General features: G+C 37.6%; 2 protein-coding genes across 2 annotated transcripts; one reads left to right on the forward strand and one right to left on the reverse strand.

The window, feature by feature from the left end:
* The first annotated feature begins 15,699 nt into the window (after positions 1-15,699).
* Positions 15,700-17,253, forward strand: LOC149814745 (uncharacterized). Its single transcript, XM_089989018.1, has 2 exons — positions 15,700-16,378; positions 16,978-17,253. Exons 1-2 carry the CDS (start codon positions 15,740-15,742, stop codon positions 17,110-17,112), a joined length of 774 nt encoding a protein of 257 aa, XP_089845144.1. The 5' UTR covers positions 15,700-15,739; the 3' UTR covers positions 17,113-17,253.
* Positions 17,254-21,165: 3,912 nt separating this feature from the next.
* LOC149814746 (fiber) lies at positions 21,166-50,437 on the reverse strand. Its single transcript, XM_089988571.1, has 3 exons — positions 50,269-50,437; positions 23,674-23,756; positions 21,166-21,614 (listed from the first exon to the last, which is right to left on the reverse strand). Exons 1-3 carry the CDS (start codon positions 50,345-50,347, stop codon positions 21,582-21,584), a joined length of 195 nt encoding a protein of 64 aa, XP_089844697.1. The 5' UTR covers positions 50,348-50,437; the 3' UTR covers positions 21,166-21,581.
* Between the last annotated feature and the right edge of the window lie 560 nt (positions 50,438-50,997).

The following is a 50,997-nucleotide window of genomic DNA, read 5'->3' on the forward strand; positions in this document are numbered from 1 at the left end:
TTCTGTATTATAAAATAGGAGATACATCAACTCGGTGTAAAAAAGAAGCTTTTTTAAGTGGTGATTTATATGAGACTATTTATATGAAACAACATCCTAGTTTCAAAAATTTTAAAATTTTGAAGCATTTGTAAGTTGAAGAAGCTTTTTATGGTCTTAAACATACTTCTCGAGTTTGGTTTGATAGACTAAATATTTTTTACTGAATTTTAGCTTCTACTGCAGTAATGTTGACCCATCGACGTTTGCTTTCAAAAATGGAGAAAGAATTATCATTCTTCTTATATACGTTAACAAAGATTTTATAAAATAATTTATTGATAAATTAAGAAGAGAATTGGCTATACCTTGTGAAGCTTCACTATTTTTACTATTTTTTTGGCATTGAAGTCAAGCATTCAGATAAGGGTTTGTTCTTATGTCAAACCAAAAAATGTCTGATCTTAAAGATGGTATAAACCGGCTGCCACTCCTATGGCTTCCAAAATTAAAAAAGATGATAGACCTTTCGATGATGTCATCATTATAGAAGCTTAAGCTTGGTAGGGGCATTACAATATTTAACTATTACTCAGAAATATTATAGTGTTAATTATGTTAGTTTATGCATGGCTTTTGTTGGTCATTTTCAAGTGCTCAAAGTTAAAGGAACTGCAAATTTTGGTATAAGAATTTTTTCGCAGAGAACTCTTGATCTATATGCCTTTTACCATTTGGGTGTCCCAAAAAATCCACTTCAAGTTTTTGTACTTGGGTGCTAATTGCATTTCTTGGAGTGTTAAAAAAACAAAGCATTGTTGCAAAATCTAGTGCAGAAGCAGAATATAGGTCTATGGCTTCCAATTGCAATACCCACTTGGATATCCCATATTCTATTGGAGTTCAAATTCTAAACACTCCAATATTGCATTGTAATAATTTCAGTACCCTTCACATGACAGTAAATCCTGTTTTTAGTAACATGACCAAACACAAAAACGTATCACAGCTAAATCTTATTCCCAAGGTTGTGACTTGGAGTCAGCAAATAGCAGATATCTTCACCAAATCCCTTCAAAAAATCCTTTTCAAAATTTAAGAAGCAAACTGCTCCTGTGTACCCGACTCAGTTTGAGGGAAGATGTTAATAATTCTATTCAGAATAGTCAGGTCAGCATGAAAAAAATGCTTTGAAGATGGACAAGCTGCACGATCGAAAATCAAAGTAAAAAGATACGACAGAATAAAAATGAGAAGGAAAGAAAGAATCAAGGAGATAAGTATGAAGAAGAAGATGAGGATAAGAATGCTGGAAACAGATCTCAAGATCCTCCATCTTAGTCTACTTAAAGCCTTTCCTCTTTTCAAGGATTCGTAACTGATCTCGCTCATTTTTGGCGCCCTCTTGGCTTGTATCCTGTTTTTCAGTGTTGACGAGAAATAGAGTGAAATCGTGAGCTTTGCCCACCATGGATGTAAGTTTATCTATCTGAACCACTTAAAATATCTATGCCTCTTTCTCCTTTCTTCATTTTTGGTTACCAAGTACTAAAAGCTTGCCTCAAGAGGGGTTGGCGTAGTGGGGTGCAGCCTTGGCTGCTAGACGGACAGTGAAGGTTCGGTTCTCATGGGTGTCGCCTCTCTGCGCAAGCCAATGCATGCATAGCATAGGCCTTGGGGACAGGGGTCCTAACCTCAGAGTTTTACGCTATCAGCACAACAACCGGCAGGTTGAGCTAGCGCAACCAGGTCTTTGTGCCGGGTGCAGTTTCTTTGGGTTATAATTTTTTTACTAAAAGCTTTGTATTTTGGACGAATTTAGCAGTCCATTTTTCAGTGGTTGATACCGTTCATCTAAGACGTGAATGGCCTAAAAAATTCTTGTAGGTCCCATCAAGGCAGAGATCATCCAATAGGTTGAATTTTGTGTGCCGTTCATTTTGTTGGACAGCATCCAAGGCGCCTTAGATAGAAAGCTGTGCAAGGACTCTCCTATGGAGCCAGAGACTTAATTAGAGGTTATGTAATTTCTGCTGCAAGGGGTATCCATGTATCATAGAGCTTTTTCCCAAGTAATAGCAGTGTGAAACCACGTTCTTATTGTTCTTTATTTGTGGCCAGTGTGTTGAAAACCACGTTTTTAGCAGTAAATGACAGAAATTGGCCGTGATTGTGATTCGAATCATGACAATGTACCTAGCCTTTTGTTGGCTCTTTGACTTTATTTTTATTAGAATATAAGGGCATTGACAATTATGATTTTTCGTATGAACGAGTTTTATAATTTTATTTTTTTAATGGTCAACAGGTATCTTTATCACAATAAATATTTTATAGCAGTTGCTTTGACATAATTTTTAATGCCCAACAGGTTAGTTTTTCCTTGTGCATCATCATTAATTTGGGGGGTCACATCACACCTAATATCTCCATTGTCAATTCACACCTTAATTTTGTAAGGTTCACCTAATAACATTTAGAAAACTAAAAAAGTGTGTCGAGGATGTGTGGATCCCCCAGTATTTTTTAAAACAAAAAGGACATGATAAAATATAGAAAATAGATCCAAAACCCAGATCCAAGCTTGAGATGTGGGGGCTGTTTTTTAAGATCTCGTGTTTTTTTCTTAGTTGAGCAGGGATTGACCGAATTTTATTTATTAGATGACGATATTGCAAAAGTACGTACCTTGGGTGCAAACCTATGAAAAGGATGAGTTCAATAGTGAAAGCTACCAAAACTCGAGAAAAATATAAAAACACAAACAATATGATAATGTTAAGACTATCAAAACTTACAAAAATGTATAAAATAAACAAAATAGTATGAACTAAAATACACAAAATTTCACATCGGGCCTAAGTAGCCCTTTCTACGATTGACACGAATGTAAAAGTACATGAGCAACACTTTGGTTAAGCACAAGCTCAAAATAGGCATGAGATTGATATCTCAGTCCTAGACTAAGCTTGATGTGGGATCAAACTAGGCTAGGTCAGCTAGGTTAGATGGGCTACGCTAGGTCGGCTATTCTAAGTTTGATTTTGTAAATTTTTTGATAGAGTGTGTTAGGAGAGACAAAGACTAAATCTTTAATAAGAGGAGGCCTATTTATAGTTTTTCTAATGGATCTCAATACATTTCTTGCATGTTCGAAATCCAAACGGATGGACGGCTCCTATTAGATAGGTTTGAAATAAAAAACTAAGATTAGATCTAAGGATTGTTGACTAGGATAGATCCTTAATGAGATTTAAGAGAGAGGAGATCATGGTTTAATTTTAAAAGATTGGCGTGCATTGATAACCATGGACACGCTTTTCGAAAAAAATGGTCAAAATCTATTAACGATGCTTTTTGTGTTAACAACAAATTAATTCATTGATAACCCATCTAGTGACGACAAATCATGAGAGAGTGACCGTTGTTAATGACAATTTATGGAGAGTGACAACTCTTAAAAAATGTTAATGTCATGAACAGATGATTGAATGTGTCATGTTTTTCCTGAGTTTTGGTGGCTCCTGCCACCGAATTGGAACAAAGGATTTATTAGGGCATTCCTCTCATCTTTTTTTAGATATGCAATTGAGTTACGTACTTTCTCAAAGCCACCATCCCAAAAATGAAGATTGGAAGTCAGAAAAGGCACGAGATCTTGAATTTGGGTTTTAGATCCATTTAAATTTTTTTTTTTGTATTTTTTGGTGGGAACCCTTGTAATTTTTTGTTTTAAAAAATACAAAGGGATCCACATATTCTCGACAGCATGAACTGGGTCAGCGACAACCTTATCATTCTGAAGTCGAGATTTGAAAGGACTGACGCAAACAGAGTCGTACCACTCTGCATAAGATGCAAGGTCTGCCTTAACAGCTCCTTCAATAGCCAACTCGCTCAAGCTGCTCTAAGTTTATGTGATCTTTTTTCTTGGCCTTCGGATCGAAGAGGAACTCCTTGTGATAGAGGATAGTAAAGACACTTTGTCTCCACAAAAGAGTCTGCATCGGGCTCAGTACAGCTCAAAATCGGCTCCAAAGTCTTGGCCCTCCCTCTTTTAGCGTAAGGACACCAAGTCACCTGACAAAAGAAGTGACAGATCAATGACTTAGAACATATGAGCAAACAAGAAAGTCATTCCAAGGGTAAAATTTGCAAATTATCGTCTAAGATCAGGATAATCTAGCTTCTCTCAAATGCCTGCCGCAGTCAGCTCACGGTAAATAGCCCACTGGCCCCATCACTTCAAAAGGGAATGATCAGTAGACGAAACTTCAATGTGCAAGTGAATGTATACCCAAATCTGCATAAAAAAAAAATTCAATTAGATTGGTAGGAAAAGATTCATAGAGTGTCAAAAGAATAATGAGGATAAGAAAAAGTGCTTACCTTAATAAGATCTATGCAACCAATGAGGGAATCTGTCCTTCTCAGTATATAATGGGAAAGGATTTCTTAGACGTGAAGGGTCACTGTTGAGCACCAATTGTACGCAGAGATGTTCGGAAGAAAGTGGCAAAGTCGAATATAGACCACATTTCCCTTACTATCCAGAAGAAGCACTGTCTTGAGAAGGTATAGAAAGAATGCATAAATGTGCCTATGAGGATCCCTGTCATCTCTCATATCATCCATTAGAGCTGCAAACTAATATCACTACCAATTCCTCATCGAACAAGTCACAAAAAATCTGAGATGCATCCTCGTCAGAATACACCAATGGTAATGAGGCCCGAGGCAAGCCAAGAATGTGGTAGACATCCCGTGGTGAATGGTTCTCTCTCCCAAAGAAAATAAGATGTTGGTCTCTAACTGTCATCTCTTGGCCACAATTCATGCCAACCGAGAGTTGGACAAAGAAAATCATGCAATATGCTACGGTTCCAAAGCCCCTTCCACTTTTAGGTTTTTTAACAGAGGACCGGGTCGGTCTGGGTTGTGCCCAGACTAAGCCAGCTTTAAAAAAAAATGAGAGACCGGTTTAGTCTGGGTATGACCCTCGGTCTGAGTCGCACCCAAACAAAAAACTAAATTGTCGATCGAACCGATTCAGGTTGGGTCGGTTCAAACTGAACTGAACCAGTTTGGATTAAACCGATCTTGGTTGAACCAATTCAAGTAGAGTCGATTCAGACTAAACCAGTCTGAACCAAACTGGTTCAGACCAAACCAATCCTAGCTAAACCGGTTCAAGTAGAGTCAGTTCAGACCAACTAGTCTGAACCGAACTGGTTTGAATCAAACCGAGTCAGACTGAACAGGTTTGGTCTGACTGAGTCTGAAATCCATATTGGCTTGATCTGGACCAGACCGAATCTGGATCCAGTCTGATCCAGTTAATCTGAATAGATCCAAATAGAACTAGATCTAGAGAGATATGGGTTTAGATCCAGACTGACTGTTTTGGATCCAGTTTGATCCAATCAATCTAGACAGATCCAAATAGAACTAGATCTAGAGAGTGAGCGGTCCAGATCTGAACTGACTGTTCTGGATCCAAATCAAAATTGGATTTGATTGGATCAGTTCTGGATCTAGATCAGAACTGGGTCTGGGTTCAGTCAGACAATTATGGATCTAGATCAAAACTCGGTATAGATTCAATCAGACAGTTTTGGATCCAGATCAGTAATGAGTCTGGATTCAGTTAAACAGATTTGAATCCAGATCAGAAATGAATTTGGATCGGGTTGTGAGTTATTTTTGAATTATAAAAATAATTTTAAAATAACCAAAATGCCCTTGTGAGTATCCAAAATCCATTTTTGTAAAATAGGCATAACTTTACACTCCGAATTCAGAATTGAGTGAAGTTTGGTGCATTAGACTCATATCGTAGAGGAAAATCTGTTTGTCTACTAGTTTTAGTCAAATAAGGGACACAAGAATCGAGGTCTTATGAGTCAATTTGAAAAAAGTATTTTGATAATTTTGTTAGAATATAAGAGGTTTTGTGTATTAATACAAATATGATTGTGTAATGACCAAATCCTACTATTAGAGCATCTTGAGAGTCGATTGCGACTAGAGCATAGTATTCACACTCGAGGTAAGGGATATTATAAGTAATTTTAAATGTGAATAAACCTTTTTGTGTTGCATGTTGTTGTTAATATGCATAAATTGATCATGCATAATATTATGAGATGATTGCATACACATGTTAATTGTAGAATATATGTTAGTTGTTGTATGTCATGCATGTTATAAAAATTATTTTGTGATAGCATATCTATGTGATAAACTGCTAATGACATGCATTGCGATGAGATTGTGTTTAGACTTAAGTTTCAATGTTATTCTATTCATGTTGTATGAACAAATATATTGAGATTAACATGCATAACCCCTTAAATCCCAGAAATGGTGACCTGTGGTAAGGGTTACCTGGTTCGCGGCTAGAGTGCAGCCTTCATAGAGAGTGAGCCACCCGTGATTTAATGATGTGGAGACCATGTATTGTTGTGTGCTTATTATGAGATAAGTGTGAGACCTAATGTCATCCTAAGATTAAAGAATGAGATATGTTGTGATCATTTCATGATATCACTCATGGAAGAACGAGTGAAATACAAGTTTGATTATGTGGGTTTATGTGTTGAACTTAGCCTATGACTTAAGGTTACACTCACACAGTGCTTGGGGACTCTAGTGTCGTGATCATTTCACGATATCACTCATAGAAGAATGAGTAAAATACGAGTTTGAGAATGTAGGTTTATATGTTGAACTTAGCCTATGACTTAGGGTTACACTCACACAGTGTTTGGGGACTCTAGATGACCTTGGATAGTTGAGAACCCTCATGGTTAGGATGTAGTATGACATATACCAAGATTGAGATTGAGATTGAGATTGAGCCTGACCTCCCGTCTAGCTACTGATGGGGTCTCCCTTTTTGTTTTACTGCAGTCCCTGATGGTCCGAAGACCATTGAGAGTGTATGGTTCATTGTATGACCAACATGTGGAATTAGGGTGTTCTACACAGGTTGCTACGTCTATAGATGGCTATGACCGGTATAGCTAACCTAGGAGTAGTATGGTGTGATAGAGTCTTTAAGAGTGTATTGGGTGATAATTAAAATATACAAACTTGTGTGGTGTGTCGAAAACTAAACTCAGACTAGGGGCTTAGAGCCCACTACAGTTGTAAGTTTAAGTATTTATTTGATTATAATTATTTCTTACTGGGTTGTAGACTCACCTTCCTGTTCAATTATAACTGTAGATTTTAGGCACATTAGCACAGACAGGACTTGATCGACTACTTCTTCGGCAGAGCACTTGATAGTTTTTACTTTCTTGTCATTGAACATTTATGTAATTATTAAATTTTTTTTTTTTGTTATGAATGATGAATAATGTAAAGAAAGTGAGTTAATGAAAAAAGAATGAAAAAAAAATTTAGCCATGTTTTTCTCTTTCTGAATTCTGTATGATTTTCTTCTAAAAAGTAATACCAACCGAACTTGAACTCCCTAAGTCCCAGATTGGGGTGTTACAAAAAGTTAAAAAGGTAAAAATGTCAGAAGTATTCTTGTCCTGTGAAGATAAGGCCATAAATATGGTAGTTCTAAAGAAGGAGATCTTAAGCCACATGATTAAGAAACTATATGCACAAAGGTAACTTTCTTCGTCCTCCCGGCTTGATGGGAACAATGTACTCAATGTCTGCTCCAATAAAGAACTATCCAAAGTATACATGCATCAAACCATACATTGTTCTATATAACCAAATTAAATAAACTTGAACGCCATTATACTAATTTGAAACTACAATAAATTCATATATAATAATACCAAACATGCATATCCATAAGCACATGTAATGCAATCATACGAATTTTATTTAGACTATAACTAAGTTTATGTCCAATAGGTTCATTTAATCCAATGATATTTTTTGGATCCAAAATATTCAATTGGATCTATTTAGATTAATTCAGATTTAATCTGGTCCAATATAATTTTATCATATCCAACCAGGTCTATTAAAATATCACTTGATCCAACATGCTCCCATGTCATCTTTATTGATCCAAGCATCATATCCAATCCCACTTTATTCATCTAGATCTAATCTGTCTCAATTTGGATCAATGTTGCACTATACTAGATCCATATATTAATATAATCCAAACATAAACAAAATATAAAGCATATCAAACCAGTATGTTACTATCTGGATCTATCATAAAACTGAAACAAAACTAGATCCATACTAAAATATATTATTAAGTCCAAATATCCAGCTTGATACTATTTATTTAATCAATTGTTAATTTATTCTTAATTTATTTGTAGAGGTTAAGATTATGTAATATAATTATTTTACAATTTTTAACGACATATCATTTGTCTATTATTTATTATTGATTGATTTTATATTGTATACATATTTTTTATTATATATTTAATATTTTTTTATTTTGGGTATCACCTAGGTCACTTAAGCCTTGCCTAAACTTTTTTAGGGGCTCACTGCCTAGGCTCCTCTTAGCACCTATGACAACTAAGTGTCATTTGCCCTGTTCACTAGAATTAAACATCACAATCAAGTGCTTTGGGTGGCAAATCTTCAGTCTTGATTATCATCGATTCAGATCCAACAATGTTGGCAACAATAAAAGAAGTACTCTTAGATACATTGCATACACAGGTTGTGCATGTGACATATCATCCAGAAGGAAGGTTTCAGGACATGTGAGAAATTTTATAAAAAGTTATTCAACTTTTAAAAAGGCATTGGGATGCATGGTTTTACAATTAAAAAACAAGCAAATTTTTTTATGCTAGATAGTATGAGATGATATCTTTGTATCTTGAGATGAAAAATAATAAAATAGAGTATAGATCTTTCAGAAAACCGTGCTTTGTGTGCTTCAGTATATTGCAATGATATACATTCATGATAGGAATGACTACACAATGCCCCGAGAGTATGAATAACTTTAAGTTAAGACGAAAAACAAACAATATGTGACTACTAGAATACCTTTAAGTTAAGATGAAAAACAAACAATATGTGACTACTAGACATCATTCGCTTATGGAAAGATAATTACAATAATTGTTAGCTTGTAGAAAATGCTTTGCTTAGCACATCATGGTCGTCAACTTTACAGTACTACTTAACATGTGAATGTGAAAATGAAAAAAAAAAAAATATCAGCAGCAATGCAATGTATCTTTAGTAGCTTCAGTTTGGCAAGCAAGGATGCCACCTTTAACAGTGAACTAACTTGGTTGAATTTATGCAGAAGAGACCACCTTGTTGTTGGACAACCTCCGGTGAAAGATAGGCACACAGTGTAGTAGAAGATTCCTACATTAGTATAGGTCATCATTTGACCCCAATTCACTGTGTTCATGCAATACTTCTCAAGGATAAAACAATCAGTTAAACAAGAAACCCAAGCAAAACAACAAATTCAGACATGGCCAATGATAAAGCAAAACAACAAATTTCAATAAGAAATTAAAACTTTGTCTTTGGGTTTGGCTCTCATCCATGAGCATGATAATACTTGAAAAAAACCCTCTGAAATAAAAAACCCTAAAAAACCTGAGGGTTGGACTCTCATCCACGAGCAGGGTTTGGTCCTTTGCTCTAACCGCCCAAAAAAAAAAAAACTGAAATAAAAACCCTGAGGGTTTGGTTCCTTGCTCTAACTGCCAAAAAAAAAAAATCATTGCTCGTGGCTGAGGGTGGGTGTTGATCCACAGGCTAGGAGAGAGAGAGAGAGAGAGTTTTTTTTTTTTTTTTTTGGGGGGGGGGGGGGGGGGGGGGAAGAATAAGAAAAGCTTTCCATTATCATCAGATAAATAAATCAGTGATCACAAAAGGAATTGAGCTGATTAGGAGTCGGCAATGAAAGACTAATTAAATAGGTCCGGATGACATATATAAATGGGCTGTAACCAATGAATTATCATGAAACTCCCCACCATGAAGAAAATGTGTAAAGATCTATTTGACAATAATAGAAGCTTGCTGAGCCTTAGAGTCAAAGATTCGTGCATTTCTTTCAGGCCACACGATCATCGGGTGGTGACCAACCAGCAACCCCATACACAAGCCCGCCGTACCAATGAGCAGTGTCCTTACCCAAAGAATTAATTCTCATTCACTTTAGGGATTAAAAGCTTCCAGTTAGGCTGGTAAACAAGCAGAATGATGATCCTGAACAGGTGTTGAAGCTTGGCTCGTTTCTTGTATCGAGCCCGAGCTGAGCTTGAGCTCATGAAAAGCCCAACTGAACGAGCTCATTTACATTTTTTTTTTTGTAAAGTTGAAAACAATAAAATTGACCTTAAACCGACCAAGTTCAAACTAGCTCATTCACAAAATAAGTAATTGTTTCAAAGTTGTAAAAAATAGAATTTCAACTCTAAAATTAAACACTTCAACCATTTTCATTCTATAATATAAAATATATGTAAGATATATTTATTATTAATAAACGAGCCTATGAGCCGAGCCGAGCCAAGACTAATATTGGTTGTTCATGCTCGAGCTCATCGAGCCTATTTCGTGACTACAAACAAGCTCTTTAGAGTTGTGCTTCCCAGCCTTAGTTTGGACACCAAGGGTTTGGATACGGAATGGTTCTTGTTATATCTGAATCCAAATCTGATCCACATCTGGTAGGGTTGAATCCGAATCCCAATATGGTAATACTGGATCCTATGAAAACCAATAAAAACTAAGCTCTTAACCTGTAGAAAATGAAATTGGATGGGGATTTCCATCCGAGACCCGACATAAAATACCGACTCGAATAAAAAAAACTAAATTTTAGCAAATCCAAATCCGTTCTGAATCTACATTCAAAACTTACTGTATGGATCTTAAATGTTTTTTGATTGGTAGGCTCCTTAGGGGCTTGGGTGTCGGTGAGCCCACCAGAAGATTAATTACCCCTTTCAGCGGAAAAATTCATCACCAACAAAAATAAAGTATGAACATATAGTGAGAAAATGTTTTACATGTATGAGCCTCTACCCATGTGGGCCATGAATCTTCTTAGAACCTACCTAACGTATGGCCCACATTCCGTGCAAAAGCATATGACCAAAGTAGAAGCTACGACATCTAGGCCCACAATATACGTACTGTCGGACCCTCCTCTCGTTTACATACATAGCTTAGAGAAATTTGGACCGTTAATTAAACTAGCTATCCTTTTAATAAATAATAGGTCAGGTTGTGCTGTGAGGCTGTTCCTGTCGGATCCAGCTGGTTGGACTTGGGTAGATCTCGATCCACGTGCAAGTAACTCCATTTCCAAACCAAGCAATTACGGATCCAGGAAAAAGCCAGCCAAGTCCAGAAATGAAGAGATGATATCTGGATTTCTTCGGGGACACTGTCAGATCCGTATTTAGGACAGTAGATCAAGTCATATTGAATATGACAGATCTAACTTGATGGAATGTGCACTGCATATAGGCCCCCACCCTCTTAGTTTCCAAGTGAAATCTGTGGTGCGGATTGAATATTACAGACCATTGGTCACATGCAGTATGACCTAGAGCTTAGAGGATTCATCGTCTGTGTCGGGAGCCAAGGCGTAATACCTTTTTTTTTTTTTTTAACCACCAAAATTTGTCGGTGACAGAGAGCATACGAAAAGTTGAGTTGAAAAAGATAAAGCTACATGACATGACCCCTCTTCAAAAGCTCCAAGATAGCTGATGCGCAACACTCGATCTGAGTTTTAAAAGTCCAAAATGCACTTTTGTAATTTGGGAGGAAATTAACATATAACAAAAAAGAAAATAAATTGACAAAGAAGGAAAAGGAAAGTGTAAGCGAAGGCCCAGTAGCTTCGGATAATCACAATGGCGGTCCGGAACAGAAATAATAATGAATACTGTTGAGAGAAAAATGGCGACAAAACTACATAATTCTATTTTCCTGACCAAAATAAGGTAAATTCACTGTTTATTATTTTAATAAGGTAAATTCATTGTTTATTATTTTATTAAGCCAAAATTAGCCGTGATTACTATAATTTACTGCAGAACCACTTCATGGATAACGACCATGATGGGTAATCTCTCTCGCGCGCATGCAAAAGAATGCTATCTCTCTCTCCTTCTTTCAGTCGTTTTTTGGCAAGCCTTATCTGAGGCAAGAGACCGACTCCTAGATCTCGTTTCCTGGTATGGCTCATCCTTCATGATCGGGTGCAGCTTCTTCAAAACCATCGGATTTCAGCTTCAGAGTAAATGTGTATTTCAAAACATCTTTAAGGTCACTTGGAATAAGCCTATCGTCAACGTATGTCAGAAATCGTTCGCCAACGACTTGTTGTGGGGTTCTCAACCAATCCTTCAATGCAACAAATGGAAAATTATTTGGCGAACTTGGTTTTTCTCGTTCTGGTGGGACGTTTGGATGACCCGCAACTACACTATTTTTCGGCATATTTCAATGGTTTTTAATAAACTAGCGAACATGATATTGGCAGATGTGTACGTTATTCTGTGCATCAGCCTTCTTGAGCTCCAACGCAATCAGCACCCATCGACACCTCCTGAACCAGGGTGACGCTAGTCAATCATCTGTAATTGTATCTTGCTTTTTTTTTCTGAGCTTCTAGGCTTGCCTCAGGTTTAATATTGGTTGAACCTCTTTTTCGCAATCTTGATGGTATAGTTCGTCTCTCTCTCTCTCTCAAATTAAATGTGTAAATTTTTATTTTTTATTTTTTGCTATGTATTTTGAACTTGTGGGTTCGCTTAGATTTCAGTAAGAAGCTAAATTTTCCCACAGATTGGGTACTATGCTCCAGTACAAAAATGCAGTAGCAAAACAAGATTACAAAATTAATTAACTTTTCATCATACAATCAAGTACACTATTAAATTATAAAAAGCTAAATTTTTCCCATAAAAAGTGAATGCACGGTGAAATGAAAGCAATGTTACTGGTGCGATCTTGCTGAGAAGATCATGACGAAGTCAATCTTACCAGTGTGCACGACTTCAACAGCGTGCAAGATACTGCATTATTATGAAAGACTTTTTGAAAAGACAGGACTCGCTCTTTAGAAAATAAAAACTGAAAATATGTGAATTCAGATTTTCATGATTTTTTTGTTCTTTTTTCTTCTATCTGACGGTGGATGTGATCTAAATGTTTCTTGTTTTTATATGAACCCGCTGTTGAGTCATCCTATTTTGAGGCATAAACGAGGTTTATTTAAGGCTTTAAAATCAATTCATACCGGCGGGTTTGTGTCACAAAAAGTGAACAGTTTCTGCTAAAACATGTTGACGGGGCATGCATTTTCATGGAGCCTGCAGTGACTAAACAAACAGTGAAATCCACCATTTCTGCGGAAAACCCTCGATGGGTGTGCATTTTTATGGAGCCCACAGTGACAAAACAAACAGTGGAGTTCACCATTTCTGCATAAAACCATCGATGGGCATACATTTTTGCGAGGATCACAGTGGCAAAACAAACAGTGGAATCCATTGTTTTCACGAAAAACTCTCTACGGGCGCACCATTTTACACGCTGGATGTGGGTTTTCTATGAAAACTGTTCCCGTGGGAGGTCTGATTCCATTTTCGCAGCAGGGGAATCCACGAAAGGAAGTGCTGGGGCACCCCATTCCATGACATGAAAATGCCCCATAAATATTCAAGTATTTCAAAATCATATTTTTTCATAAAAAATACATGATCTAATAGTTGATTTCTAGCAAATTCAGCATTTCAAGCACATCACACGTTGGATTTGATAAAAAAGTTTTGAACGTGTTCATATTTCTAGTTCTCATATTCTAGTGACTAGAAAATATTAGGCCCCATTTTTGCACTATATGTTTTAAGTGTTTTATGATAGATTTGAACTGCTAGATGTGTTTTAGCAAGTTCTGTTTAGTGGGAATAGACTCTTGGATCATGTTTTTCGATAAAAAGCATATTTTTATGAGAAAAAAAAAACTAATACCTTCATAACCATTGATTTTGGGTCACCGAAAAAATTTGTATAATGTATACACATCAGATTTCAGCGATCCAAAAGTCGATTCCTTAGACCATTGCTTTTTTGAACCTTATAAAAACTCACCCATGTGTCAGAATCGAACACGAACTGATCCCAATAAAATCAAGTACATAGATCACATCTGTACGATCAAAATTTAAAAGTAAAACAAAAAAACCTTGAAAAACTTATTTAGCATGTATCATTTTAGTATCTATCATTTCACACCTACCCATTACTCAATATGAGTAATGGTTAGGGGCTAAATGAAATATACATGTTAAATGAGTTTTTTTGTTCTTATATTTTTTTGCAGTTCTGACCCCAATCTACACCTGGATCATGAGTTTTTGATGAGAAAAAATTACATTTAGAGCATCAAAAATTTACAAAGATTTTGGATTGTTGATTTTTCAAAACTTATAAAAACTCACCTATGTGTCAATTGAACACTTCAAGAGATATGATCCCTATAAAATCAAGTACATAAATCACATCTATACTGTCAAAATTTAAAAATAAACAAAAAAAAACTTGAAAAACTCATTTAGCACCTTCCCATATATGAGAAGGTAAATGGTTAGGTGCCTAACGCTTTTTGTGTCTACCGCTTGGATAGGGGTTTTCAATTTGTTTTTCATAAATCTGACCCTATAGATGTGTTCCACGTAATCAATTTGCTACAAAATTACACTTGGATCATGTTTTTTTTTAGAAAAATGTTTTTTCAAACATTAAATATATCTTAAAATTGTAGACCGTTGATTTTTGAATCTTATAAAAACCTAACTTGGAGTTGGAATGGGACTATCCAAAAGTCGATTCCCACAAAATCGAGCATGTAGATCACATATGTATGGTCAGATTTTAGAAAAAATAGAAACATTTTTTCAAAGCTGGGTAGGCACAAAAAAGCGTCATACCCATCACTATATATATATATATATATGAAAGAAGGTACGTGTTTGAACCTTTTTGTGCTTAACGCGTGCCTACCTAGCTTGGATAGGGGTTTTCAAGTTGTTTTTTAAAAATCTGACCCTGCAGATGTGTTCTGCATTATCGATTTACTAGAAAATTACACTTTGGATCATTTTTTTTTGAGAAAAAATAAATTTTTAAGCATTAATTATTTTTTGAAATTGTGGATAGTTGTTTTTTTAATCTTCTAAGTTGGTGTTGGAATCGGACCATGCAAAAGTAGATTCCCACATAATCAAATATATACATTACATCTGGTCAGATTTTAGAAAAAATAAAAACAATCTTTCTAAAGTTCAGAAGGCATGCACTATGCACAAAAAAGTGCACCTACCCTTACCATATATATACATATGTGTGTGCGCGCGCGCAGGCATGCCCGTTGTGAAAATTAATGATACTAACTTTGGAACTTGATGGGTCCGTAGGTGCTTGTGACAGGTGAGGAACCCGGATCAAACCCGGCTGGCACACGGCGTGTGTCAGTAACTTTCAGGACCAAGCAAGGCAGGGTGGTCGTGAGGCTCCACCCAGGGTTTTCCCTCGTCGTAAAAAAACCAAAAACAAAAAATCTCTGCCCCCAACATCCCCCACTCCTTTTTCTCGTGACGACAAAAATTCTAGGTAAAGAGCGTAGATGGAGCGTCATATACACATTGACTACATGCCTTGTTAATAAATTCTACTATTATTGCCTTCCTCGCCATATACAAGACCTGCAGCCATACACAGAGAGAGGGAGGGAGGGAAAGAGAGAGAGATAGAGATAGAGATGGCTGCAAATGAGCATCATCCTGAAGCAAGGTCCACTCCAAAGCTTGCACTCAACTCCCTGCCAAGCCAAAAGCGCCGCATTCCAGGCTTGGTCACACCACCACTGCATCCCCCAGTTTCAGTCCCATTCTTATGGGAGGAAGAGCCAGGCAGACCCAGGCCCTGGGTTTCTATGGCTAGCAGTGCAGCCAGAAGGTGTCTGGTTCTTGATCTACCTCCAAGACTCACCAACAGCACCAACAACCAAAGCAAAAACATCATTTCTGTTGTCAGCCCAAGAGTTCTTGATGATGACAATTCCCCCACCAGTGTCCTTGACCCTTATGGTGAAGGGTACCCTGACTCCCCTGCCACCTTTGGTGGTGTAGGGGGAGCAGACCCACATCATTGTGATGCATCGAGAGCCAAGAAGACACATGATCAGTACCATGGCAAGGGTGGCCGTACTGGTAAGGCTGGTAGGATTGAGTGGTTGATGGGTCTGTGGTTGAGGCTGAACTTGATCAAGGTGAAGAAGTCAGCAACCGGAGAAGCAGGGTTTGATCAGTTGTTGGATGCTAATGGAGGTGATGATGGTCCAAACACGGCCAAGATCACAAGAGTCACGAGGAAACGTAGCTTCACCGCTTCTCACTTGGTACGTACTAAGACATTTCTCTCTCTCTCTCTCTCTCTCTCTCTCTCTCTCTCTCTCTCTCTCTCTCTCTCTCTTGTCAGAAACATTTCCCATGTTACAGTTATCGGAACTTGTGAACTTGTACTCTAAGGGGGTGGTAGTGAATTAATCCTGCCTCTTCTATTAGAAATTTATATTTTGAAGAAATATTTTTATATGATTCATCATTTTGCAGTAATGAGAATTGCCAACTTGTGGCTTGAGGGTGTGTTTGGATGAAGATCAGCAGATGCATCCAAACACCCCTTTAAGGTGGTGTCATTACTTTCTCTATTAGTGATTTTAAGGTGTTATGGGCAATCTAGAGCCCTGGTTGATCTGTAATTCTGTATCCAATGGTCAGATACGAATATTCCATTCTCTAAGCCAAACATGCACATTTCTATATTAAATGAACTTGTAGAAAAGCAAGAAGCATAGTGGGATTGGATAGAAACGCTCCAAGAATACCAGCATTAAACATAAATGGGTTATCCGAGCTATTTTCTTTCTTTTTTCTGTTTTTTTCTCCTAATTGGTAAAACAATGGGGTGATTATGTTTTTTGTTTTTTCTGCTCAGGCAAGTATATATGGGAGCTTCAAGCAGGTGATCACCCCAAAGAGAAAGAACCCAACCAATTCAAGAATGACACATGCACCTCTTATTCTGTCTCCAAGTGGATCCATTAGCAAAAACGAAAACAGCAAAATGTAATATATTCTTTCTCTGATGCTGTATGGTGAATCACCAATATGTGCTCGAGTACTCAGCAGTAGACAAGAATGAATATAAGACTATAAGTATGAAGGTTTTCAGTTAATAAACGTTTCCCTTTGCGTCTTTCTCCATGAAAAATGTGTATGGCAAGCTAATTAATTTTTATCTAATGGCCCAAGAGTTTCTCTTTTTACTTTTTCTTTTTTTTGGAGTGTTTTGTAAGTCTTTGGTGAGTTGCGTCATGAAGGGAGGTTCAGTTACAATGTGATTGCACACTTTTACTTTTAGTGTGCTGTACTTTGATCACCCTCTATCTTTAGGATACAGCCAGTCAAGCATAGCACCCAAGCAATGATGGAGTAGCAACACAATGAAAGTGTGCAATTACATTGCACCTGATCCTCCCTCGGTGCCGGAAGCGGATCAGGTCATGCTGAACATGAGCATTTTTTCTCATGCTGACATCGTGCCGTCTGCATTTTGGATGAATGCCACGTGGTTTTGTTGACATTTGAGCTTTTTAAAATGCAAATCGGATGGCAACGATGTCAGCATGAGCAAAAACGCTTATGTTCAGCATGACATGATCAAATTCCCAAGGAAAGATGGCAATGGCCCAGGAAAAAATGGAGCCCCCACACCAATTTGGTATGTTTGGATTGGGGATGGAGGACATGAAACAGGGATGAAGTTTAAAATCAAAACCAGTGTGGGGATGAAGGCGGGTATGGAGGTTAACATCAAAACCCGAGCGAAAGTGAAAGCATGGATGGAGGACATAAAATGGAGGTGGAGGTTAAAATCAAAACCCGTGCTGGGATGGACTTACTCTTTTTGCCGCCCCTTCCCCATCTCTCAATCCTTCTTTAGGGATGACAGTGGAGCGAGGAAAAATGGGACTCTGCTGCACCTCACCCCGTTTGGACCAGGATGGAGATTAAAATCAAGACAGGTGACGCAAGGATAGAGGGCAGGATTTTGAGATGGGATGGGGGGTGACACCCCTACCTGGCACGAAGACCTGGTTGTGCTGAGCCACATGAACAGACCAAATTGTGAAATGGGAGTATAAGTATGGTTACTATCAAATCTTTGTACAATTTTGATCATAGCCGTGCATCTGGATGGCTAGGATCCCTTTACATCTAGGTCAGAATGTGAACTAATTCCTACTGATTGATTGGACAGCTACGATTGAATGTAGGATGTCTTTGTGTGATCAAGAAGAAGTTTTCTTGTGCTAATAGATCATATCGCCCAATCACAGCATAGCAACGAAGGATGCATGCGCCTTCCGGTTGTCATCATGCATCTTGTAATTCTTGTGAATGAACTTAATGAGTAAAGGTTACATATTAATGAGTAAAGGTTAAACCAAAAAAAGGAACAGTACAATGCATCTTGTAATTTTTGTGAATGAACTTAATGAGTAAAGGTTACATTTTGATTAGGCAGTGAAATTAAGGGCCTGCTTGGAATTTGTAGCTGGGATGGGCGTTTATGGAGTTCATGTATTCGAAGAAGTGACAGCTGCCAAATTCATGATTTAATGTAAATATAAAGGAGAAAGGGCCTCACTTCTCATCCCAGCGCCAAGATTCCAAACAGGCCCCAAAGAAAGTAGCTTCTCATGAGTTACCATCAAAACATGACCTCGCTAAACCTCATGCATGAGTGTGATGTGTGCGTGTGATAAATTGCTATTAGTGACTAGAAAATGACCCATCACCAACCGCTCATGTACAAGACGCACCTCACAAATTGAACACGATGAATATACACACATAATAAAATTTTGCATTGAATAATCAGCATTCAGTTTAGCAACTTCAAATATCTATATAATTCAGCTAACTTTTAAAAATAGCTAATACATTCTTAAGTAGAGAGAGACGGGAGGGGGGGGGGGGGGTAATCAAATTTAAAGTCCATGTTTTTAATTGGATAGGCAAGCTGAGGTTAGGCAGACCCTACTAGTTATACAACCGTACCGTTGGGTTTTTGAACTTGCAACGTCCCGAAGACAAGGTGACCTGCTAACGTCATCATGTTGGTCTCTCTCTCTCTCTCTCTCTCTCTCTCTCTCTCTCTCTCTCTCTCTCTCTCCTTATCTAGTATATGCATATGAATATCTTTTTTTTACTCTTTCACAACCCCATAGGATCCCCATTTAAATAGCTCTGTCTCTCTCTCTCTCTCTCAAGTAACTTTCTTAATGTCTCTCTCTATTAAAATATATTTAAACCACAATCAATTTAGTAAATGACAATGAAAACCGCAAAACTCGCCTTGACATTTTGTAAGATGTTACATGATTATCTTTTTAACTAAAAATAATAATAATAATTTTGTCCCAAAGTAGTTCCTTTTGTCATTGTTTAATATATTACAATACAACTGATTTTGGCAACCAAAAGGGTCAGATATGGTTTACGGAGTGAACAGTCTGTGGCTTAGAGGCATTCACAGGTAGCTTTAGGAATAAGAAAAATGAGTAAATTGCAACGGTAAGAGGGAAAGCATTAATGGCATCATTGAACCTTTGTAATGAATAATGATACCTGCTTCAAATAAAAAAAGGAGGTGCCTTTTTAGTAGAAATTGAAGCCAGTGCCTTGACTTTTGCCAAATCATAATGTTTAAAAAAGAAAAGTCAGCAGTATTTTCAACACGCAGAATTGAAGTAAAAATAAGCTATCAATCAGCATTTGTTAGACTGCTTCTCATGGGGATTCATTAGAGAGGGATAGGATGCTGATCAAACACAAACAAAAGATTTGTTTGTAGTTTTTTTTTTTTCTTTTGGTGACAAACTTTGTTTTTGTTGAACAATGGAAACGCCACAAAAATATATACACCTGAGAATATTTTAATATTGCAGAACGGAACCAAAGGAAGATATCAATGAAGTTACCCTCTCACAGGATACAACTGCAATAGGTGTCACCAGAGAATCACGTGACCGTAGGATTTTATAATGATTTTTACTCATAAAAAATGTCCTTTAATTGGTCAATTTGGATAAGATAGCAAACTCAGTAGTAGGGCTGGTAACCGAGCCGGATGAATCCAACAAATGATGGTCAAGTTTGGTTCGTTTCTTGTGTCAAGGCAAGTCCAGCATGAGCTCAGGAAGAGCCCGATCTAAACGAGACAAACGCAAGGAAGCACATTTACAAAAATATTTTTTTTTAGAAGTAAAATAAAATAAAATTTAGTCCCTAAACCTACTAAGCCAAGCTCAAACTAGCTTATTTCCAAAATAAAACTTAGAGGAAATAAGATTTGAGCTTTAAACTTGTTACTAGAAGTCCATAATATAAATCATATGTAAAATATATTTATTATTAATAAAAGAGCCAAGACGAACATTGGTTGTTTATGCTCAAGCTCGTCGAGACTATTTCATGAGTTGGGACAAGCTCTTTACAAGCCGACCATGAGCCAAGTCACCAGCAGCTCGTCTAGTTTCACAACCCTACTCAGTAGCCGGTACCCAATCATGAGTCTACGTAATTGAACCCAAAGTCCCCACAATCTCTTAGATGAGATAAAGCTAAGATAACCCACAATCGACATCATCCATTCGGTTATGGTAATATTAAAACTTTCACCATTTGAACCATCACGTCCATTCGATTCAACAGAAGAATCATGCAACTAAACCAAGAACCCTTGGTTAAGATGGTGAACTTCCCCTCATCAAAGTATCCATTTATCAGTGTTCGATATTTTTCAGTAGCTTCAATTGCAAATGGCAGTTTCATTTTTAGATATCAGAAGTCAATTACAAATTCCCAATCCAATTACTTTGCGTGACTGCATCTCCACTGGCAACCAAACATAATATCCCTCAGTTGAAAAACAGCAGAGAAACATGTAATCATCAAATATGCCCAATCTCCCTATTAGTTAATACTACATCTGTTGAAACAAATGAAACTCCATCTTAAATTACCACAAACCCATTTAGACTAGTTGTTCCTTATTACTGCACCTAGTTTTCCAAGACGTCAACCATGGATAATTGCAACCAACATCCCATGAGTATGAGAGTAATCTCAAATTATTTTGACTAAGCCCACCAATATCCACCTGCATATTGATATATTACAGAAGTCTCCAATGAAAAAGAAATTCAGTATCATTTAAGTATCACAAGACGGTTGATACTCTTCTTTTTGCAACTACAATTTTTTTCTTGCACCATATTGCAGTTGTTTCTTGAAGGTAGGACTTGCATTAATCGCAACACAAATTACAGATGCCTATGTCAAGTGACAACCAACAAGAAAGAAAAAGAAAGCTGCCCATCTACAAACAGAGTTTAGTCCTCTTAGTTGAGATGACAAATCTCTCGTCCCCAGCCAATATCCAAATCAAGGATCATTTTAACAGGAAAGAAAGAAATTATTGCAGAGAGTAAAGCAAAGAAGGTCCAAAGGAGAGGATATTCCAGCCTTCATTCATGCTTTTTTCCCCGTCATTCCAGCAACTACCTGCAATTGAAACAAACACTAAGACCTCAGAAAATTATTCTTAAAGTTGATCTAGTACCAGCAAATTTCCAACGAAGAACAGAGATGTATTATCTCTGATGAGAACCAGCTAGAGGCCTAGAATGAATTTACAAGCCCATATAGGACCAGGCATACATAAAAAATGGGAAGAATCGGGTGGATTTCCTAGATGCCAAGCAACAAGCTTCATTTTCAGCAATTTTACTTCGATTACTCAAATGCCAAATAAAAGAATTGAGGACAATTTGACCCATGAAATTGTAACTAAAAGCCCACTAAAGTAATCGAGTTGCTGAATGAATTGATCAGTAATCAGTTAAGTTTTCTTTTCTTTTTTTTATATTTACACGGAGAAACTGCCCCTGGATCAGAGACCTAGCCACGCTGGCTCTGCCTGCCATATTTACGATCACTGTCCTGGCAGCATAAAACTCCATGGGCTTACCCCTTGACCCCAGGGAGTAGCCACGCTTCGGCTTGCACTAGAGATGACGCCCATGTGATTTGAACCTAGGCCACCTAACTAGCAGACTAGGCCCCATCCCACTACGCCAAACCCCTTTGGGGCAATCAGTTCAGTTTTATGAAGCCATTTTTGCCATCCAAGAAACACTGAAGCATATCATTGGATGGGCAGATGTGACAGCACATAGGTACATCCCTCAGCATTTTGGCATGATCTTCAAAGATGAACCATGTAACAGTAGCCACTAATGTTCAAACACTTTATGATGGCTGGTGAGCATGAAACTACAGTTTAATCCAAAGTTACTTTGAACTCAGTCAACCATAAAGCTCCATCACCCATAGTTGGCAAACCCGGCGATCCGACTCGGGAATCATCCAAGTCGGATCAGATCATCCAGTAGATGGGCTGCCGATCCAGCCCAAACCTAGTTTAAGCAGGTTCGGGCTGGAATCATCCAGGAATTGCCCAACTCAGCACTGAAAGGCAACTCGCCGAGTCAGTGCTAGATCGGACGATCCAGGAATGTTTCAAACACACTGGTTCTGACTCGATTCACAGAGCCGAACCGGTATGTGAGTCGGTTCATTACAAGACGAACCGGTATGTGAGCCGGTTCATTACAAGATGAACCGGCCTTATATGATATTAGGGGAATGAGTCACTCGACTGTTCCCCTCCCCCGAATTTGCAAAGGAAGAAACCCTCAGCCAGTGACCACCAATGAACCCCTGTGATTTCTGCCAGACTGCCACTATCACCACTGCCGGCGGCTACCGATGAATGGCAAAAACAGGTTTTCTCTCTCTCACTCTGAGAGCCGATGCTCTCTCTCTCTCTCTCTCTCTCTCTCTCTCTCTCTGAGAACCGATGCTCTCTCGTCTCTCCATCTCTGAGAGTCAATGCTCTCTCTTTCACTTTCTCTCTCTCTCTAAGAGCTGATGCTCTCTCTCTTTCTCTCTCTCAGAGTGATGCTCTGTGTGTGTGCAATGTGCAATGCTGTTGAAAATTATTAGAACTTGGAAAGGTAGTGATTACTACTTTAATTGTTTTATTTATACTTGTGTAGCTTAATTATTAATATTTATTTCACAATTTTTATTATTGTTCTTATTTTAGTGGCTAGTTACATGTGAAATTATAAAGCTTATCTATTTTTTTTGTGCAGATATTTTGTAGTTTTTGTACTTTAATGCTTTGATTTTGGTGAATTTGCTGCTTGGGCCTTGGATTTTGATTATTTACATTCATATTGTAGAAAAACATAGTGTTATATTCAATATTTAAGGTATTATTAAAAAAACACTAAAAAAATTTATGCCCTAACCCGTCCGAGTTACCGAGTCGACCCCTGACCCTCGAGGCAAGGGTCGGGTGATCCGAGTCTGAGTCACAGGTTTGCCAACTGTCATCACCAAGATATGGCTAAGGACTTGGGTATGTATTTTTCTTTTTCATGGTGATAGATGACTGGCAAGGCTACATTACATGGATATTGCTCATTCTCACTACAAAACAAATGGAAAATTTAGCCAGAAATCAATCAGTGTGAGATTCAAGATAGAGGCATACATCCTTCAAAGCTGGTTGGGGAACTTGTTTTGATGTCTCCATGGAGTCCAGAATAGGCCTGACAACAGCAGGGAGAAATAAGCCTGAAAATTACATGAGAAATAGTTATGTGAAAGCCATGATAACACTTGATTCACAACAACCACCTTCTTGTGATTGAGAGTTCGACAGACATTTTTAACTGGCCTAATAGTTAAACGTACACTTTTCCAAGTATTCATCAAAGCTTTGCTTCACTAAAGCATGTGCTGTTATAGAGAAGATAGAGATCAATCCAATCCATTCAGGCATAACAGTAAGCATTTGTCAAAGTCAATACAGCTTTAAAACTCCACTAAATATACATTTTTATTCATTCTTAAAATGAGAACGACACTTTAGATCATAGGACTGCATGGCAACCTTGCCAGAATCAGAATTGTAGACTTGTAAAATGGTGAACAGTATCTAGAATGAAAATTGAAGAGCCAACTGGTTGGTTCGGAGGCTAAAACTGACAAGCCTTTTAAGGTTAAAAGTGATGAGCCTTTTGACCAATATAAAGATAGAATCAAAACTGTGAAGCTCAATGGTTTACATCACCAATAATGGATTAGCATCATATAGCAATTATCATGTCTATATATAATTAAAACTGAAGATGCCATCTCACAATAAGGCAAGTAAATTTTTTTATTGTTTGGGATCCATAAGGCACTCATAATGGTGATTCAAGTATGAAATTTTCAAAAACACACAAACTTTGGGCAATAATCAAAATATACCTAAGCTTTCAATGTTGTTAAAACACACCTACACTTTTTTCATGGTTAATTAAAAACCCAAGGGTTTACTCTCATCATATTTTCCATTAAACGTATCCTATAATTACCAAAACTTAGGTGTGTGTTTTATTATTGCTGAAACTTTAGGTGTGTTATTAAAAAAAATCCAAGAAATTTTTGTTTTTGAGGGTAAACCAGCAACTTTATCCTGTTAACTCAACTTCGGTTAATGATAACCCAATTTAAATGTGTTTTTAATTAACAGAGCATAAATTTAGGTGTATTTTTAACAATATAAAAAATCTGGGTGTGTTTTTTATTATTGCTAAAACTTTAAGTGTGTTTGAAAATTTCCCTATTTCAAAGTATCATGAAGCTACTATAGAAATACAAAAAACGAGGCAAGACACTATGCACAGTCATAACAACCAAAACTAAGGGTTTCCTTCAGAACAAGAGAAAGAAAGAAAAAATTCTAACAGGAAGATAAATTGATTATTCAATAATAAAACTGAATGATTCACAAAAAAGTATTTGCAGTAAAGAACTAAACACAAGAAGTCCCAATGACACAGTATAAAATGTCCAAGCTACCCTACTAAATAACAAAACAGTACAATTATCTAAAGGTTCATACATATGCCTGCAATACTTGAGAAATGACACCAATTAACTGCGGCCCCATGATGTCCTTTGGTACTTTCTGGATCAGACCAGTCGAAAGCTATGCCATATAGGTACAGATGTGAGTAAACAGGGTACGCCACATAAATTTCTAAAAGTATGGGTACATGGGTAATGGCTGTATATATCTATCCACAACTAATGATGAACGGATGGCTCTCCTTCTCCAACGTTGGAGTGTTTCATCAATCGGATCTTTATATATTTGTTCTTTACACATTATATAGTAAGCATTATGCTTTACAAGAAGATTTTACATCCAAACGTGTTTTTCAAAACATAAAAAATCAATGGCTCACAATGAATTTTAAATTTTACAATGCAAGGTATTATAGGCCGTTAATTTTATCGCTTTAAAAAGCACATATAAATATTGCAAAATCATAATCTAAAACATGTTGCTTACTAAAAAAATAATAAAACCCCAATAAGTAAAGTCCGATCGACGGAAAACTCAATTCTTTAGAGAATTTTCAATATCCACTGTCCATACTTGTGTATGAAGGGACAGATGCCAAATCCCTCACTCAAAAGAATTTTGGGGGATTTTGCATCCGATGCAAACAATTGAAAAAATGATGATTTTTTATATAATTTGAACCAAAACCACCACCCACTTGTAATTTTAGTAGGTGAAACTTTATTTATGGAGTTGCTACACATAGTAGCATGATGTTGATTAATTCTACCAACCTCCTCTGCCCAAGATATTGGATTTTGGGCATATGAACCCATTTGGTATTCTTTGTTTCTGGCTTGCCACTTTCATGGGAAATTGGTGAAAGAATGCACCTTAATTGTGCAAAAGAGGCTAAACCTTATTACCAACGATCGTTGTCATAATATTAACACGGTCGAAATCAAGATGCATTTTTCTATCTTAGCCCTTTAATAATGATCATTTGTCTTATTGCCATAGGAAAATACCATATTTGGTTAATGTGGACTTGGGATTTTATGTCAAGGCCCAACGATGCAGTTGCTACCTCATTTTTGTCATACTTGTTATGAAATCTTGATTAAATTTAGAACACCAGAGCAATATGGAAAAGGTGAACAAGACATTGAATATCTTCAAAAGCTTAACTTTTAGGATTTGTAAAAAGTTCCACTGAACTTGTCATCCACTAAGCATAATCACCTCTCCCTTGGATTAGTTGGCACTAATGGGTAAAATACCTTTTACTCACAAAATATGTGCGATTGTTGCTAGAAATACTTTCCATGAAAGGTGAAATTGACTTTTCCTAGACAATGCATGAGAAATGTCAAGGTAAGAAAGAATAAAAAAAATGACCATATTGTCCTTGTAAAATGGCACAATCTCCAAAATGCCTCACAATTTGTCGAAATCCTCCCCATGCACAAAATTTTGAATCCCAACTTTTTAGGACATTTTGAACCTTTGCACAGGCGAACCTACTGACGTTCGCATGATCGATACGTATGTCGTCTGAAGGTCACAACATCTCAATAAAAAGGAGATTTGCATGAAGATTTCACGAACTTGGTGAAATTTGCATAAAAAATTTGCAAATCTAGCTAAGTTGAATCCCAACAAAGGAGATTCTCATATCAAATGCGTGCATCTTCTGAGGTTCGCAAGCCCTATGCGAACCTTCTAGAATTGAAAAGTTTTACCTCGGCAGGTTTACTCCATACATTTGCAGCAGTCCTGACATTCGCGCAGACGTCATGCAAACCTTCTTTAACTAAAAACTCGCTTAATGTCAAGACGTATGTCTGCAAATATATGTCAGACCTTCAAATCATTGTTGAGAATGTCCATAAACTTCGCATATTTTTTTATTCAAGCTCGCTCACAGGTTCGCATCACCCATGTGTGGACATCACAATCACAGATACAATGTGAACCTCTTTTTAATAAAACTCGCATAAAATCTAGACGCACATCCATAAATGTGTGTCCTGACTTTCAAAAAAATGTGTCATGAACAGCCTTACCTTCGCACGTTTTCTGATTGCAAGTTCGCGCACATGACATGTGAACCTCAAATATAATTAAGTTGGGAATGTCCTTACCTCTACATGTAAATGTCTACAAGTTTGTGAATGTCCCCCTGACATTTGCGAGAAGACTCGCGAACATCCTGCGCACATGCAACACTTCGAACATCAATTGCAGACATCCCAAACATTCGCATATTGAACATGAGATTGGCAAATATTCTCATGAAGTTTCTGCAAATCTCCTCATTCTAGCACGTAACATTTGTGAACTTTTGTATGGGCATTAAATGTGACTCTTCATATGTATCAAAGCTCTATTTCGAATATGAGCACAATTTTTTAATAAAATTAGGGTTCTTAATGAGGGTTTTGTGGTCCCCAACATGTTTCACCCAACAAGTTTTTTCGACGAGGTGTCATTTTTCTTGTCTTATCTTCACCACGCGTTGGCACATTAAACGAGTTTTTGAGCACCTGGCACATCATTGACAACGAGATATTCTAGTAACTACAAGTTTCGCTCCTTGTAATAGTTGAAGCAGTTGTTTTTTAAAACAGTGGCATGACTCAGTTATTTTGTGAAACAATGGCATGGTTCAAGTTATTTTTGCATATTTAATAGCTTATTTTGTTTTTTGTTTAATTCAATTTCATGTGAGTCACCTTTGCCCACTTTTTTTTCTTAATTTAGAATGCCTCTATCCTCGAAATTGGTTGTTTATCTTTTGTTTATCTTGTATTATAAAGATGACTACAGAACAATGGCATGATTTTCAAGTTATTTTTGCATTTTCAATACCTTATTTTGTTTCTTTTTTGTAATTCGATTTCATATGAGTCTCCTTCGGCCCGCTTGTTTACCTCTATCTTCGAATTTGGCTATGTAGAAAATTATCTATCCTTTATTATAAAAATGACCAGTAAAGAAACTGTCATAGAGGCACCAACACCTACTGATGGATCAGAGAAAGGGGTAAGATATGTACATGTTATAGAAAAAGGAAAGAGGGAGTTGGGGACATTCTTGCTCTATTTCTTTAGCACATGTGCGTTAATTGACACTAGTGGAAAGATGATCCATGCATCTTATGTACAACTTGTACAAGACCTGAATCGTGTCGATGAATTTGCATGGAAAAAGCTTCACTTACACACCTATATGCAAATCTAAGTCAAGTGAAGCAAGAAAGAAAAAGCTTAGCCAACATGTTGATTTTGTTGGACGTACGAAAATTGATTCATTGATTTAATTTGATTTATATGAAAACATGAATTTGTGATCTTTGATGTATTAATTCGTGTATTGATCCTTGCAGGTTTGGATATGGAAGCACATATCGATTAGAAGGCCCCTTAGACATGACCCAATGCATGGATTTTCATATATGGCTACGTGGAAAAGGTCACGTAAGGGACAAAACGAAGAGTAAGAGAAAGAGGAGAAGGATGGAAGAGAAAATGGTCATCCCGTAGAAAGAGCCATTTGGAGCATACGTGAAGCAAGTAGTTCTAGATTTATAAATAATGTAATATACTTATTAATGAATGAAACTTCATTATGTAGGTAACATGGTGCCTTATAGAGAAGATGATCATTATGTAGGTAACATGGTGCCTTACAGAGAAGGTGAAGATGATGGCATGTATGTGGTTGCCCATGACATAAAGCTCGCAAAAAAGGACATTTGGTTAAACAACATGAATAAAAAATGCCAAATGAAGAGCCGAGTTGTTCGATAATTTGGCTATGGTCAGCTACAATCCAATCACCCTCCCTTTAGCTACAATCCAATCACCCTCCCATATATATATATATATATATATATAGAGAGAGAGAGAGAGAGAGAGAGAGTAATGGGTAGGTGTGAAATGATATGTGCTAAATGAGTTTTTCAGGGTTTTTTGGTTTTATTTTTAAATTCTGACCGTACAGATGTGATCTATGTACTTGATTTTATAGGGATCAGCTCTTGAAGTGTTCGATTCCGACACATGGGTGGGTTTTTATAAGGTTTGAAAAATCAATGGTTCAAAATCTTTGTAAATTTTTGAGACTCCAAATATTGTTTTTTTCATTGAAAACACATGAACCAGGTGTGGATTCCTCGTAAATCGACCATGCCCAAAACATTTATGGGGTCGAAACTGTGAAAAAAAACACCGAAGGCATGTCTAGATTAGATAAGCTCCGTTATGGACCCTCACCATGATCCGTTCCGCATTTTCCGCCCAGCTCTAGGACCCATCCTGGAAATCCTGTCCAGCCTAGGATCCATCCAAGACTGGGACTCTAGCCAGCCTGGGATTCCTCCAGGATTGGGACTCTGGTGGGACGCCCCCTAGGAATCCCATTTAGCATAGGACTTTGCTTTTGCTACTCTATAAATAAGTGTCTTTACTTCAGTATTTTTCAATGAATTTTTGAGGTATTTTCTTCAAGGTTTCTCTCTCTCTCAGCCGGTTTCTCCATTGGCTGAATCCCTGCCTAGGAATCGACCCCTGGCTCCCTCCTTGTGTTACTGTGCCCATGCCTTGACACGCCCCTGCTGCAGCACCCTACCACCACAACCGTGTCCCCTGCCCTGCAACACGGCTCCACGCCCTGCGCATCTCCCCCTTTCCCTTGTCGTGTTTGCCTGCCTAAGACAGCCCTGCATGCTTGGACATTGCCCCAGCCTAGATTGTGTCCCTGCCCTGTGTCCCTAGCCTAGCCGCACCAAGGCCTCCCACGTGTTGTTCTTGTTTCAGCCATGCGTCAGCCCCCTGCCGCATACCCTTGCTAACGCCCTTCATCGCTCTGTGTGCCCATATCTGGTAGGATCGACCCCTCTAGGAATCGAGTCCTATCAATTGGTATCAGAGCATCTTCTTCCTGGCAAGCAACGCCGACCTGCATCCTGCACAATCAACGCAACAACAGCCCATGCCCTTCCCGGTCTGTTAAGTAAATTCCCACGCATCTATTCAGAGCTTTTATCTTATTTGTTGTGTTGGATTTTTTACTGTAGAGGATTAGATCAGTCCCAATCTATGTTGTCAAAGGAGCGCCTAGGTGCTGGGCGGCGCCCAGCTCGACTAGGTGAGCTACCTAGTCGGTTCAGTATATATATATATATATATATATATATATATATATATATATATATATATATATATATATATATATATATATATATATATTGTGTATGTTTTGTTTATCTACTTTATTGATTAATAATTGTTTGTTTTGAAATGTTTAATTAGAACAATGGAAGATACAAACCCAAGTAATATTAATTGTTTGTTCGATGTTTAATGTCATTCACTCTTATGTTTTGACCGTTTAATATTAATTGTTATGCTTCATACATGCTTTATTTATCTCAATATTGTGTAGTTTATCTTTTTCTACATTGTTTGTTCTTAATTTTTTTTGCCCGCCTAGGTCTTTTTGAAGGTCCACCGACTAGCCCCCCGCCTAGCGCTTTTGACAACATAGGTCCCAATACTGATCCATATTGAATATGGAGGATTCGATTTAGTTCTTGTGTCCTGTATTATATTTCGGGATTCCAAAGCGTCGGACAATAGTCCTTGTGGCTTTTATAGTTGTGAGGATGATTTTTCCTAGCCCGCACCAAGCCTGATATGTATCCTAGTATAACCTAGGCACTTTTGGGAGGGTCTGACCAACCCAAGTGCATAGTGACAAATATCGCAAGATTTACGAATTTCTTGCATTTTTTCGCAAAAATTATTCTAAAAGTTTAAAACAGCAATTTTTTGCGAGATTTATAAAATATCACGATTTTTTCGTTTGTGACAATATCTCACAAAAATATCATGAGATTTTGTAAATCTCGCAAAATATCAGCACAATGTTTGCCACAAGTAAATCACATTTTTATTTTTGACAAAGTTGCAAATCGTGTTTTTTTTTTTTGCAAATAGGTTTGAGAGCAAAAGGCTTTCTCCGTCGAGCCAAGCCCTAAGCCCTCTTCTTCCTCCCTCGGGTTTCTGGCCCTCTTCTTCCTCCCTAGGGTTTCCTGCGTGAAGGGGTTCTGGCATCAGGAATCTAACGGTGAGTGGTCTCTCTCTCTCTCTGAAGTGAAAACACTAGTATGGATGGTAGGCTCCCAACTTCACCGGCCTTTGCCAGATCATTCATAGGAGGATCTTGATTCAGGAAGCCAATTTGATCAAGCATTATATTCGGGCAACTCAATAGACCATGTTGTTTGAAGTCGAGGAACTCAATTTAAGCCTTGAAGGCCATTATGATCCACTAAATCTTGAGGTTGAGGTCTCAACTCTCAAGTGAATAGCATTCAAACAGCATCTAATAAAAAGTGTTGTTGCATCTAATAACTATTTGATCATTGATAAGTTCTTTTTTATTTAATCATTATTGTACATGCTGAAATCCTCATAATCAATTAATAACTATAATTTCAAATGAGCACAATGACTTATTTGTAGGATTTTTTGTTAGACATGCTAAAAGAACATCTTCCATTTTTTGTTTGAGAAAATAGATTTTTTTTTGCATGTAAAATTAATTATGTAGTTAGTTTTTTTTTTTTTGATTTTTTCTAAATGTTTTTAGATTTTTTTGAGAAATTATTTGATTTTTTTTATATTTTCCCAAGAATTTGCCAAAAAAACTCAAGAAATATTCAAAAAGTTAAAAATCTCTTGAGAAATTGTCGTTTTAAACTTTTGTCACTATGCCCAGGTGTTTGACATCCCAAGGCGTGTTTGTCTTGCGTATGGGAGCCCCATACCCACCTGGCCATTGCGCACGCGGCGCTACCGGTATCGTACCGCACTCTTTTTCGTATCGTAGCGAGGGCCCAAGCCCTTCTTGTTTCCATAACCCTAGAAACCCAAAGTATGACTAGGGCATAAGAGACTGATTTTAAGGTGAAGTCCACAAGATTATATGAGAGACTCGCTAGGTTCCAACTTAACATAGGTACTCTGAGTAAGCGTGTGGAAGCGCTCAACGGCAAGATGGATGAGTGTTACCAATGTCTACTCATGGCCAAACTCCATGCGGATTTCAAGGCGAAGTCCATAGGATTAGATGAGAGACTCGCCAGGTTCCAACTAAACATGGGTACTTTGAGTACGCATGTGGAAGCGTTCAACAAGTTGGATGAGCATTACCAACGTCTACTCACAACCATGGATACCATGCAAGGCCAGCTGAATCGGTTGATCGATCGTCAAGACCATAATGGGGAAACTAGTGGGAGTGGCCAAACGTCAGGGTCTACCAATGGACCCTACCAAGCCTGCCAACCACTATTGTAATTTCCCAAATTCACCGGCTTTGATCCGACGAGTTGGGTGTTTCGGGCCAAGCAATACTTTCAGAATGATCGAACGACAGATGAAGATCGGGTGGCCTTTGCTTCTATCTACTTAGAGGATGTCATTCGATGGTTTCACTGGTTTGAGACCCTGTTGGGCACGCCCTCTTAGGAGGCTTTCTCAAGGGCCCTTATTAACCGATTTGATTCATATGCCTACACCAACCATCATGTGGCGTTGTCCAAGATTTGTCAGCAGGGCAGCATTATCGATTATCATGCAGAGTTCAAGAGGTTGGGTAACCTCGTCACTCGATGGTCCCAAGAGTCACTAACCGGGACCTTTATTGCGGGTCTCAAACCGAACTTAGAGATTGACGTACAAGCCACGAGCTCTATCACCCTAATGTAGGGTTCCGAATTGGCACGTGTGGCCGAGGAGAAACTCTCCAGGATGAACTCGACCAGGTGGGTCGTCCACTCAGAGGTAAGCAACCCCGGGGAATTTGTCCTCTGGCAAGACTGTGTCCCTTCCCGAGCAGCAAGTCGCATCTCCTAGGTCTTCTGAAAGGGCCCCTGAGCAACCTACTCAGTCAGCACAGGTGTCGAAAGCACGGCCCAAGGTTCAGATTAAGCGACTCCCCCGCGAACAAAAGGCAAAGCGCCGGAAGAAAGGCCTCTGCTATAACTACAATGAGGTTTGGGAACCAGACCACAAGTGCAAGGTTTTGAACATGTACTTGGGTGATAGTGAGGCCAAGGGAGAATTCAGTGATGGTGAATTGACTGATGAAGCTGAGGACACTCTGAAGGAGAATCCGAAGATCTCGTACCATGCATTAGCTGGCGTGGAGGTACCTCAAACGATGAGGGTATCTGGCAGAATCGGTCAGTTGTTGATTTTTGTGTTAATTGACACCAGTTCGATGCACAACTTCGTGTGTGCACAAACGACTAAGAGAGCCAAGTGCACGTCCACCCCTTAGCACCCCTTCAAGGTGGTGATAGGGAACGATAGCAAACTTAGGTGCACAACCCTCTGTCCAAGAGTCCGTCTAGAGATCCAGGGCACTATCCTGACCACGAACATGTACATACTGTCAATCAAGGGTGCAGACGTGATACTCAAGATGTAGTGGCTCCAATCCTTGGGTTATGTCTAGTAGAACTTCAAGAACATGATGATGGAGTTTGAGTATAGCGGCAATTAAGTATCGATCTGAGTTCCTCCCATGACACCTACTCTGGCCAAGTCTAAACAGCTCGCCAAGATGGTTTGAGAGGGAATGTCGTAGATCTTTCTGATGGTGGCTGCAGACGGGGCAGCCACCGCTCTTACAAACACCCTTGTCAAATCGGAGGCCTTGCTGCAGGAGTTGGGCATGGTGTTCGATGAGCCCAAAGGCCTCCCTCCTCGATCGCACGACCATGCGATCCCTATTGAGCCGCGGACCAAATCTGCGAATGTATGGCCTTACAGATATGCACATGCTCAAAAGCGGGAGATTGAGCAGTTGGTTAGGGAGATGAAGACTAGCTGCCGGCCCAGTACTCGGGCCATTCTAATTGTTATTTAAAGAACCTACTATAAGGTGTTTCAAAAAGAGTAATTGTGGACAACAAAGACCACATGGAAGATTTTCTGATCATGTCAGTGAAGGCAACCTTTATCTGGTTTATCCTCATTGCTGCAACCTTGTAAAGTATGCCCTTGTTTTCAACCCCTCGTGAGAGTAGCCAAAAGCATTGGACAGTGAAAGAGACCCTTCTCATGGAAAGAATCCAAAGCAATCCAGGTCAACTTGCCCATTTAATGGTGTACTGAAATTTCATCTAGGCATGTTTCACACATCTGAGAGAAATACTAATAATTATTAGAACACTTTTCCTATTAAACAAGGCCCATGTTTTATTGTATGAAAGACCAACATAGTCTAGAGGAGTTTGAGTGTATTCTGGAGTAATATCATATTCCTATAAGCTGCATGTAAAGACTCCTCTCCATGTGATCTCTTTGATAGTGGAGCTCCAAAGTGCTGCCAAATTCCTGTCTGAAGATAGAGAATTCATTAAGAATGCAGAAAACACTCAGGTTCTGTGATACTATAAATAAACCCGACTAGGAGCATCTACACCTTTCACTACTTGAAGCATATTGTCATGCTGGCATGCTGTAATGACGCTCGTCTGTCCATCCTTTTCATCCCAGTTGCAAAAGGAATCTAATGACAATGGTGATTCAAGTAGGATGAGCATCCTCCTTGGACATCCACCTTTCAGGCAAACATAAGTGAAAAGACGTTGTCATTCACTGGGTTTGGATCTCAGGATCCAAACCCAATTTGTTTAATTTAAACACATGCTCATTAATGGCATGTTGTAATCTGTCACATGGGTGCGGGTGCGGCACTTTCAAAAACCTTGGGTGCGGGGGTGCGGCAATATATATATATATATATATATATATATATATATATATATATATATATATATATATAGAGAGAGAGAGAGAGAGGAGGGTCCGGGGGTTCCCCCCCAGTGCGGATCCCGCTGACTGTGGGCGGGGGGGGGGGGAGGGGGGAGTATAGGGGGGCAGCGCCCCCCACCCACCCCCCAAGAAATTTTTTTTAAATTCCGCTGCCCATTTCATAGGGCAAAATTTTAAAAAAAAATCCAAAAATGGACCAAAATGACCCTAGGTGCGTTGACCACACCTAGGGTCAGGTTGACCGCACCGGGTGCCGCACCCGCATCGACGCAGGTGCGGCACCTGTCTGGCCGAATCCCTGTGACATAGGTTGTAATTCTAGCATATCATGTAATGGGTATTTTCGTACCCTAATTTTGTATCTGTATATACTTAATGAGAAGCAGCCGCAGACCCTGAATTGGGTATTCTCACACAGCCATCAGAGTGTCTCTCTCCTCTCTAACCATTTTCTCACATGGTATCAGAGCACCAGGCGTATTCTGAAGATCTGATTGTTCTTATGAGCCTCTCCAACATCTTCCAAGGTATCTCTCAAATCTAAACTTACCTATTCTTCATTTTCTTTATTCTTCCTGAATTCTTTTTAAGCCAAAGTCCTTACCTGCAACGTATTTTTCTATTTTTAAAATCTGCATCAGATCGCTTCTTTTACCCATCAGATCTGATAGTTTCTCTCCTTATTCCCCTTCTCCTTATTCCCCTTATTCTTCTATTCTCCAACGTATTCTTCTATTCCCTATTTTGATCTTTTGCGTGATTTCACAAATTGATATCACGGCCATATTGTTCTTTCTTTTCTTCAAATTGACGTAAGACCTGATTCAGATCTGAGTAAAATCTCAGATCTCTTTCTTCTCGGATTTCTTTTCTCCTATCCTTCTTTGCATTTTTAAAAAAAAAACATGTTACATTCAAATAACGTGTTTTTGTTTTGCATTTTATTGACTGATCTTTATTTAGATCAGTTTACTGCATAACCTAGGTTTTTGTCTTGGGTCTGCTGTAAAAAAAAGGCTGCCGAGTTCTCTGAAATTACATATTGGTTCTGAATTTTATTTCTGAATTTTGTTTGTTAGTCTTTTACACTGAAATTACATATTGGTTCTGAAATTACTCTTTTTGTTCTATTCCACCTTGTTTCTAATTTTCCCTTGCTTTCACCTTCAATCGCCTATGGATTCCTTTTTTTCCCCTCAATCTGGCTTTTCTTCCAACTTTCTTAGCCAACTTGTATCTGAAAAATTGAACAATTCTAATTTTCTCACCTGGAAAAGACAAACCATCCCCTTCGTAAGAAGTCAGGATCTTTCTGGACATCTAGATGGCTCTATTTTTGTTCCTCCGGAGTTCATATCACAAGATGGCAAGACTGGAGAGGGTGACACTTTCATTATCTTTGTTAGAAATCCAGAGTATATATCCTGGATAAAGCGAGATCAGGCTTTGGTTGCCTACATCACTTTCACCCTGTCTCAGGAGATGCTTGTGGCAATCCCAGATGACTGCACAGGTATGCAGTTATGACATCGTCTTGTTCAAACGTATTCTCAAGTTTCTCAGGCTAGAGTTTTATTTTTAAAGAAAGAGTTTCAAATGCTGAGAAAAGACTCCATGACTGTCATGGAATACTTAAACAAAATGAAGACTATCACGGATCAGTTGGCCATCGTGGGTTGCGCAGTCAGTGATAAAGATATGGTGCAGCAAACTTTGAGCAGGCTGGGGCCCGATTATCATATAATGGTTACTTCCTTTCTGTGTTTGCCAGAGTTACCTACATTTGAAGACCTTCGTGCTAAGCTCTTACAGTATGAGATGACTTTCAAGGGATTCTTTAAAGGTAATCACAACCCCATTGGAGCACACGACGTTCTTGCCAAAGGAGTTACCTATGGTCGAGAACGTGGCAGGTATGAATCTCGAGAAAGAGGAGGTCAAGAGAGGAATGGACAAGGAGCTCATGGAATATTACCTACTCCCAGTATACCTCCTAATCTGCAAAGGCAAAGGACAATACCTACCTGCTTTCTCTATAACAAAAAGAGGCACATAAAGGCAAATTGCTAGTTTAACCCGCAAAATAAAGGCAAACAATTGGAGACAAGAAAGGGAACAGATACATTGAAGAATATTGGAGAAGTCAAAGAATTGTTATTATCTGTCTTGGCTGAGTTGAATATCAAAAAGAATGATCAAGGCACTTGGTATATTGATTCTGGTGCAGCCACTCATGTTACTGGTGATGTTGGTAAGCTCCTAAATCGTGTTCCTTATGTTGGTAGAAATAGTATAGTCACTGGAGATGGGTCTCACCACCATATTTCGCACATTGAAAATTCTATAATTCCTATGTCCAACTCTTCTCTTGCTCTTTAAAATGTCATTCATGCTCCTAATATCAAGAAAAATATTGTTTTTCTCTCTAAACTTGTAGATGACATTAATGCTTCTATTAAGTTTACTCTTTTTTTTTTTGTTCGTGTTAAGGACCTTCACACGAGGGAAACGTTAGCTGAAGAAAAACGTCAAGGGAATATGTACGTGTTCCAAGAGAATCCTTCCTCTCGTGTTCAGCCTGTTGATTCCATCTTGAAGCTCACATCATCATCTTCAGTTCCTCCTGAGAGTGTTTTTAATCTTTCTGAATGTATTGAGCCAAATCTTTGGCATGGTCATCTGGGTCATTGTAGTAGTCGCTTTATTGATAAGCTTGTTTCAAGTAGTCTTATTCCCAAGTCAAGTCTAAATTTAAGTGTCGATAATAAAAATGTTCTAGTTGTCTTCAGTGTAAGAGTTATGTTCTTCATTTTCATTCTATTAATAAAAGAGCTTTAAGACCATTTGAAATTATATGTTCTGATGTTTGGGGTCCGGCTCAGTTCCTTCCATGTCTGGCACTAGATATTATCTCATCTTTGTTGATAGTTATTCTCGATATACATGGATCTTCTTTATGAAAAGTAAATCTGAAACCTTCAAGTTGTTTCAGAATTTTCATTCTTTTATTCAAAATCAATTCTCTAAGAATATTATTTGCTTCCAATGTGATAGAGGGGGTGAATTCTCTTCAAATGACTTTATTAGTTTCCTCCAGACAAATGGAATAAGTAGGCAGGTGTCTTGCCCTCACACACCTTAACAGAATGGGATTGCTGAACGAAAGCATCGCCATATTGTCGAGAGTGCAATGAGCATGATAGTAATCTTCCAGTTATCTTTTAGGCAGAGGTCTTTCATACATCAGTTTATGTCATAAATCGATTGCCAATGAACATCTTGAAAAACAAATCACCCTATTTCTCTTTGCATGATGTGCATCCAAATTATCATGATTTGCGTGTATTCGGATGTGTGTTATGTTCATGTTGACAGTTCAATGCAGCACAAGTTTCAAGATAAGGCCTTAAAGTGCAAATTTGCGAGGTACACTGATGATTACAAGGCTACAGATGCTATGGTCCTGTGAGCAAGTGCATCAAAATATCCAGAAAAGTTGTGTTTGACGAATCAAATTTTGGTCATAATGCTAACACTCCTGAAATTGAAGTTTATCACCCTTGGTTGAACTCATATCTCTTTTCTAGCATTGATGATGGTTTTTCTTCTGAATGTAGTCAAAGAGATGAGAGAAACGTATCTACTGTTGCACAAAGGACTCAGGAAAGTGTGATTTCTGAACCACTATTGGCCCCCAAAAGATATAAAGGCATTGTTTACTCTCGACGTGAGAAGGAGATTTCTCCCAGCTCTAATCAGGAGCAAAATTTTCATCCTGTTTTCATTCAAAAGGTCTACCCGATCTCGACATCCTATTGATAGGTGGGTTAGTTATGAGAACTTCACGATGGATTTTCAACTCTTCATAACCTCTATGGGCAAGGAAGATCAACCTGCAACATTTTATCAAGCAATAAATTATAAGAGATGGATTGAAGCTATGAACGAAGAAATGAAGGCGCTTCATGAATGTGGCCTATTGGATGTCGGTGGGTCTTTAAGGTTAAAACCAAAAGCGATGGATCCTTAGAAAGATATAAAGTCAGATTAGTGGCTAAAGGATATGCTCAAGAATATGGAATTGACTACGAGAAAACATTTGCTCCTGTAACCAGAATGACAAGTGTTAGAACCTTAATAGTTGTTGCATCAACCAAGAAATGACATATATATCAACTTGATGTGAAGAATGTCTTTTTAAATGAAAATCTAATTGAAGAAGTCTATACGGATCCGCCACCTGGAGTTAACATTGAACAAGGTCAAACTTTTAAAAGCCTTATATGGTCTTAAGCAAGCCCTCAAGGCTTGGTATGATCGATTTAGTGATATCATGAACAAATTGGGTTTTCGTTCATGTTATACTGACATTGCTCTCTTTGTGAAAAATGTAGGTACGAATATTGTTATCTTGTTGCTTTATGTTGATGATATGATTATCACAGGAAATTATCAACATAGTATTTTAATGTTAAAAATATGCTAAAAGATAGTTTTGACATGTCTGATTTAGGTTTTCTTTGGTATTTTTTTGGCATTGAGGTTGCATATTCTCTCCGAGGATATATACCGTCACAAATGAAACTTGTTGCAGATATATGTGCTAAGTCTGGTATTTCAGATGATAAAAAGGTGGAGACTCCTGAAGTAATCAATGCAAAATTACGGTTGGAGGATGGGGTTCTTCTACGAGATCCCACACTGTACAGACAACTCATTGGATCTCTCACATATCTTACTATCACCAGACCTGACATCGCTCAAGTTGTTCACTCTGCTAGCCAGTTTCAGCATGCCCCTACAACTGTGCATATGAGTGTTGTATTCTGGATCATCCGATACATCAAAAACACTATAACTAAAGGGTTATTTTTATCATCCTCTTCTTCATTAGATTTACTTGCTTATACTGATGCATATTGGGGAGGTAATCTTAATGATAGAATCTCAACTACTGGCTTTTGTGTCTTTTTAAGAAATTCTTTAATTGCTTGGAGATGCAAGAAGCAACAGAAAGTCTTCCTATCCTCTACTGAAGTTGAGTACCGAGCTATAGCAACTACTACAATGGAACTTGTGTGGCTTTGAAGTCTTCTCAAAGATATGGGAGTAGATATTACTGACGCCTCAAAACTATGCTGCGATAATAAAAGTGTCATTTATATTGTCAGCAATCACACCTTCCATGAATGAACCAAACATATTGAAATAGACTGTCACTATGTTCGAGATGAGTATCGACGTGGAACAGTTGCATTGTCATATGTTACATCAGAATATCAGCTTGCAGACTTTTGCACTAAAGCACTTCCTGTGTCTCGCTTCATGTTTCTCCTTGGCAAACTTTCCATTGTCACCCCCATAAAGTTTGAGGGGGGTGTTAAATTATATCTATAAGACTATAATACCCGATAGGGGGTATTATAGTCTTTTCACATTGTTTATTAAACAATGTTTTTCTTTCTTTTTATTTTTATTTTCCTTTTTCTTTTTTATTTCTTTTATTTTTTGTTTTTGGATTCACGCCAAAAAGGGGGCCCACAATAGAGTCGTTGGGGGCTCCCAACGACTCTTTGGGAGCCCCCCTTTTGGCTCCTTTTTCAGTCCTCTCATTTTGTATAAATAGGGGTGAGACCCCGTTGTATTCCTTAAGCATTTTATGCTCACTCTTCCAATAAAAGAGTCTTTTTATTTTAGTTGTGCTTTTTATAAAGCTTGTGTTTGTGTTGTCCCATAGTGGACTTGTATATTGTTCCCTTTTGATATTCCTCCATTGTTGGTGATTGTGAATGCATTTTTGCATTCTTTATATTCCCGCATACTTCATTACAAGTTGTTCATGGTCCAAAACCAGTACAACATGAGGGAGGGTGAAAAGACGTCATTCACTAGGTCTGGATCTCAGGATCCAAACCCAATTTGTTTAATTTAAACACATGCTCATTAATGGCATGTTGTAATTCTAACATATCATGTAATGGGTATTTTCTTACCCTAATTTTGTATCTGTATATACTTAATGAGAAGCAGCTGCAGACCCTGAATTGGGTATTCTCACACAGCCATCAGAGTGTCTCTCTCCTCTCTAACCATTTTCTCACAATAAGGGCCCATAACATTGCATTTTTATAAGTTAGCAGGTTCCCTCCTTACATGCAGCTCTACCTACAGAGTGTAGCAAGGGCCCCAGCAACCTGGACATGACAACATTTATCATGTACTTAGGTGGGAATACTGAATCCTAGGGAACCACCACAAGGGCCACCAAGTCAGGGATGACAAAATTGCCCAGAAGAACCTAAGAAATGGCACATAAAAATTAAAACTTAGGACAGATGTAGGCTAACCTATTCAATAGAGCTGAAAAGCCAAAACCACCCAGTTGGTCAACCCATAGATACAATTACCAATCAGGCCACTTGTGCTTTGCTATGGGACACGGATCCATGAACACATAATACAAGCAAAATGAGCACAGTGTAGGTTCTTCAGGACTGATGCATCTCTCCCATCTTTAAAGTCACTATACCACAGAGAATTCAACACTTAATTCAGGTGGTGGGAAGTTTCAATACTTTCATAAAAATGAGGGGCATCCACTTTTTGCAATGATCGAAGTAATCAGAGTGATAAAGAAATAAGTATAGCCACCCTCATTAAGGAGAAGGAAGATCATGTTTTAATGAAATACCACTGATTAACGAATAAAGGTGATGGACTTCAAGCTTCTAAGGATTGGCATAGGGTCCATCCATAATAACTAATTGTGATGGGACAGAACAAGTTACAAGAAGCTTCTATGACCTACATACTTCCGTTGCAGATAATACATATCTAGTTTATATTTTGATAAAAAATTTGGGTTTTACGAAGTTTTAACCTATGCCTCAGAAACAGTGATAGAATGAAAATGAAAATGGTATTGAAAATGATAAAAAAAGTTGGTTTTTACAAAGTTTTTATGAGTTAACCTGCTTTGGCAGGGAACTTCGTCACAAAAAAAAAAGAAGAAAATGACAAGCATACCGATTTCCAGAGTGGAAGCCAGCACAGAGCCTCTAAGGGAGGTAGCAACAAAGTTAGATTGGTGCATGTAACAATGGTCATGGACCTACCAGCATAGAGGCTTAAGGATCTGAAAATACTGGAATCACAACTGAGACTATAGGGGTTGGCATAATGACACATCAAGGTCACAAAGAGCAAACCAGTGGGTCGCCCTGGATGGAATGAGCTCAAAAATGACATGATGATGAAATTCTGGCTCTAGCAAAAGAAAGTCCAAAGATGAAGCTTAGTGCAAAATATAGTCTCTGATATATCAATCTTTCAATAAAATCAGCAAAAGTTTTTCCCATTAGTTAAAAGCAAGTGGTTTTCTCAAGAAAATATCAGGAAAAGGTTGAACCTATGCTTTTAAAGACAGATGAAGTGAAAACCGCAAGTACGATAATAGATCTATAGTTTCTTAAGGTGATTTGGTTTTGTTTTTCCCTTTTTCAAAAAATAACTTTAAGAGATTCGGCTTCCAACCATTTTATCCTCATATATAAAACCAAGAACCATTTTTTTCTCATATACAAAAAAATCATCTGGTTGCCCAATGTAACTATAAGGGGATATCCCGACAAACATTATTCAGCAAGACAAGGAAAAACGTAACCTCGTGTAAAAGTAAAGATTTGTTAGAAGTTGTAAAATAACAAATGAACACCTTTCTTATGGAAAATTAAAAGGAAAAAATGTAAAAGTTGGAGGTTGGGACACGTCTTAACCATGAAAAGAGATGTCCCCTATGATGAAAGTTTAAGAAATAGTTGGAAAGTAGTACAATTAGTGATTTGGAGGCAAAAGGATCAGTGGGTGGCCACTATGAGTAGTGGGACAAGGCATAAGGAGAAGCTACTTCAAGAAGACAGCTTACTAACCCCTAACGAGGAGATGCTAGTTATTTCATGCCCATATCTGTTCTGCTATGGCTTTGATGCAGATAATTGAGTAAGTAGATTTAGCAACCAAGACGTTTATTATGAGACATGTACATCATTTAATGTGATGAATGTTTTTTAGTTTCAGGCTACAGCTGGTGCCATTATAGCATAGGACATGTGCATAAGATGCCCTCTTACCCTATGTCACACAAACACTTCACTTCGCATGCGTATCCCGTACCAACACGACATGACACTCGGACACTTTACAGACACAATATGGCACTTCATCAACATAGTCAAACCAGTTTCATGCACAGTCAACATTTGTGTCATTAACTTTATCTATTTTCTTGTATGATCATATTTACTTTTTTCATTTTCACTTGAGTTATTTTTCTTTTAAAATTTGTCATCAATTATGTTACATTTCAATTTCAACTTAGTTTCATTATTTGATGTTCCTAATTGTAGTGATTTTAAATTGTTGTTTTATACAAACACTCACACATAAATACATCTAAGTGTGTAGGGCCGTGTCCCCATTGTTAAGATATTGTACTTGGTATTGATATATATATATATATATAATGGATATATACATTATATATACTCATTTATAATTGTAATAGGTAATACCCTCTAAGGGTATTTTGGTCTTTTCACTCTTGTAATAGGATCGGCCCATTAGGGACAGAACTGGTTTTTTGTATTTTTATTTATTTTCTTTATTTTTTATGTTTTGTCCTTTGTTATATTGTCAAGGGCACTATTGTCCTTGACTATATAAACGTTGGGAGCTCTTCACTCCCTTGGTGTGTATAAATATGGGACTATGGGTCCCTTGTAGTTTATGTTTTTTGTATGCATAACACATGCAATAATATTATTTTTTTTTAAGTGTTGGTTTGGCCCTTTGGTGTTTGAACCAAGGTTGCTGGACTAAGAAGCGGAAGTGAAAAACGATACGGGAAGCGAAAGTGAGAAGCGATGCATTTTAAAATGTATAGGAAGCAAGATGCAAGAAATTAAAAAGAAAAAACAATATAAGAATTGAATGAGAATCAAAATAAAATGCAAATAAAAACTAAAATAAAAGTGACCTCTTAAAGGTCATGGTTTTTTAGTGTAATAATAAATTTTAAAAAAAAAAATCTAAAAAGATAATTGTCAATTTAGAGAAAGCATATGAAAGTGAGTGTGAAGTGTGAGAAGAAACACATAAAAAACATGAAAAGTAGAGTGAGAAAACATATAAGAGGAATAGATGAAAAATGTGGAAAGCGTAGGAGAAGCGTGAGAGAACAGAGTTTCTCATAAAGTTTCAAAAGCGAGGAGTATTGTGCTTCCTAAGCGAGTTTCCAAGAAGCAGACTTCTCACCTATCTAAGAAGCTTCTAGTAACTCTGATTTGAACCTATATTGGGTTATCTTCTTGCCTATGTGCATAAACCCTATTGGGTTGTGGTTTATGAGATTGTTCTCATTTCATTACACCCGTGTCCAAACTTTTGAAAATTATTGTATTGTACTAAGCGTATCTGCATCGTGTCCCCTACCCGCATCCGTATCCATGTGACAGCTGTTACCATGTGTCGATGGATGAATCTTTTATGCAATATAACAAAAGCAAAATAATACCGTAACAAGTATAGAGAGTCTTCAAAGACTACATGGTGCATGACTAAGAAAGATGCGTGGGCAGACAAGATGAAGAAGCTTAATAACTTTTTGAATCTCATGTTCCAAGAAGGTAATGTTTTTGAAGTCAATTGATATGTCACATAGGCTAGAAACAGTAGACGTTTTGGCTAAGACATTTTTAGGTGGTAGAGAAAGTTAAAAATTTTAACATAGTCAAAATTATTATTGATAATGCACAAATTTCAAAGCAGCTAATAAATGATTCAAGACCAATAATAAATGTTTTGTGTAGTGACCAGGCACAACACAAGTTTTGATAGAAGTGCAGCATATGTTTGAAAATGGCAGCGCCAATTGCAAAAGTTTTAATTGAAGTTCATAGTGTTGAGAAGCTAACTATACCCCATTTATATGACCACGTGAATAAGGCAAAAAAGAAGATGATGGATTATTTTTCAAGGCAAGAAGCGCTATTGTGAACCAATATGACAAGAGATAGACTGGTCAGCTTCATCAAGGCATTCATGATGCAGCCTATTATTTCAACTCCATATTAGAATATTTCTTGTTTCCATGGAACCGAACATTTTAAAGATCTAAATCTATATATAGAAGTGCAAAGGGTTCTTCCTATTCACTTGTGTGTGTGTCCATATATATATATATATATATATATATATATATATATATATATATATATATATATATCAAAGCCAAGAAGATTTGGATGGAAAAGGGTAACCCGATTGTGTGAATCAATACAAATAGGATTTCTTTATTTATACTTTGCATTAGAATTAAGGTTCATTAAGTGAAATAAAATAACATTACATTCAGTTGTTTATTTTTTATGTATTAAGATCACGTACTTTTCATATCAATGGCAGGAATGGTTTGGTGTTGGGCCATTACTTTTTTAGACAATGGTGGGTTAGGTTTGGAAGGATGATCTCGCATTAATTTCATTTTCTGCTGTATTTTGAACTTGACATGTACGGCAGGAAGATGCAAGCAAAATTAAAGCTTATTTATGTACATATACAATAAGAAAAAATAATATAATCAATTGATTATTGATGTACTTATACTTGAATGACCTTGTATTTGTTTTATGAGACTTACACAGAGGTTAGATCTTATATTCATGAACTTTTATTTATAGTTATTTATGTTTTAAATAATTAATATGAAACTAGATTCTAGAAATATCTAATAGCCATGTCAGATTGGTGCGGATGCAAACTGTGCAACACAGCAATTTCAAAAAACTTGCATGTGGAAGTGTGGATATATATATATAAGGTGGTCATATACCATGATATCATATGGTGGTACACACTCTTGTTTGTATGGATCTAGCCGCCAAATGGTACATCCAACCGTACAGATGTGTTTAGCATACTTTATTTACTATGTTAGAAGGTTTTAGCATGTTTATGGCATCATAAGTTCCTATTTTTGGAACAATGAAAATCAACGGCTCACAATTCATGAAATAATGATGGTTTAAATATAACATCCTAAGTCACAGGGACTCGGCAAAACAGGTGTTGCACCCGCGTCGACGCGATGCTATGCAGGTGCGCGTGCAGCACCAGGTGCGGTCAACACGACCCTGGGTGCGATCAACGCACCCAAGGTCATTTTCATCCACTTTTCGGCGTTAAAAAAAATATTCCACGATGAAAAGGAGGATTAGGGCAAAAAAAAAATTGCCCTAATCTCTCCTTCCCTCTCCCGCTCAACTCGAGCTCTCTCCTACCGACGCCACCTCCTAGGCTTCTCCTCTCCTTTCGCAGGTACGTACCCTTTCTCACTCTCTTCTTGTGTCGGCAGGAGAGGGGCCGAGCCCCCCCTGCGCCCTCTTGTTGGGTCGACAGGGGAGGGGTCGAGCCCCCCTTCCCTTCTCGCTCCAAATTTAGACCCAAAGCTATCAAGACATAGAAATACGTGTATGACAAGACTTTTTCCAAAAGCATATCTTCTACATCAAGTCACACAAGAATTTGAAAAAATTTTATCTTCGAGATTATATGGACTGGCATTATTCGCGAGAGAATAGAATAATATAGATCCTATCACATGGTGGTCAACATTTGGATCAGAAACACCTCTTCTTCAATGTCTTGCATTAAGATTGCTATCGCAGCCTGCTAGTTCATCTTGTTGTGAAAGAAATTGGAGCACATATTCTCAAATCCACAACATGAAGAGAAACAAACTCACCAGCAAGCGTGCAGAGGATTAAGTATATGTTTATTCAAATCTTCGATTACTTTCGCGAACCAATGATGAATACAGGTACTAATTTGCTCTCTTAGTTATTTGATTATTTCTTAGTTTTTCATTTAAATATACTTGTATTGTATTTAACATTTTCAAATTGGGTTTGTAACACAGACAAGGAACATCCAAATTTTGGGATGTAAACCCAGAAGAGTGTGACTTTGAGGGAGAGCATGATTTCAACATAACAAACATGGATTTAGCTGAGCTCAGTATTCCTTCTAATGATGCATTTGATGATGAAGAAGAAAATTATTAAGATCAATTACTTCATCAGGATATACTTTGGTATGTAATTTAGTTCTTTTCTGCTTTACTTATTTGATTGATATTTAGGTTGAAATATGTAATTGCTTTACTTATTTGATTGATATTTAGGTTGATATATTGCATGAATGATGATTGATGAATGATATTATGACAATGTTAACTGTTAAATGTTAACTGTTAAAACTTTTAAAATTATATATATTAACATTTTTGCCCCTGTTGCACCCCCGCACCCTAAGTTTTTGAAAGTGTCGCACCCCCGCACCCGCACCCATGTGACATAGATAACATCATATTTCGTTCAACTTTAACACACAAAAATAGCAAATAGAACATGTTAAACATTATCCAAAGGTTAGATTTTGCATTTGGAGCTTAGATTTATGTAAATCAAGTGTGTACCACTATAAGTTATGGTGATACTGTACAACCATAGAAGCACCCAACATATATATATATATATATATATATATATATGTGTGTGTGTGTGTGTGTGTGTGTGTGTGAAATATCGTCTTTTATCCAAGAGAAGTCATTTGGTGTATGCTCTTCGTAGATAATATAATACTTATAGTCAAGATAAAGACTATGTGCAAAAGCAACTAGAACTTAGGAGAAGCACACTATAGAAAAATAGTTTAAGAATTAGTAGAACAAAAACTGAATATATGGAGTGCAAATTAGCACAAAAGCTAATGAGATATACTTGTTCAACAATGTCATAAGTTTCAGTATTTAGGGCCTATATTACAACATAATGGCGGATTTGACAAAGATATCACTAATAGGATTAGTGTCGGTTGGTTTAAGTACATACATGCTAGTAGTGTGTTATATCATAAAAGAGTACCTCTACAAGTTTGCTCTAAGACCAGAACTATTATAAGAAGTCAAAGTTCATGTTGCAGAGATGCATATATCAAGATGGATGTCTGGGGTTACGAGAAAAAAATAAAATTAGAAATGAATATATCAGAATGTGCCTATAAGTCAGACCAATAAAAGATAAAATAAGCGAATATCGCTTAAGATGATTTAGGCATGTTACACGAAGACATATCACGACTCCTGTGAGAAAGGTTGACATGATACAAATAGAAGGAACTAGGAAAAGAGGAAGACCATTGAAGACTTGGAAAGAAGCAACCATAGGTGACATGAAGGATCGTAAAGTGACTGAGGTTATAGCTCTAGGTAGACAAGAATGGAAAAATAGGACTCGCAAAGCCGATCCCAAGTAGTTGAGATAAGGCCCAATGATGATGATGATGAGAATACTATATATATATATCATGTTTCCCGTTTCACATGAACTTTAGAAAGTCTCATTTCCTGATTTTTTGTTTCCTTTCCTGGCAACCATGCTACGATTCTCTCTCTCTCTCTCTCTCTCTCTCTCTCTCTCTCTCTCTCTCTCTCTCTCTATATATATATATATATATATATATATATATATATATATATATATATATATATTAAACCTAGACATCTTTAAACCTCAACTATGTTCGTCCTTCACCAAATGTGAGAAATCTCCCACTAAATAGTGGTGAAGACAATGTTTTGTTGTTGATCAACACATATTTTGATGTATTCTTATTTATCCAATCCCTAATTTCAGAATTTTGATGTAACCAGTCTCAAGGACAACCCGCAACCTCTATTGCCCCATTTTTGGTCGTATGACTTGATGGGAACTGAAGAATTTTTTTTCATCATTTGTCATCTTTCATATAATTCTTGTTATCATATTCCCCTCGTTTGTTCTTTCTATATCACACATCTTTGTTCTGGAAATAATTGAACTGGAGAGATGGTTCTTTTTTTGCCCATTCAATTGATGTCTTGCCTTCACCTATTTTACTTGTCGACAAGAATAACAATTAAGAAAGGAAAGAAGCATGTAAAGATGCATTTTACACTCTTTCTTGATCATGTAATTTCTTTGCTCTTTTTCATTTTCTTCATTTCTTCCTACCAACTTAGAGGATTAAGATTTGATGTATTTTTTGTTCTAATCAAAGGAATTAAGATCTGAGTGGAAGTCATGGAATTCTGGCAGGTCAAAACCCAACCTCAATCAGGTTGGAGCTTTTTCTTGTCCAAATCATAGACGTGAAGACCCTGTGAACACCAGAGATTCTCTTTATATCATTGATCCAGTGCGCTATGGTGGTGTATTCTTTGTGGATGTTGGTGATTTTTCTGTATCAAAGTTGGTAAGCAAATAGTAGGAAAAGAGAGAGAGAGAGAGAGATTTCAAATGATAACCAAACAGGGAAAATTTTAAAATCTGGATATTCTTTCCAGATTTTCAAGTTCATCCAAACACTATGTTTTTCAAGAACATTAAAAAACTGAAGCCTTAAAAATTTGAAAAGCAGAAAACTAGAAAATTAAAATTCTGGATTTGCCCTTGATATACTTGATTACCAAACCTAATACTTGATGTGGAATTTCATTTATATTTAGTTATTCACGGTTTCATATATGGTGTGGACCAATTCTTAAATTATATTTGTTAATTATGATTGTTCTATCGTTATTATCATGCATTATTAGCTAGTTGTTACATATCACTACCATATGCATTGGAATATTACTGTTCATTATATAGGTTTGTTCGATGCAGTTATTTTATCACTTATATTTAATTTTCATTTTTTCAAATTTTCAAACTTTTATTTTTTAACTTTGTTAATTCCTTTTTTTTGTGCAAATCTTCATCATCTTCGTCGTAGTTTCCTACCAACTTATCGTGTCAAAGATGAGAACAACATCAACAGAGAGCAATAACATAACAATGCACAGTATGCATCCTGAATCATTTTCCCCATCAACAACGTAATGCATGAATAGATGGATCGATACCCCCGAACCACACCGCGATGCATGGAACACTAGCTGAATATCCAATTAACAATTTAACACAAATTAAACAGACGAAGAGTCTAAAAAATACCACTCAGTTTCTGCAGAAATAGAAATTAAGAGAAAACCAGAATGAAGTTTACAGCATAATTAAACCCTCAAACGAACTACAGTGCAAAGAGTGACTATTTTCTCCGATATTCAATCTACCCATCCTCTCGAACGATGAGTACCAATATGGATCAAACGAAAGGAGCAGAAAACCCCCCAAATCTTTCAATCCCTATATATTTCTTCGCAAATTTCAAAGATCAAAGCATTCTATAATCCTTAAATCCCAAGCCAATCTAAACCCATTAACACATACAGAGAGAGAGGGGGGATGGGGTTTACCAATTCCGGCGATCAAGCAAGAGGCGGCAACGATGGGCTCCTGAACAACGAATATCTTCAGCCTCTCCATCACACCCATCTTCTCTCTTCCCTTCCCTTCCCTTCACGAAACCACTGAATCAACCAACCCTCTCCTCCGCAGCATAACATTCCCATCCCTTTCTCTCTCTTTAAAGCAGAGACCCGTGTCGTTTGCTGAACCAAACGATTCTCCGAAACATAATGACTCGGATATCTTGAGATCCGGTTCGATCTCGTTGAGCGTTGACCACGTTGGCCTGATCATGCACTGACCGATGACCGAACCAGACAAAGGACGCCTAACGGGGCCGTGCTCGTTGAAAGTTGGCCTGGTTTTAATAAGCTCAACCAAACCATACCCGACTTGTTTTGGACCCACCTATGCATCGCAGGAGGAGGTGGGTTTTGCATTAGCCTTGCAAGACTCGACCAGCTAGATAGAGTCAAACTCTAGATTCTAGACAGTCGGTCTGATGTTTCATTTAGGGTTTGGGGGTAAGGCTGTCAATTGGTCCGGTTTGTATCGGGTACCCGTTCAGGTCCTAATCCCAACACATGATCTGAGTACCTAAAAAATTAGAAAATAAAAAATGCTGGCCCAATATTTGGGGTGACCCAAACCTAAATAGGTTAATATGTGAGTCGAGTTTGGGTTGTGATTTTTGTCAAATATCCGACCTAATTCAGTTTGGCTAGTATTTTTAGTAA

This window comes from Nuphar pumila, chromosome 15 (genome assembly GCF_984573655.1).
Source record: "Nuphar pumila chromosome 15, dmNupPumi1.hap1.1, whole genome shotgun sequence".
NCBI lineage: Eukaryota > Viridiplantae > Streptophyta > Magnoliopsida > Nymphaeales > Nymphaeaceae > Nuphar > Nuphar pumila.

Coding starts and splice junctions, on each gene's coding strand:
- LOC149814746 (XM_089988571.1), bottom strand. CDS start 50,347: ATGGGTGTGATGGAGAGGCTGAAGATATTCGTTGTTCAGGAGCCCATC. Junction 23,757..50,268: donor TTGCTTGATCGCCGGAATTG/GTAAACCCCATC, acceptor TGTAATTTTCAG/GCTTATTTCTCCCTGCTGTT. Junction 21,615..23,673: donor CCCAACCAGCTTTGAAGGAT/GTATGCCTCTAT, acceptor TTTCAATTGCAG/GTAGTTGCTGGAATGACGGG.
- LOC149814745 (XM_089989018.1), top strand. CDS start 15,740: ATGGCTGCAAATGAGCATCATCCTGAAGCAAGGTCCACTCCAAAGCTT. Junction 16,379..16,977: donor GCTTCACCGCTTCTCACTTG/GTACGTACTAAG, acceptor TTTTCTGCTCAG/GCAAGTATATATGGGAGCTT.